Source organism: Chiroxiphia lanceolata, chromosome 6, assembly GCF_009829145.1.
Source record: "Chiroxiphia lanceolata isolate bChiLan1 chromosome 6, bChiLan1.pri, whole genome shotgun sequence".
NCBI classification, from domain to species: Eukaryota; Metazoa; Chordata; class Aves; order Passeriformes; family Pipridae; genus Chiroxiphia; species Chiroxiphia lanceolata.
Window position 1 is genome coordinate 56260676 of NC_045642.1, and position 72089 is coordinate 56332764.

At 42.3% G+C, this 72089-nt stretch overlaps 2 protein-coding genes and 1 long non-coding RNA gene across 4 annotated transcripts; 2 read left to right on the top strand and 1 right to left on the bottom strand.

Moving 5' to 3' along the window:
* Nucleotides 1-11758: 11758 nt before the first annotated feature.
* On the top strand, nucleotides 11759-22425 carry LOC116788997. Of its 2 annotated transcripts, none has more exons than XR_004357839.1 (4): nucleotides 11759-11901; nucleotides 13401-13528; nucleotides 21505-21605; nucleotides 22411-22425. It is a non-coding gene; the product is annotated as an uncharacterized LOC116788997 (long non-coding RNA). The 2 variants fall into 2 exon arrangements; XR_004357840.1 differs by having other exon boundaries at nucleotides 11887-11901; nucleotides 13389-13528.
* A 1162-nt stretch (nucleotides 22426-23587) lies between these two features.
* On the top strand, nucleotides 23588-32823 carry C6H14orf180 (chromosome 6 C14orf180 homolog). The gene is given in 4 exon segments (XM_032692293.1): nucleotides 23588-23914; nucleotides 26247-26370; nucleotides 28175-28201; nucleotides 30962-32823. Coding segments are annotated over 4 exon segments (666 nt in total). The 5' UTR covers nucleotides 23588-23602; the 3' UTR covers nucleotides 31165-32823.
* Nucleotides 32824-43471: 10648 nt separating this feature from the next.
* Nucleotides 43472-50882, bottom strand: TMEM179 (transmembrane protein 179). The gene is made up of 4 exons (XM_032692208.1): nucleotides 50432-50882; nucleotides 46588-46725; nucleotides 44975-45053; nucleotides 43472-44007 (listed from the first exon to the last, which is right to left on the bottom strand). The coding sequence occupies exons 1-4, from the start codon at nucleotides 50731-50733 to the stop codon at nucleotides 43828-43830; spliced, it is 699 nt and encodes a 232-aa protein (XP_032548099.1). The 5' UTR covers nucleotides 50734-50882; the 3' UTR covers nucleotides 43472-43827.
* Between the last annotated feature and the right edge of the window lie 21207 nt (nucleotides 50883-72089).

Here is a 72089-nt window from a genome sequence, read left to right on the forward strand (position 1 = left end):
ATCCACACTATTCTGTGTCATCCAACTCTGATACCACAAGGGTTGGATAAGCATAAACAAACCTGCTGTAGACAGGATTGTGACCCCTCCATAGAATTTAATTTGCAATAGTTGAGGAAGTCCTTCAGTATTTTCACCCTCTCTGATCACATATGAGATCATGCAGGCACAGAGAGGTCTGAATGGCTTGAGGACAGCCATGCAGGAGGCTGGAAGCAGCATAAGTTCTTAAACACAGAGCCTCAACTTTCATGTGCTAATCAAAGGATCCAGCTTTAGACCAATCCTTTATATCAAAATTGCACTGCAAAAATATTGAATTCCATGGCAGCTTCCACAATCTTCGTTATTTGATCAGCAGTGATTGTGTGCATTATTGCAAGACAAAAAAAAGCAATCAGTCAGTGCTATATCTTTGTTCCCTTGCTCACAATGGTATCACTTCATCTCCTTCTCAATGCTTTCAGCTCTCTCATAACAACAGCTTGTGAGCATCTCTCAGTCTTTAATGTACATGTCTTACAACAGTCCAGTGGGGTGTGACAATATTATTAATGCCATTAGAAGACTAAGCACCAAGCAACAAAGCTTCATATTCACCAAAACTGTTAAAAGCCTTATCCCTGATGACTGATTCCCAGGCATAACAAACAAAACACCACTGTTGAATGACATCAGTGGGACTTTCTCAGGCAGAGTTAGGCACCTGAATACAGAATCACAGGATCACACAGAATCAGTTACAGGATGGGTAAGCCTGGAAGGGACCACAGTGGGTCATCTGGTCCAACCTCCCTGCTCAAGCAGGGTCATCCCAGAGCACACTGTACAGAATTGCAACCAGACAGTTCTTGAATATCTCCAGTGAGGGAGACTCTACATCCTCTCTGGGCAATCTGTTCCAGTGTGCAGTCACTGCACTGTAAGTTAGTTCTTCCTCATGTTCAGGTGGAACTTCCTGTGCATCAGTTTCTGCCTCTCATCCTGTTGCCTGACACCACCAAGACGAGCCTGGCTCCATCCCCTTGACACCCTGCCTTCAGGTACTTACGGTGAGGTCCCCGCTCAGTGGTCTCTTCTGGAATACTCCTGTGGTTGTAGATGGACGTGACTTGTCCAGGTCTCATCATGAGGTCTCTGTGGGAGTCAATACTCAGCCCAATGTCACGCTCCAGGTCAATGTTTGGGTCACCAAACCATCCTCTGAAAGCAAGGGTAGCAAAATGCTCCAGTGTGAAGGGGAGGAGAGGGAATATGGGACTTGCTATACTTCTGCTGACACACAGGGCTGGAGCAGCATGAATATTGCCAGTGATTTTAGTTAAAGGTGACAATCTCTTTTTGCCCAGTTAGCATTCCCACTTATGTGAAATTTTCAGGGAACAGAGAAAATTTCAGTATTGGCAGCATTTGCCGCCATTATTTTAAAAAGTCTCTTCCCATTCTTCCCAGAACCATACAGTGTCATGCTTGCCCCTCTTCTGAAGCCATTTGGTTTCAAATGTGAAGCAGTTGTCCAGACTGAACACCAGGTCAGGGTGACACAGGGGACAGAGAACGGGTTCGGCCGGTCAGACCTGAAACAGGAGTCTGGCTCCTTATTCCTATGAATGAAAGGCAGCAGAATGCCCATCTAATGGGACACCAGAGCTGCCTTATCCCCCAGGTAAGCACTGCTGTCATGGTTTGCATACAGTGGCATGGCAGAGCAGCCTGGTGTCTGTCTCAATTATTTGTATGGCATCCATTGCAACAGTAACTGAGAAGCCTCATGATCTTTCACGTATTTGTCCATATAGCAGCCAGGTAAAGAGGTTTTATTATGCCCCTTTTCACAGGAAGAAGTACCAAGGATAAAGGAGATTAAAAGTATGTCCCCAGCAATTGATTGATTCGATACACAAACAAGTTTGAATTTTCTAAATCAGACAATGATAACCATAATTTCAGGAGTGGGGTGTTTTATTTACTGAAAACCTACCCAGTACTCTAGGTGGAAAATACATTAAGATTTATGCTTGGATGTAATGCCAGTAATGCGAGAAGCATGGAAATACCTCAGTTGGATAGATGTTGGAAGAGTCTCCTTTCCAGCAGGAATGCGATTAGTACAGCCTGCACTGCTTCAGCCACCCAAAACAGGTTAAACCCATTTACACAACCCTAATCCACCTCTGGCTGAATGGAGACAGTAGCTTGCCCAGGATAGAAGTAAAATTTCCAGTAAATTGGAGAATTGTTCTCAAGATTTCCAAAATACCTGGACACCACCTGCACCTCAGCAGAACCAGACAGACTCCTATTCATTTCCAGTCAGAGATAAGAAGCCCAAAAGTGCTGCATCAGGTTTTGAAATCTCCTTTCTGAATGAAGGTAGAATCTTAGTGATTAAATATTTACTAGTTGTCTCATCCAGGTCACACATCTGGCCTGAACATTTCCCTTGAATATCACAAAAATATTTTGGTCTCCTTGGTTGAGCTATGTTGTTTAAGGTGATAAAATGCAAGCAAAAGATGCAATTAATGGGCTGACTGGTTACATATATATTCCTTCCTGAACTCTTATGGTGACATTTCTTCTCTTAATGCCTGAGTGATTTAGTTCAAGTAGATAAGTATTGTCTTATGAATTAATTTGAGGTTTGAGGTGGGAGAAGAAATATTAAAAAATGAAATAAATTTCCCATTTGGCCCAAAAAGCTTTCTGTAGCAGCATTACCTCCTCTCTGAGGACTCTACAATATGCTGAGAAAAAAACATTTTGTGGGAGTCTCTGGTTAAAATATAAGCAACACTCCACTGAGATTTAAAAAGTTGTATGAGGAACAAAAGAAATTATAAATAGGTACAGCAAAGTTCTGGATGAATTTTCCAGGACTACAGCTAATCAATTCTGCACACATTAGATACAAGCAGCTCACCAAGTTGGTGCATGTATAGAATCCAACCCTAATTAATCGTGTGTGTGAATTTTGGATTGCTGAAAAAACATGTGTTGCTAATTTAATAAATCTTCATTAATGTGGCAGGTAGCAGCAACCACCACAAGAACCATTACAAATTGACCCTTCTCATATCCTCATAATCCTGCACTGGAGACATACACCTAATTGGGCTCATTAAAAGTAAACATTGATTGGCAGGACCACTGGGATCCTTAAAAGGGTTGTGCGGTCAAAAAGAATCACTGCCTTCCTGATCTCTGGAGCAGCACCCGCTTGTTTGTTACTTCTGGTCCACAAAACCAGCTGGAAAACTGTTGGCAGCAAGTAAGGCATAAGGCAGCAAGGAAGGGGGTGGGGTTACATTTGCAGGTAAAAGGCCTTAAATATGGAACATTACCACAGTCAGGTCATGATAACCTCCACGTGACTGGTGGGGGATGAATACCACAAATAAATGTGGAGATTAAGGACCTCTGAACTGCAATTTACTCTTGTTAAGACTTTGGGGCTGTTTCTCCAACATTTTATGTTTTGTAAGTCATTAGCAACTGCAAAATGAGTGTAGGAAAACACAGGCAAATCAATAGTGTATTACATAGGCATCAGTAATTACATAGCAGTGGGGAATTGGACCTTGGGACTTTTCAATTATTTTCTGTTGCAAATGATGTACAGGAACCATTTGGGAAATCATGTTTTGGTCAAACACTATGTATTTGCTCAGTGTGAGTCAGTGTTATGGAGGTAATCAAATAATATTAATCTTTCTAGGCTTAAAAAAAAATCTATCCATCTCTAAACCACCACTTCTGAGTCCAAGCCAAAAAAAATTTTTATTGGCTTATTATATAGCTTGAATGTCATTTGGCTGGAAAACTCATATCATTGCGAATGCTCAGACATTGCCCTGGACATCTGATTCAATGCACCCTTTTTAGTGTGTAGTTTGCCTGCTTTTAAAATCAGTCTCCAACGTTTCCTTCTGTAAAACACGTAAATTAAATTAATATTTCCGTATTTTAGAGCTACAAGACATGTACACACTTCAATGACATCTAAAAGCCCTACTGCACATCAGGGAAGTTCTGGTAGCAGCCCACAATATGTGTTCCTAACTTGCAAAGAAAGAACAATAGTATGACCCAGTGTAGATCTCTCAGAGCAGCATCAAAGAGAAGAGTGATATTTTACACGGGTAGACAGTGATAGAACAAGAGGGAACTTGTTTTAAACTAAAGGAGGAGAGATTTAGATTAGATGTCAGGAAGAAATTCTTTACTGTGAGGGTGGTGAGACACTGGAACAGGTTGCCCAGAGAAACTGTGGCTGTCTCATCCCTGGAAGTGTTCAAGGCCGGGTTGGACGGAGCTTTGAATAATATGGTCTAGTGGAAGGTGTCCCTGCCCACGGCAGGAGGGTTGGAACGAGATGATCTTTAAGGCCCCTTCCAAGCCAAACCATTCTGTGATTCTGTGATAACCTGAATTACCTTGCAATCACCATGATCAGTGAGAGCACATGAACTCCAGTTTACTCTGGACCTGCTGATGTGCAGGCACTTGCTCAAGTGCCAGAGTTTCACAGCTTGTCTGAGACCTTTTCACCATCTTAGTTTCCCGCACCAAAAATCTCTTGGGTGACCAGGAGCCACGGGAGGTTTTCCCAGTTTGTCCCACCACTGCTTACGCTGGTGGCACACAGACAAAAGAAACCCAGATGCAGGGAATTCCCATGCAAGGATGCAGCAGCTCTGCCTCCTCCAGGACATCAGGCAAACGCTTCTGAGAAGGCTGAGGTGGAAGCCTGGGGTGGAAGCCTGGGAGGCACTTCATGTTTCATTGGAGCTTGACTGCAGTAAGGAAGTGAAAGTGTCAAAAAGGATTAGTGTGTCAGTGGTTAAAATGATTGTGGCATGAAGGGACTGAGGGCTGCCAAAACCAAAATAACAAGAAAGTGTCTCTGAAGGCACTTCTGATGCATCACTTTGACAGATGTGAAGCTCCTCATTAGCTGTAAGAAACAGGGGAGAGCAGGCTCCTCTGCAACAAATTCCCTGGCCTGGGACCAGGAGAAGATTTGGGATGGATCACACAGAAATTGTATTCAAAATCAGCTGACTTGGTCAGGTCAGAGACGTTTCTGCTGCTACACCATTGCAAGCAAAAGGGATGGGGCTGAACATTCAAATAACACATCTTTTGCAGCTTTAGACCTTGGCAGGACCCAGGCATGGTGGATATCAGTGACTCAGTGGCCTTCAGCATGAGAGTCCAGACTATCCCGCTGTTGGAGCGTCTGCATTCTCACTGGAATGTATCAGGGCTGTCACAGATTGAAAATTTGGACACTTTTGTTAGGAGCTCATAGAGACCCACCACAGGCACTTGCTAGAGGCCAGTATTCCTTGACTCCCTTAGCTGATGAAGGAGAAGGAAGGATTTATCCAGAAGACACCTGCAATTCAATTCACCCTCTGAATTCAACCCTCTTTCCATGCTTGCATGGAGCACACCACAAGAAGAAATTTCTACCTTGAGCATGCAGAAATGCTCATCCATTTCTGTTTTCTCCAGTTCACTGCCCTCACAAGGATCCTGCTTCCATTCAGCACCAGCTTTGACCCAGACTTACCTCTTTGTACTACTTAGTCAAAAAGCTGCGTTTGATAGGGGCATCTCTGCTGGACGTCTGATGTGTGCCATACATCCTTCTCCTGTTTTCCAAACCTTTGTCTGCCTGGCAGGTGGGCTCTGGACCATTCACCAAGAATGCCAGCTAGGGTTACTCATATCTCTCAGACAAGCACTTTGCGGGAATCAAAAAAGGAAATAGTGCAAAAAAAAAAAATTAAATACAAAAAGATAAACGCAGTTTGTTATTACTGTCACTTGTGTTTCTGCCTGATTTCTTTAGAGCTGTTTTTCCTGATGAAAATGGAGTGAAACCATGATGTTATATGTGCAGTATAGCTTGTGCAGTGCTTGGACTACCTGCTGCTTCGCATTTATTAATGGAGAAATCCTTGGGCAAATTGCCACTCGAGCCACAGTGTTGATAAATTCAGGAGCTGCTGGTACTCCAGCAGCATGCAAAGAAGCTGAACGAGACTGATTACAGTGTGCAGCTCTATCTGCAGAAGGTTGATTATATGGTTTGCTTCTTAATTAAATATCTAAGCATCCATTTACTGTGGAAAGTGAAATTGAGGAATCGCCATTTACGGCTGCCTTGTGTGGAATAAGAGAGCCAATGTGAAAATTCCTGGATCACAAAGATATTGTATTGGCCAAGCCCTCTCCAAAAAGCTGGTTGGGGCACAAACACAGTTTTGCATAATGAATATATTCTAAACCTTGTCACTCACAAGGGTGAGATGAAATCGCACGTGGAAGAAGCAGTAAAATCAGCTTCTGTCTCAGCTTCTGGTATGGGCTGGGACAGAGCAGTGATCATGAGCTAGAGTTGCCACAGCATCATGTCTGCTGGCACCATCACAGGGACTGCTAAGAAAGCAGCAGTGGGACTTCCTGAAATGATGCCTCAGTGGATCAAAAATCTCCATTCCAGTAATTACTCCTGAAGGATTGCGTGCAAGACGTTCACCGTTTACAGGAGGAGAGGCAAGGGGGAGGGAGGGAGAATGTCTATAGTAATGTCTTTTCTCTTGTTCTCTCGCCACCTTGTCACTCCCTGATGCTGAATCAGACGTTTACGAGCACACACAAACACAGAAATTACCATATGGGCTCAGCAGGATATCTGGGAATGATGTCCCCCGTCACAGCTACACATTAGGTCTCATCCTGATCTTTAGCACTTAACAGTATTATTTCTGATGTGCATAATTAAAAATTAAAGTAAAATGGCATTGCAGTTTCTTCTGTGGAGGAGCTGTGGAAGATAAAGGATATTGCCATGAGAATAAATTACTATAAATTAGCCATCAATAACTTTAAGCATGATGATTAGAAGACAATAAAGTCTGGAAAAGTTTCCTGAGGGATACTGAAGACTGAGAGTTACTACACTATGTGAAGTCTGCTGCATTTAGAAATTTAGATTGCCTGTAACAGGGAACTCAGTTTAATGCCTATTGTATCTTTTTGCTTCTCAGTCCAGCATTTAGCAGGCCTCCATTTCTTCATTGCTGATTTTTAGGACTGTCATTTTGAGACAATAGGATCTCCATTAATGATGTTAATATCCTGTCTGGTCAAATGGTGCTGGGGGGAAAAAAGGTCACTAAAAAGTTAGAAGACTGGAGACAAATCAAGCTTTTATTTCATTTTCATTTCACTTGGGTGGACTTCTGCCTTGCTGTTGCTATTATTCAGCTCAGTCCAGCCTGGTGTAGTTGATGGAAATAGGGTGAGTGAAGGGTTAAAGAAAAGAAAGACGGAGCAGGACCAACATCACTGATGGTGATCCCAAGTGTGATTATTCTCCTTTATGATTGTACTCAAGTAAGTACTCAAATTCATGCTTGGCCAAGTTGGGCTAAATCAGCACCTTTCCTTGTATTTAACAGAGCTACTTCCATTTGGAACTGAGGCCAGATGAGGATCTACTGATCTGCTTCTCTAAAATACACCTCTTATGTCAAATGTACAATCTAACCTCCATTTCCCATATAACTCTTTGTCAGAAAAAAGGCCCCCACATAAACACAGCCCATCATTGCAGTGTTTCTGGTACAGAACATGGTATTTGCAAAATTAAGGGAACGATACAAGCACCAAATTATTAGGAAAAGGCACAATCAATACATGGAAAATGCATGCAGTTTAGGGATGAGAAGAATATGTTGCACATAAGAGATGAAGAGAAACAACAAAGATTGCATAGTACTGAACTGTGAAATATTATTCTACCAGGAGCCCAAAGTAAGTAATATTAAGAGTTGACTATATGTGCCTTTCTATAAAAGAATAGCCTACAGTTTGAAGGAAACCATAGTCACTTAAAGCTATCAAGTTTATGTAAATAAAGAAAACAGATGCAATAAGAGCAAGTTTCTCTAAGAATAAAGTAGAGCCACAGAACCACAAATGGTTCAGTAATTCCCAAGGAGCTGGTTGGGGCTGATTGTGTGCTATTTAAGCGATGTTTCTCATAGGTTACTAATGCGAGCAACAGTCTGCCTGCTGCATTTTAAATTACCAGCCACTGCCAGCCTGTTGTTTTATGTGATTCCCCCTCTGAATAGATATATTTATTCATAAATAGCTGGTTGTTCAGTGAGTCTCTGTCTGCTTTGTGGAACTCAATATATTTCTTTAGACAACTCTCACCAAACCTGCTCTGTATGAGCTACTGTGACCATTCAGATGTACCAACAGTGGGTCACTATTTAGATGAGATTTCAGGAAGAAGTTCTTTACTCAGAGGGTGGTGAGGCAATGGAACAGGTTTCCCAGAGAAGCTGTGGATGCCCAGAGCCTGGAAGTGTTCAAGGCCAGGTTGGATGGGGCTTGGAGCAACCTTGAAGGTTGGTGGAAAGTGTCAATGCCCATGGCATTGAGGTTGGAACTAGATGGTCTTCAAGGTCCCTTCCAGTTCAAGCCTTTCTGTGATTCAGTGACCTGTGAAGCCTCAAATAGGGTCGATAATCAGTCACTAAATGATGCTGTTGGTCAGCAGACCTCTGTCAAGAGCAGAAGGAATACACAGGGGCATTAGAAAAAGCAGAAGGGAGAACACTCCTGTGTGTTTACTGCAGGCTGTAAAATGCTGTTATCTGAGGTAATTTCCTGCACTACAGGTCTCATTGACTTCATAATTAAAAAAAAAAAAAAAAGGAGGCTTACAGCAAATGAACACTCCTGGTGAAGGAACAGATGTGTTGCAGAGGTGACTCGGTGGCTCTCCACAGACACCACCAGAGCTGCGCATATTTAATATTAATCATATTGAACATTATGAGCAAGTGACCCACACTGACACCCTCAGCCACAGAATCACACCAGGAGAAAAAGTTCAGATGAAAAACCTCACAGCCTGCACTGAAAAAAACAAGAGCTATCACAGGGCTGGTAAGACTAAGGATTAATTCCTATATTTATTCTCTTTTGCTTCCATCCTGCAGTTGAACAAGAGTTGAATGCTTTGTAAGATGTAGACTTGAACATAACAGTGAATTTCTGAGCTGAGTTATTACCTCTGGTGCCTGGAGCAAAAGTGCCCCTTGGGATGTTTGACAGGATATAATGTCTGACTTGATGATGGAAACAAAAGAAGTCCTCTCCATGGCAGATTTAGTCTCTTGAATGTACTGATAATGCACTCTCCTCCAATAAATCAAAATTCTACTTCACCCACTCAGATGTTGTTTCTGTGCACTGCTGACATACATGGAAATGCAAACCTCCCATAAAAGAAAATGTAAGTTACGTTCCGACAAACAAAGAGGGGCTTCAGAATGGGAGAAAGAGCTTTGGTTTATGTTTAAAATTAACTCTCTGAAACACAGTAACAGAGAGAGAGGTGTAAATAGGGGCTGGTGCAGGGCATATACAGCTCAACTGCATATTTCTGCACTGAGGCTTCAAAACGAGGGTCAGTTTTCCCTTTGGCAACCCCTCCTTGCCTTTCCCCTTGCAGCCCAACAAACTCACCATAGAGAACTAACATTCAGTTCAAGGTCATCCCAAAGAGATCTCCCTCTCCCCTGCCTCCCAGCAATATGTACAAAAATGTCATTCTGGCCTTGAAGACATGAAATTTTCTCTGCCTTAGCATAGGGTAGGTGTGATCCTGCTGTCTGGATGAAGACATGTTCATCAGATCCAGTCCTCTCGGCTATGGAGAGAGGAACAGGCACCTACAGGATAGGATTCACCTGCAGCTTATGTAGACATTTAAATTAGGGTGGATGAATTGCTCCTAAAAGCACTTTTTTATCTCCCTTGACAGTTGTGGGAGCCTGGGATGATGTTCTCAGCTGTGCTCAGATACAAGAGCAGCTGAATCCTGACTTTGCAGTTAGTGAGAGAAAGAATTTCCTGGAGTGGGGGAAATCCTAAATAGAGTGAAAGTGCTCATACTTTTACTCCATCCAGATGAGCGTGGATTTGTGAGTTGCTGACACAAAGAGGAGCTGAACCTTCTGCTGTAACTTCTGGTAAATTTTCTTCTTGCAGCTTTTCCAGTTTAGGCTGGTGAGCATGGGAAGGATCAGGAGCAAAAGGAAGGGGATCATGGTAGGTCATGTGTGATAAGCATGGTGGGAAATAAGCAGAAGTTCTGGTCCGTGCCTCGTTTTCAGAGCACTTGAACTCCAGAGCCAGCAGTTCCCAAAGCAGCTGAATACGATGTGCACCCAGCAATGAAACCACAGGCACTGACTCCTGCACTAACCCGTTCCCCCCCACCCAGTCCACGTGTCTTTTCAGCTACATAAAACTCAGGTATCTGATCTAAAGTAGCCATCGTGGCTCCCTGGAGAAAGCAATTAGCTCCGTCCCATCCCCGGAGGGAGCTATTATCTCATCTGATTTAGAGCTCTTAGAATGGGCTGAGGATGGGTCTCTCCGTGACTGCCTATACCTCTCCTGGCTGCTTATTCCGTTTACTAAGGAGGATAAATTCCTCGAAATGAAACTCAGCAAAGTGCTGAGAGCACTTTGAATACACCTAACTGTGCAAAACAGATTGAGGGCAAATTTAGCCCATCCACCCACAAGATGGCAATCCTTGCTTGAGGGGAAACCCTCTGTTCCTTCCTCTCATCCCAGACCTTGCAGGGAGTGTAGGATGTGATAGGGACTTCCCAGCTCTCAGTGAAGGAAACAAGGCTGCATTATTTCATCCTGGGGTCTCAGCTCTCCCTAAATCAGCAGTCTGTACAACCAGCCACAGCCTGCCTGAATGTTCCTATATATCAAACCTGAACAAAATGTTGACAAAAGAGCTGAATCTCATGCACTAATTCAAGAAGCAGCCTGGGTGAAGAGATGTCAAATTAAAGTTTCTCCTTTCCTCCAGCTCCACACTTCACCCAGCCCCCCCCCCCCCATTCCAGTGGCAAACTGGTGCAGAGTCAGCCTCCCATAACACAAGGCAGGGGGTGCAGAAGCTGGTGGTGATGTGTGGACCCAGGCTGCAAGCTGGGTGCAGCCAAAATGAAAAACCCTCCGTCCTCTCCATGCACCCGCTTTGCACAGGCAAGGAGCTGTTTTGCGTGACAGATAAGAGCTGCAAAGCAGGCACGTCAGCACTGTGGCGAGGGTCAGTGCTATTTTGATATCTGGAGATGCTCTAATTATAGCGTTGGGAAGGCTGGAAGCTGCTAGATTTGATATGGGAATAATGTGACACAAGAGTTGCAAAGTAAAGACACTTCTTGTTTTGATCCTCATTTCTTAACTTAGGGAAAAAGCCTTTGAGGAAAGAAAGGCAACTTTAAGGTTATAATTCAGTCCCAGGAATTCTGAACATATATATACATATAGTTAGACACAGAAGAAAAATCAAGGCAGCCTTGTGTTTATTGCACTGGCTCCATCTCCTGCGCTTTTGGCATTGTGTGTTTGCAGCTGAGCTTCAGCCAATTGACTGAGCGGTTAAATATCCTTCACCAGGATAAACAGCTGAGGAAGCCTTGCAGCTCACTCACACACAGTGCCTTTGGTGGGTGTTCAGGCAAGTACATGGCTTTATATATTGTGCTGTTCCTCTCTGCTACCTGCTCCATACTCTGCTCTGCCTCACTGCAAAACTTTCCCAGGGTTGCTCTTCAGTGTTACAGGATTTACAGCAGCATAAGTTTTATGCTCTGGTTATTTTTAGGGTGCTCTCCCTGGATAGTTGTGAGCTGCACAGCCTGCAGAAGCCTTTGCTTGAAGCATCTCAGAGCAGTCACCTGTCCCTGGTAGCAGGGAGATTTCAGGAGGTGGGATGAGCACTAAGTTGACTCCAGCACTCAGCTCTGCTGTTCCTTTTCTGACTGGCCTTGGGTGAGTCACTTTGCAATGGGTGCCTCTGTTTCCCATTCTGACAGGAAAAGCAGTACAGAGCGAGCTGGGTGAAACATTCTTGGACACTTGGACAAACACAGCAATCAGAAAAGGGAAATAGATTCCTCGATATCGCTTATGATCCACCTCCTGGGACTGCTGCCCACTTCTTGTCTGCACCAGCTTTCCCCATGCCTTGCTCTTCCAGGGTCTTCCAGTTCCAGAGATCCTCATACCTCCATGACACACCTCCACCCCTCCTGTGCTTCAGCAACCTCTCCTCCAACTATTTTTTTCACAATCTCAGTGGAGCATATTACCTCCATTTTCTTTTTCCTTTCCTCCAGAGATTTCCCCCCCCCTTAAATACTGGCTACTCTTTTCAGTTTAGGCAGCCTGGCACGCTCCCCATCCCCTCTCCCATGCCCACCACAGCAGACAGGGCACTGCCTGCTCCCCCATGGGCAGCTCGGTCAGTGATTTCCCCCAGCTATTCCCACTTAAGAGAGAGGCTGTTTATTTCCACTTTTTTTCTCAGTTATGAGAATATTTGCACCATGCACGGTCATGATTTTATTTATTTATTTGTTTTTAATTTGAGCAGTAGGAAGGAGCTGGGAAACAGTATCTGGTGTGATGCCAGAGCAATGGAGAAGCAACAAGGACAAGTTTTGATCTGTTTACTTTGATACTATTCCTGAGGCAAGGATCAATCAACTAAAATCAGAGACACTGTAAACAATATACTGTAAATACAGCTAAAATCAAATACACTGATACCCTTTCATTTTATCCAAGACTGGGTTTAGTCAAGTCCAGGCCAAATTTATCCCAGGTGTAATTCCAGTAACAGCAGTAAACATTGGACCAGAGAGGAATTCAGTTCATTTGCTTTACCTTACTGACAAATGGTTTATGGAAACTGCAAAACTGCCAATGCAAGCACAAGTGTAAGGGAGGATGCAACTTCATAGCAATCCCCTCTCCATGGTCACCATGGATATTTGTGCTTTGTTCCACTCTATTTACAAATTATTAAACATATTGACCACAGCTTTATGTTTTGAAATCAAGAAGGCAAAGAATCCATTTTTATTACTTTACTAACCTTTTTTTATTTAACCTGGTAATAGAACTACTCAACTATGTGGTAAAATCTCAATTAAAATTTGCCTTAGCTCCAGGAGCCACACAGGCAAATGCTCAAAGTTGGTTTCCTGGTAAAAGCTGTGCTCTGTTATCAGATTCTGTTATGCAGTACATAGATCACTGCTTTCTAGCCAGCAGCATTTCAGGAGGTGGTTTGAAAGCTTTCAGGCTCTCCCAATGATTGCTTCACTTTTCTTTCACAGCAATTACAGTCTCTTCATTTAATTTCAATGGAAACTTTAGCGTTTTAGACCTTGCCCATGTAGCTGAATGCTCATCTCTGGATCTTATTTCCAGTCCTCAGGAGGACTGGTTTTGATGACCTAGTCTGATTACAGCATCTTTGACAGCTTTAAAGGAATTTGCTCTGGGGAAGGAGACAGCTGCTGCTCTGATGAAGGATTTTTCTGAGCAGGCCTCCCAAGCTAGATATGTCAGCGTGAGATGCTGCCTACGATTTTTTCATTGTGACCAACAGGTACGTCTAAAAAAGGTTGTGTGTTCTTGCCTGCATAGGCCAGTGTGCAGAAAACCTCTGTCGTTAAACTGCCTAACCTGTTTCTCTCAAAATGCGGCAGCTTCTTGGCTTCTTTTCCTGTATGTTGTATATTCAGCCTCTCTGAAAACTGTGGGCCAAATCTTTTTTCTGGTGTAAAGTGGCATTGATCCTTCAGTTTATACAGACTTCAGGTCAGGAACAGTCTCTTTACCAGTATCTGTAGTTCTTGTACAGCTCTGGTTTTAAACAAGACTTATGAATATGAGCACATTATTTATGAACTATAGTAACCCTTATTAGGAGCTGCAATAAAATCTCTTAGCAGACTTTTTAGAACTGAATCAGTATAAAAGCAATATGATAACCTGCTTCCTTATAACCCTCTTTTCATGAATGTTGAAAGCAAGATAGACAACATTTCAGTTCCCAAACAACCCTCTTTACCTCCAGAAATCAGGTCTGATCTGCTTAACACAGTGTGGATTAGGAAATCTCTATGTTCCCTTCCTAATGACATTCCTAAACTGGGAATTTAACTCCATTTTGTTCAGATAAGGCACCTAGAGGGAATGGGTCATTCAGACAGGAATATTTTGCCATAAAAGATTTTGACAAGTATCTGAATTTACAAAGTTCTTTATATTCATCCTGGAGCGGCTACTTTGTTTTTTGGGGAGCAAATAAAGCAAAGATTTCAGATAGGAGGGCCAGAACTACCACTGCATCTACTCTTGGGCAGAGTCAAGATTTGGGAGAACTAATCCCCAAGACATCTTCAGCCTCGGTTTTGTAAAATGGGTAAGCAGGTAGCTTGGAGGTCTGAGAGGTTTTTGGTGCACTGGAGTGATACACTGAACTGACAAGTAAAGGTGAAAACTACTGATGTCACCTGCTCCAAATTCCTCCTTTGTGTTGTTTATTTATGTTTCACATCCTCAGAGGAGGAAAAAAAAGAAAAAAAAAAAAGAGGGAAATGGTGCCATTTTTCTGCCTTGATTTGTATTTGGCAAAGACAAAGGAGCTGAAGGTATCCTTTCTGAAATAACAATGGGAAGCACAGAACAGAGAGTGTTTTGTGGCCATGCAAACCCCCAGCTTTGATTAGTGTGGCACTTCTTGGCGTCCTTGTGTGAGCCAGCATCAATGTTACACAAGATCCTCCTGAAAGACATGACAGTGGCTTCCTATGAGTTAAAGAACTCCTCTTCTAGTCTCAGATGTGCTTTTTCTGCATGCTTTAGCCAAAGGACATGTTTTGCATCCAAGGAAAATTTGCAGGTTTCAAGAAAGTGTGTCTTTCTTGATATACCCACCTATCTGAAACAGGAGAGGCACCCAACACCTGGATCACTCATCAGTCTGGTAGCAGGCTGCAGACAGGTCTTCAGCATTTGCTGCCACCATGACAAATGACAGGCAAAGCCACCCAGCACAGCCTGAGGCTGGAGGAACAGGTGAGGAGTAGACTCACTAAAGGGCTTAGAAATGGGAACCAGGTGTTGTGCAGAGGTGGCTGAATATGAGGAAAATTCATGTAAAGAGAAAGTAGTGTGAAGTAGACAGATACTCTGCTTAAAGCACATGAGTGAAGAAAGTATATTACTCAGTAAATGATTATTCCGAGTATATTATTCAGAAGTGTCAGTGCATTAGGAGTGCCAGAAATGCTAGAAATTCACCACTTCTAATAAGCTAGTGATAGCAGTCCAGGCAGTGAGAATGTGACAGTGAAATTACTTGTCCTTTTGGCAGAAGCCAGGGGAGCCATAGCTCAAGACAGCAGAGTGCCAACCTTGCTGTCAGATTTTGTCCCTCATGGTAATGTTACTTTAAAGAGAGAAAAATAGAAATTATTGCTTTGGTCACAAGAAACTTGATACCTGTGTTTTGGAATCAACAATACTTTGTCCTGGTCTTTGTGCTTCCTATTGCTTTACTTAACAAAAGAAAAATGCCATTACACGTGGACTAACAAATTTCCATTTGCTGCAATATTCTGTCAGGGCTATAAGGAGAAAGGCAGCTCACTCAAGGTGCAGAGATAAGTTTTGCTCACTTAGTGGAGATCCATCAGTCCCATAGATGTGAGTGGCAGAGGTGAAATCCTGCCTGGGTTCCACATTTAGAGCTCTTCATTAGAGTCAGTGGCATCCCTGACTGTGGAGTGGGGAACAACCAGGTGTCCTATTACCTTTTTTTTAGAAATGCTGCACAAAAAAAGACTTGTAAAGAAAATATGACAGTCAAACAGAAGGCAACTTATCTGTAAAGAATAGCATCCCTTGCTAATAACCTTTTGATTTGGACTGTCAAATATACCACCAAAGAAGCTGACACTATTTCCCAGCTTTGGCATATCCATGCATCAAACGACAAAGGCTGCCAGAAGCAGGAGTGTCAGTAAAAGGTGACACTCAGCAGCCTCAGAGGTGTCACAGAGGCAGGAGGGAACTTCTGGGGAGGAGGAATGGTGGCATCACCTTTCCATCATCTTCAGTTTAGAGCTAGAAAGAGCCTCTTGGCCCAGTATGCTCCAAAAAGGTTCTAATATTTTCTCAGCTTTTCAATACACACGGAGAAATGCTAACACAAGGTAGGAAGTATAAGAACACTCCAATCTCAATACTTCTCCAAGAAATGCTTGCCAGAATGGGTATAATGCACAAAAGAGAGAATGTAAGACATGAAACTTGCTCTCTGTACCCAAAAGTTTTGCTTCTGCCAGGGAACAGTCATGTAGTCAGAATCACATAATAGACTGAGTTCAGCTTTGATGCTCCTTCCTTACATTATTAATTCAGCATCTCCCCCGCTGTCCCATGAAGCTTTATTCCTTGCCTTTGCATTTGTCTGGCTTTAAAAGAAAAGGCAATATAATTTCCATTGTTTCACTGAAGAAACTGATTGAAAAACTCATACATTTGAGATGATGAAAAATATGCTGATGAAAATGCTTCACATTGGAAAGAAATGCATTTGTTGAAGTAGAGTTGATTCTGACCAACTTATTAATTTAAGCTGAGAGGTTTCCTGGTCCCGGACCAAATTTCTGATAAGAATGAAGGAGAGAATGGAGGAGAAACAGAAAGAGCTGAGCTGTTACAAGGCAACTAATAACAAGCTGTATCTTAGGGGCATTGCATTTCAAGGATCTGATTCAAACCTGCCAGGGATCAGAGCTGGACCCTGGTTTCCCACTCTACTCTAAAAGCACATCCTGTTTTCAGATACCCCACTGTAAGACACAAATTGTGTCTTACACACCCTCCAACTCTGCTGCAGAAATACCAAAGGATGCTCTGCTTTGGAATGAAAGTACAACTTAAATTTTCAGCTTGCCTGTGCAAAACATAACTGGCTTTCAGCCTGACTTATCTGTATAGTCTGATGTCAACTAGTGTTCTTTGATGTTCTGTCTGAATTTACCCTTGCTTATTTTCCTTGCCTCAGTTTAAATTCAGATGGAATTGAATATAGGCTCCAGAAGCACTCAGCCAGTTTTGGAAATTGTACCAATTACTCTTTGTTAAACTGACTTGTTTTACTCTGAAATCACCAGTCTCCAGGGCTTGGAGAGGTGGAGGAGAGAGACTTACATACTAATTACAAAAACAAATATCATCATTAAAAGACTTAATGTTAATGTAAAGTGGCTGCCAATGGCAGAGGAATTTGCCACTTGCTTTTCAGAATCTTTATCATCCAATATAACCATGCAAACTCTTTCCAATTCATGCATTTTTTTTACTTATTTGGGATTTTCTTACACTACAATCTGCTATTTTCTCCATTTTTCTGTTCTTCTTTCATGTCATTAATCTAATCTAATCCCCTTCCAAGGTGACACTGCAAATGGAGCTCAAGAGCATTCACATCAATGCCTTCAAATCATCTCATGTAGCAGCGCCTCTGTCTAGGTGCTTTGCGATTCCCTTGGCTTCTCTTCCCATTGTTGTCAGTGCCACTTGCTGCCCTTTTCAGGTCCAGTTTGGCATTAATGGCTGCCAGGTTTCTAAAATCCTTTAAGGACAGACGGTGGCTCACAGAAGTCAATTGGAGTCTTTTGACATCTGGGATTTAGACAAAACCACTAATCCCCTTTTGAGGCTATATCCTGCAGTCATCCTAGCTGGATTTCTCCTCAGGTCAAAGTTCACCCAAGAAAATGGGCAGAAAACCCCAGTCAACACAACAGTAAACACAAAGTGATTACTGCTAAAATGGAACTCCTGAAAATAATTCCACTTTTGCTGTTTCTAAAGGGATTTCTTTACTTGCCTTTTCTCTGTTATACCCGCTCAGATGTCTGCCTTCTGGCAGTGGGTTCCTCCTTCTCATTCATCTCATGGCTGATGGCAGCCCTGCCATCAGTAGCAGCCCAAATGCTTTAGACAGAGGTTCCAGTTCCACTCCTTTTTGTTCCTAAAATATAATAAGCGTGTGACAAAACCTAACTGAGAATGACCTCACTCACTGCAGCCCTGTCCATCTCCCACATTCCACATCAGCAGGACTGGCTGATTTGGACTCAGTGAGCCAACAGCAGATATTAGCATTTGGTTACTTGGTAACTCGTATTTGATCAATACATGCTTTACATTTAAGATCCCAGTGACAGGATGATCAGAACAAATTAGAAAACCTCAAGTGAAATAAACCTAATGGCTATGGGATATTTCTAAAATAAAAATGCATGTTGAATCACAAATAATAGCTTGGCTGCAATCTCAGGAGTCTAATTATGAAATGGATGTGGAATCATTCTGTAATTATTTAGAAAGTTCATTTCAGCAGCCAAAAATTCTCTCTGTGTTTACTGTATATCATCTCAAGTCCTCTGTGGTTATTTGTAACATCTACCAGGAAAGACACATGAGTAAGAGAGGCAATTTTAAGAAATGGAGACAGATCTATGCCTTTTGTAAGTCAATGGATTCATGCCAGAGATGAATGGAGACCAGGTTCCTCAACAGAGTTAAATCATTTCCAGTCAGTCCAAATAGAGCAGAGATTGCTGTGCCCTGCAGCGGGGATGTTCTCACCATGTTGGAAAACCCTACAACTCTTCTGCTCAGTGCTTGTATCTTTGCCTCAGAAAAGAGCCCAGTTCAAAACCAGTACAAACCTGCGCACACTGTGGATTTGAAACTGGTACCACAGCTCCAGGAAGACAATTATCACTCTGAAGGCCCTGCTATGTGGTCCCTCTGTACTCAGTACTGGTGAGGCCACACCTTGAATCCTGTGTTCAGTTTTGGGCCCTTCACTACAAGAAAGACATTGAGGTGCTGCAGTGGGTCCAGAGAAGGGGAGTGGAGCTGGGGAAAGGTCTGGAGCACAAGTCTTATGAGGAGCAGCTGAGGGAGCTGCTTCAGTTTAGACTGTAGAAAATGAGGCTCACCCTCTACAACTACCTGAAAAGATGTAGCCAGGTGTGGATTGGCCTCTTCTCCCAAGTAACAAGCAATACAACTAGGGGAGAGGGCTTCAGCTTGCACCTGGGTAGGTTTACGTTGGATATTAGGAAAAATTTCTTCACAAGAAGGGTTATCAAGCGTTGGACCAGACTGCTCAGGAAAGTGGTGGACTCACCGTCCCTGGAGGTATTTAAAAGACATGTAGATGTGGCACCTGGGGACATGGTTTAGTGGTGGGTTTGGCAGTGCTTGGTTAACAGTTGGACTCACTGACCTTAAAGGTTTTTTCCAAGCTATTATATGGTTCTACATCCACGTATAAAGCCATGGCTCTGCCTTCAGAAATGAGTTCAGTTGTGATGGATCAGATGGCTGCATGTGATAATACAATCTCTAATCTAATTTTTGCAAAGATTAGCAATCCAGACCCACAGTTCCTGGATGAATGGCCCCAGGTCTGCCTACTTGCATCAAAGGGGAACTTACAGATCTGTGTGATCATGACAACTTCCAGCACAGGGTAGTAATATCTAAAGGGCAGAGAGAAGGTCTCACTGGGAGGATAACCTTGTGGGTCCTCCACAGAGCACCACAGGGACTGTTGATGCTTCACTTTGTGCTGACCGCAACTGCCCTTCCTTGGGGAAAAATGCACCTGGATACACACATCTCTGGGCATCACAGGAATTAATGGATATACAGAAAAGAAAACTGATTGCTTTCAGCCAAGTGTTTTTAGAGCATCTTCCCATCAGTGCTCTGTCCCCATTATGCTTTGTTGTCAGTCTTTTTTTGCCCAGCTACACCAAAACTCCCCATTTTGGAGTGACCACCAGGCAACAGATTAATCATGACCCTTCAGGGTGTGGAATAGAAACATGCAGTCCACAGAGCTGAATTTTGTCTTGAGGCTGGGATTTACATAGTGCTTTCTTTACTGGAAGGTTGAGGAGCAGAAATGGTACCATGCAACACCTCATGAGTATCCCACAACTTTCAGCAGTAAATCTGTTTCTCCAGAGGCAGAAAAAGGAAGAAGACAGCAGCTAATTATACTCTGTGGGGCAATTTGCCTTTTTATTTCCCGATGGGCTTCCTGACTAGTGGAAAATCACTCTTGGCAAATACAAAACTTACCTTGCTTCCAAAAGGAGCATCTCTAAATTATTAATCAAGAGTACGCAGGACCGTGAAAGGTGGAATATTGAACAAAGGCTCAGTTGACACTCTGGAAGTTGAGGAAGATACGGAAGACTCCTCTCTAATTTATTTATTCCTTTTCTGTTCTGTTATCCTGATATGCTGCTTCCAGTTACCACTGCACCCCACACTGTATGGTATTACGTGATTTTGTTTTCAGATTGTTGGAGATAAAGTTACTTCATTATTAATATATATGCACTGTGCATATCCATAAATATTGAATATATACGTGTGTGTAAACCTACTGGAAGTGTTAATAGTCAAGATAAACGAAGTCCATTATTGCAATGAGTGACTATTTCTATGACCCTATTTGCAATAAAACCAGATTCAATGATATGAGAAAATTGCTGGGTTTCAGAATAATTGAACCAGGCCAGACGAATCCTCACAAAGACATCATTTACAAAGTACTTTGCTTGTCTAAAATATTTATTCCCATAGAAGGAAATGGAAAAAGAGTTCATATGGTTACACAGCTATCTTGTGAGTGTAAAATGTTTTATCATGTTATGTTTATTTCCTAGATATCTTCCACTGGGGTATTGCAGAAAAAATACTGGCTATGCAGTTAATTCCTTTGTGTGGACTGTTCATATTTATTCTCTGCGAAGTCAATCATGTTTTGTTCAGGCTTGTCTTGTTTTTCTGCTGAGCAAACACATAAGCAACCCCTTTCTTGTGAAAACTTATTTGCATATACAATATGCACCATTCAACATTGGTGCTACACAGAGAATTGAAATGTCTTTGCTTTCCCTCCTGTGTACCATGGGAAGTAGTGGAGTTCTTTCTGAAAATGTTCCTGTTGCTCTTTAAGACTGCAGTATATTGTTCATGTTTAAGGACTGCATCAGTAGTTATAGATAATTTTAGTTTGTCTTGTATTGAAAGCCTGGATAGGTTTTTACTATGGAATGTTCACAGCAAAATGCTTCCAAGCAATCTACAGACAAAGAATTACTCCCAGCAATTATCCACTGAATAAATCTGAATAATGATTACATTCACAAAAGTCACTATCTATTTGTGAACAATTAGCTGAAAGAAATAAAGGTGACACTCGCAAGCTAAATAATTCATTTATGAATTATTTGTCCAGCTTTGCTTCTCGCATATGTTGCATGAAATGAGATCAAAGTTTAGATGAAGAATTATTTTAAAAAGAGGGGCAATGTTAAAGGAAATTCTTCCAGCTTCCAATGCAGAAATCATCCTACTATCATAACTGTTATTTATTACTAGTAATTTTAGAGGCTAGTGAAGTTATTTTCCTGGAATCTTTTACTTTGTGCATTAAGCTGTGTTTTATTCTTAACATATAATCAATTTTAGGTTGTTAGACTGCAATCAAAAGCAGTTGGTAGGAATGGAGCTGTCCCTGTTGTGAGATTTGAACTCCTGACATCTTTATCTACTGGAACTTGAGTGCCCAGGTAACTACTAATTATTCAAGCATTTACAACTATTACTATCAATATAAATAACACATTGTGGAACAAAAGTGAGAATGGGACTATGAAATGATCATTCCTGGCATTTAGATAACAATCTTTAATGAAAACATTTATAAGTTGCCCAATTATTTTTCAATCAAGTGAGCAGAAAATTTGTTTATATTTAAGGGAAATCTAGAACTGAAAAGAAATGGTTTCTGGCATCAAAAATTATAAATGTTGTCTCCATATGTCCATTTCTTGAAAACAACTACTCCCATCAACTATTCTGTCTGAGATTTTTTGAGAAATTACCAAAAAGTTTTTGAGCAATTGCTTAGAAAACTGTGAGACTTTTCTTTTAACAAAACCAGATTCAGTGAAAAAGACAGGAACAAGGTTTTTCATTCAGGTGTAAAAGTTTACTGCCACTCTCTGCAGGAATAAGAGGCTACACAAGACCTTCTTATGTACCTTGCTGGGTGACACTAGTAAAAATAAGTGAGACAATTCCCATGGAGAAAGTCAAAGCTAGATGAAGAATAGAATTTTACTTCCTTCTTCCCACCTTCATCAGATTTGCTGGCCAAAGCAGGCAGGTAAATTCCATCTTACATTAATTAGTAGCAAGTGATTATCCCAATAAGGGGAAAGAGGAACGAGAGAAGAAGCCAGGGACCGTGGTTTGGTAGGATTTGTCACCTTTCTGTCTAGGATTTACTATGAAAAAAATTTTGAAGAATGTCTTTTCCCTGCTATAAGCCAGCTTAGATATTCCAAAATAACTTCTGTGAAACATTTGCAGGACGCACTAGAGAGGAGATTTTGAGAGCATTTCACAAGCCCTGCAGCTGTGAGCCAGTTTCAGCATGAGGAAAAACCCTCCATCACCCCAATGCACAGGAAAGAGAAGGTAAGGTAACTTTCTCCAGGTGGCTTTTAGATATGGTACATTCAGTGAAGAGTCCTAGACCAGCCAAATCTGTTCTTCTCCATGTTGATACTGATACCACTGCTGAGAAGGGCAGGGCTTGAGGATAGCAGACCCATGCAGAGGCTGAGCTGCAGAAGGGCAGCAAGGCTAGAAGGGTCTACTGACCCCACATCAGCCACAGATGCCTCCTCTACTATGCTGGCCCAGTTTTCTCTGGGGGGGGATCCCAACCCATTCCCCAGATTCCTGAGAGAAGATTAAAACAGAGAAGCCCTCAGAGCTTCTGATTCCTACTGTCAACATGAGCATCTTGCAACCCTTGCTAAACTGGGTAGGTGCAGAACGAGGGCCGGTCTCAGCATGCCCTAGGAGAATCTATCCAACCACCTGGAAAAAAACCAAACACCATAGTATTTTAGACATGCCACATCAAATAAATAGCTCCAGGAAACAAACAACAAAAAAAGCACAAGCTTGTGCTTGCAGGGGCAGTAAACCACCATATTTCAGCAGTCATGGCAGGTATTTCTGACTAAAAATTGTATATTTGATGATGACCAACCTTCAGCATTTGACAAGGGGCTGTTAAAGCCTCTCGAACAGTAAATCATCTCTTTTCCCATCAATAATTTTATTATGATAATTGTAGAAATGTAAAATGTTAAAATCCCACTTTATTGCTATAATAATGGATTTAATTTGAAAAACATATAAAGTGAGGCCATAACTGTGCTGGAGGGATATATATATGTGATGCCACTACATCTATATAATTTCCTGGTGTCTTTACCCACATATTTTGAATGGAAGAAGGAATAAAAGCAATTCTACTTGCAAGATTTTTGAGATTGGGATAGGATTCTGAAAAGGAAAACGACATGATCACAGAAATGTAAAAATTATGATAAAAAACCAGCCTAAATTTCACATTTATGCAAAAAAAAAAAAGAAAAAAGAAAAAAGAAAAAACAACGTAGGTGTTTATTTGTGATTTGCTCCATTCAGGCCCTTCCCTGTTGCCAGGAAAGCCCTGTTTTCCAGCTGCACAATCAGTACTATCACTATGTGCTATTTTTGGCTACTGAACACATTTCATGTAGCGTCATCCTTCCCACACCAACACTGGAATGAAGGGTGGAAACTCTTCTTTCCACTCCTCTGTCATTTGTTGCTGCTCCCATCTGCTCGGTGGCACTGCCTGCTCCATCCTCACTGTGGAGGGATCTCCAGGTGCTTTTCCCTGTTCCTTCTCATTTCCTTGAGCAAGTGGGTTTCCCTCCAAAGCTTCATGTGAGATGCTTCATGGTGGCATCCAGAGTACATGTCCCAGATATGTCCAGTCCCACCTTCTGGTCCTAGTGCAGAGGAGCTGCCGGTAAGTAACCCTTTGATGGGCGATAGAGTCCTTGTGTCCAACTCCTGAAGCTTTTTACAAATGGGCTGTTTTTAAGGTCATATAATTTCCCAACTCCCACTTTGGTAGGTTTCCAGCTCTTGTCAGGATATGTTAATGCCAGGTTTCTGTCTGAGGGGAGAATGCATTATTTCTTCTGACGCTCTGTAGCTTTGATTTCCATAAGTCATTAAAGTCTAGTACATATCGTAAAACTACTTCCTTTTTAAGGTTTCCCTTTGCTAGGTGCTACCCAACCAGCTAGTTGTTTAATATTTTTCTCTCCTGACATGGTGTCGCTGTTAAGTATTTGGAAAAGCTCATATGGACAAAAGCTGCACTTGGAGTTATAAATCTTTTCAAATATAAGGTTCAGTTTCCTTGGTTGTGCCACAGGAAGAGCCCTCATAGCTAAAGCTATAACCACCTCTAACCTGAGCTGGGCTGTGTCTCCCTAAACCTGTTTAATTTTACACAGAATAATCAAATATTCATTATGTGAGTAAGTGTGTGTGTGTGTGTGGCTGCAGCAGAGTGATTAGGGTACTCACCTGGTAGATGAGAGACCCTGTTCCTAGTGACTGCTCCAATGAATATTTAAGTATTACATATTAAGTATTCATTGGAGCAAGGATAGGAGCAGACTTCTGCCACCCCCAAGGGAGCACCCAAACACCAGGCTGTAAAGTCACTCTTTCCTTCTTTAGCTCAATGAATATTTAATTATTCAAGGCCAAACAAGACAGCTTTAGTGGCAGAGACTGAGATTCCCTGCTCCCATATGCATACTGTAGCTCTGATGGTGAGGGCTCGTGTACAGGAGATGTGGATTTGTATTTCTTTGGACTTGGAAAGAAGTTGAATCCAGGTTTCCCATACCCTGACTGGGGCTTCCAGCTTCTGAGCTCCCGAATGAAAAATACAGAGCTCCAACACACGCTGTCCACGGTCATGAGACAGAGGTGTTATGACCCCAAGATCAGAGAAAGCATTCTTATCAGTGATAAGGGTGGGTTTATACATCTCTCAGGAGGAGGTAACAAGCTGAAGATGTTCCTCATTCCATGGCAGTTCCAGCTGGCTATGCTATGTGCCTTTCTGAGGTTATTCAGAGAGTGATGCATAAGAAAATGTGCTCATCTTCTTTACTCCGGGGCCTGACACCCCCAGACTGTAGTTAATGGCACCTAATCCTGCTCCTGCAGCCCAAGGAGTGGATGTGTGAAAAGGTGACTTTGGGGAAAGCATCCAAAATAAAAGGTAAGGCAAGGGTATTTGAATCTAAAAAAGTACACAAGTAGAGAATAGAGGAGTAGGAAGATTAAAGCAAGAAGAAAAACATGGAGTAAGGAGCGAGCAATCCTTGAGTGGGGAAATAACACACAAGGGGAAAAAAACAGCAGGGACAGTGAGCAGAAGGCACAAACAAATCATCTCAGAAATAATATCCTTTACCTACCAGAGGAACAGAGGGAGTAGGGAGAAAGGGCTAGAGAAGATGACTTCAATCTTAAAAATAAAATGCAGAGAATCTCTACCACACACTTGAGTCTTTGAAAAATAGAAAATTTGATGTCTGCTCTCCACTTCCAGAGGATAGTGGAGATTCACTTTAGATTCACCTTGGGGAGTTGATTCACTCTGGATTCACTTTGGGTAGTTGACTGTGGGAGCATTCCTATGCAGAAGAGTGACTTATTGCTGTTATTGCAGTTCTGTTTCTTGTAATTTCAAACAATCCACAACACTATGATTCTCTTGTTAAAAACTGTGGCTTCCAAGCTAAAAACAGAGTAACAACATAAATGCAATATTGAAGTGCAAATAAATTACCTTTTTGTACCCATCAGGATTGTGTCCAAACCCAAGTCTGCTGCATAGTCCCAGTTGTTGAAATGGCAGCACTGCATTCCAAATGGAACTGCTTAGCTTAGAACATTTCAAAGGTTCTCCGAATGATATGGTTCATGTATTTCATATCACATTTTTGTCCATCTACCCCGGGGCTGTTGAGCAGCCACCTTCAGCAACTGTTCACTGCAATTTAGAGAAATGCTTTCTGAACACTTTGCTGTCCATTACTTTAACTAACCTTTTCCCTGAGAATACAGTTTTAGAGTACTGAATGTCTATGACAATGAAGGAATATCCCTGTTGTCTTGTCACAAATAGCACAGTGGTCTGACTATAAATGTCCAAGCAGATGTGTTACATACCCACAGCCACAACATAGCCACAGAAGCTCAGAACTTCACCCAGGCACATTAACCCTGTTTCAATGGCCATGTGTTTTGTGTTTTGATCAACTCTTTAGGCAGATGACAGTAGCTATCCTCCTTCAATACTGAGGAAAAGGCAACCTGTGGACCAAGCTGTGGGGGAAAAGCGGAAAGTAGAGAGAAGGGTTCGATTTCGTGAGCCAGAAGTCATTGAACATGGTATGCGCAAGCTATTAAGCCTTTTGGCATGACTTTTCTAGCTTTTAACATCCACCCTGTCTGTCCACATCAGCTTCCTCCTCTGATAATGTTATTTGTGATTTTCAGCTCCGCATGGAGCAGAGGATGTACAGTTTTTGCTCTGTGCTCTGCAGAATTGTATCTGGTTTATTTGCCTGCCCGCCCTGGGAGGAGACAGGCTCCTGCACCCTCAGCTGTTCTCACAGTGGTCTCCTGAGTCAACCCCCACAGGGATCATTGTAGACCATGGGTTTGGCTGAGCCCCAGGGCTACCCCAGAACAATGTATCCACTCATAAAAAGGATCTCAGACAAATTTTAAGCATGTTTATGTCATTCTGGGTACCTAGGATGTAACACGAAGGCAGGAGCCAGCCCTTTCATGGTTTGGAGCAGCATGCATGCCACAGAATACAATAGCAGAGGTCTAAGCCTAGCAGCCAGGATGTAATAATTTCTGCCAGTGAAGGCACCCAAGGAATGACACAGCCAACAAAACCTCTGGTCATTTCAGTCATGAGCCAAAATAGCAGCTTACAGATAGGTTAGCTGGGAGTGACCATAAGCAGAGGTCTGGCACAATGATCCAATTTGCACTTCTGCATATGCTATGTGCAATGCCAAAAAAGAACTATTTTCGTTACATTCTGACTCTCCCCAATTTGACCCAAGTAAGAAAATTGTATTTATTGGTAGAGAACTAAAATTGTATGGGTTTGATACATCAGTCAGTAAAAACACAGGTGACAGAATGGTAACATTTATATTCCAGCCACCTGTTTGGACTGCTACAGCTTCTGAAAACAAGACTTGGCATCTGCTGATGTGTCTGTAAACAGACCTCTCATTTGTTTGGCAACACATTGTTTGGGATGCCTCCTGACGCAGGAGGGGAAAGCTATTTCTTGATAAGGTTGTTGCCATGGCCTGGGCTTTCCCATCAAAACTGAACTCCTGGAAACACTCAGTGAGTCAGCCCTAAATTCGCCCAAGCTCATCTGACTGCTCAAGAGGATTTTGATGGGAGTTAATAACTCCCTGAGCTCTCTGCCAGGGTCCCTGCCCCCCATCCGTGCTGGTGATCCTGCAGTCAGTCCGGCCCAGGGGGACCAGGTTGGTCTCCCACCGGCTCTGATTTCAGCACAGCCATGCTGGAACTCCAGGGAGCTGCAAGGATGGAGAAGACTCTGATTCATTTCCATGAAGACATGAGAAACGTTCTAACCCATAATTAGTATTCTGTGATTTAAATTATTTACTGTTTGTCCACACATTATTAACATTAAGGCTGGTAAGATGAACATTTCTGGTACCAGTGAAAATTTTCCATTCTATGGTGTTTTCATCCTGGATTGTGTCTGGGCCCCGGCTACCAAGCAGAGGGATTTTCAGGATATTGTTGGATGAAAGTAATCTGAGAGTGGGCCTTGCCTACTTAACTTTCATACTTCTGGTCTATCTCCTTTCCTTTCTAAAAATTACTTGGAATAGGCAGGTTTTCTTTGCAGGAGCTGATTACTGACTGCCCTGCAACAGCAGTAAACTCTGCCTCTGAACTCTTCCATACAATAATTTTTCCTCGCTTTCCTGAAGTGCACCTACATCTGCATGTTTGCATGAAGGGGATAGATCCTCATCCAGAGCCAAAAGTGTTGTAAGAGGAGGCTCAGCATCTATAAAGTGACAGGCAATTTCAGAGACACCACTTGGTGCTTGCTTTTATGTTCACCTGCTACCAGGAGACCTTTCCAGGCGTGTAAGAACATTTTCATTCTGTTTTCTAGCCGTTTCCTGCTGTGACTACGTAGTGGGTAAGTTGAATTTTCACATTATAACTGTGAGCCATCCATAGCATTAACCTGAGTTTGCTTTTGTGGCTGCTGGGATGCACTGTGCAAATACACCCTCCGTGTACACAGCATTTCGTGCTGTCAGTGGTTGTTGCTTTTTCTTCTCTGCATAAGCAGCACAAGGTGCTGATGAGGTCTGGTGCAATTTTAAACAAGACGTCTAGTGAGACAAATAGTGGAAACAAAAATGAAATCCCTGAAGCTATTTTTAATTTAAATATAATTAATATATTTTATGGCAATAGAATAGGTACAGGTTTTTCACTAAGATATGCAAGGAAAGCACCCCAAGCGAAACAATAGTTCTCCCTGCTGAGTCTTGTGTGTGAGGAAGAGACAATTCATTTATATGCTGGCAGCAGGGTAGAAATAATAAAAATAATGTGTTTTTTCTATTTTTTTTTTGTTCGAGGCCAGGCAGCCTTACAGATCCTGAAGCAAATGTGTGTATCTGGATTTCTTATGATGGTGATCATTTCTAGAGGCCCTGGCCAAAATCCAGCCCCTGCTGTATGCAATGCAGTGAGAGGAGAGGAGTACATATATATACATGTATATATACACACACAGACCCATAGTGTTGGGAGGCCAAAAAGCCTCCCAGACAGATGTCCCTATATCCCCTAGCTATTGCTGTTGTCCAGGAAAAGGGTTTGTGTGCTCATGACAATGGAAGCATCAGCTAAGGCAGTCATTGGGCTAGAAAGGAGGTGCTGTAGGCAGGAGAGAGACAGGTGGAAAAGCAAAGATCAAATATTCTTCAGGGGACAGTGGAAATGTGTGTCCAAGGCAGAAACTGAAACAAAACTTCCTGTGTCTGGGTCCAGTGCTTTTCTCAGATGAGTTGCCATAAGACTGGGCACACGCCTGTGGCTGTGCATGCTCTTCCAACAAGCAATTTAACTAACAAATTTAAGCATTAAATTTCTACTTGTAATCTAGAAAAACAAACTTAAATTTCAGTACATAACTGTAGTGATGTGCTGAAGCTGTTGTGGGCATAGCTTATCTCTATTCTGTGAGTGAAATTATTTTTGCGCATTACTTTTTTTTCTGTTCATGGACTGAATATACGTCCTAATTTTGCAGATTGGAAAACTCAAGTTTGCATTTGAGGTCACCCAGAAATAACTTTTGCAAGGTTGAAAAAGGTTATAAGAAATTCACAGAAAAGGGCTGATGTGAAAAGCTGTTCAGCTTTCACAGAAAGGTTTCTCTGCTCCCATGTGTGCTCATCAGCCAAGTCCCTCACTGTGAAGGGCAGGTGGGCACCCAGTGGAGAACTGTAGCCTGTGGTGTGAGAAATCACACAAGGGAAATACCAACTTCCAGCTCACAAATCTCTGCAAATGCAGAAAGTGGTGAGCAATTCCCTGGCTAAACACCTTCATATCAACCATTCATAGAATAATGCCAAATAAACAAATTTATAAAAACGGAATTCTGCTCATGGATAATTTGCAAACAGAAAGAAGGGCTAAATTTAAATGAATAAATTATTTGCTGCAAATAATTCACTCAGATCTATTATGGGACATTGATTTGGTTTCTGGTTAGCTGTAAAATGACTGCCTATTAACATTTTACCTTTTCCCCATGCACTTTTTGATACATTATTATGTGTTTTCTGCTTGGTTTTATGACTTTTACCTTCCTCTCTGTACATCTGTATGACAGTTTAATTGACTGGTGTGTATTCCAGGGCTCGGAGTAGAAGCTAATTTAAATATGTTACAGCTAATGTTGGCCCTTTACCCATAATAATACACTCCACATTTTTATCTCCTTATTGATTATGTGCATATGGCAGGAAAATAGCTGCACACTATGGGTTTTATTCAGGCATGAATTTGGCTTTATACTGTATGTTTAACACTCTAAGTGCTTTATAAAATAGTACAGACTGTGGAATGGCCATGAAGTCAAACAGAGCAGCCAGATCTGAATCAAACTGGATCCCCGAGGCACACGGATGGATAAACACGTGCAAGGATTGGGGCACAGATGTCAGCAAGCTAAATGTAGCCCTCTGATTTCCACATGTGCGCTGTGCCTGACCCAGGGTGCTTTAAACAAACTTGAACTGTATTTTGAAGACAAGAAAAATGTTTACAGGTTGTTCCTGCCTTAGAGCAAGTGCAGAGGATGTTCCAGTGTAATTAGCACACGTAGCACTTAGAGAGTGGTTAAAACTGCCAGAGCTTTCTAAACATTTTCTAACCCCTTGGTTAATGGAGCCTTGTTTCAGTTCTTACCATAATTAGCAGGAGTCCCAAACAAGCTGAGTTACCAGGGAAAAGGATGGAAATCTACATCTTGTCTCTTTTATGGAGCATTTGTGATCATTAAATATTGGATGAAGTAGCTTCATATTCTCTTAGTATTCAACTTAAAATTTAGTGTAAAAGTATAAAAACTAATTGCTGGAGGGCTACTTGAGATCACACATTAACTATGGTAATCCTCTTCCTATTGTATGTAATTAAACCCTTTAAATGCTCCATTAGATGATATATTTTATAGTCACCACCCTCCATCAGGAGGTGTGACTCACTATTGCTTAACTGATGTGTATGGAAGTACTCACAACCAGAGCCCTGTGTACCCTGCTGTTCCCAGAAAACTGGTACAAATGCATCAGCAGGGGACCAAATTTGGAAAGTGTTTAAGATGACAGTAAAATAACGCTGCTTTCTTTTTTTTCTCCTCATCACCATTCAGTAGATGACAGGTCATCATCTGGATTGCCTGTGCTCCTGTGGCTCTCATTTTGTGCAGTGCTGATCCTTGCTGTGAGTCTCTACTACACCAGCATGAAGCAAGATGTCAAAGTCCTGGAGGAATTTCAATCCCGACTTGTTATCTTCTTTCTTCATATAAGACACGTTGCTCAGAGATGTTGGACTTGGTTTGTGAAGCAGTAGCAATGTCCTTCAGCCTTACACTGTTAAGCAGCATGAGTCAGTGCAAAACTCCCAGTTTACTCCAGCCACATGCAAAGAACACATGATCATCCACCCCAAAGAGCAAGAAAATCACCCCTGTTGTGCATCATCCAGCAGCCACTTCTCCTTTTTTCTTCTTTGTTTGTTTTTCCACATCAATGAACAGTCATTACTAGTGCCTTGAGTTCTCACCAAACTCATGCTCCATCACCCTGAACAGCAAACAAGTATCTCAGTTTTGTCCCCCATAGTTTATGAACTGCTGATATGAGGAGCAAAAGTAGAGAGAGAAACAGATTGATCTGTGCAGGCAGCAGCAAGCTCTGAAGAAAAGTCTCCTGAGTCTCAGGTCAATGCTTTAGATATCAAATTACCTTTCTCCTTAAGTCTCCTAAGAGCTATTCTGCAAAAGTTAAAATAAAGCAGAACTATTCCACCAACACTTCTCTGGTGGCCAAAGGGTTGAAAAGCTGCTATATTTATACACCTGAAATGTTTATTAGTAAAATCCCAGCAAATGGCTTTCTCGTTTCCCTTCATGCATTTTTTTTTTTTACTCCATGGGCAAAAGCTGTTTCTTACTGATTCACTTAACTCCCAGGAGTGAAAAACAACACGAAAACTCATTTAAACAGAAAATAGTTTATTTGCCTAACATAAAAAATAGCAGCATTGAAACTCAGGCTAATCATCAGATCGGTAGTTTAATCCTCTGGGTTTGATTCAGTCCATAAACTCTACGAGCTGACTTAAAAGATTTATGATAATGCTTGTATTCAGCCAGAGGTTATACTTTTTATGCCTTGGTATTTAGGGCCTTATATCACGGCAATATGGACTGGTTATGAAGGAGTGGGAGGCCAAGTCCCTTTACCCCTCCATTGCCCCCCCTACTATGCAGGTCTCTGAAGAGAATCCTATTAATGGAGATCACGTGAAATGGTTCTTTGGGTATCTGAGAGGAGAGCAAATTAGTGCAAGCTTGTGAGCTTCAAAGAACCAGCACAAACAGCTTTTTAGGCCTTAGATTCTTCACAAGTAGTACCTGATATGTGCTTGGAGTTATTTGGTATGATAAAATTGACATCAGAACCTGTAAAAGCTGAAGAAAAGGAAGCAGGAAAAAAAGGGGGAAAGAAAACATTGCAGAGAAGATTAAAAGTGATGCCTGCAAGACCTTGGCTGGAATTCCCCTGCCAAGACAACCACCAAAAAGAAAAAAATGGTGCTTTATTTTTAATAGAATTTTTTAAGAGGGCCATACCTCTGCCCTAGCAATCTTCTCCCAAACAGCCCAAGGACTTTAACCAGGAGATGATAAACAGAAATGCAATATGCAGCCTTCTCTCAAGAGGAGAGTAGGCAGCAACTTGATTGAGAAGAAGTCAAAAAAATTGCTGCCCAGGATAGAAAGAAGTGACTTCAGTGGCTGTTCTCATGCTCCTCCTAAGCTGTCAAAGCCACAGGCATTGCATTTGACATGTGCCGGTCTGCGAAGCAGAGGTTGCTGCAGGAGGAGTATTTGGCTCAGGGGCTCTGTGTGCAAACCACTCAGGTACCCCAGCTCAGAGGGTAAGTTTCACACTGCTTCCCTCCCCTCTCCACTGTCTCAGCACTGCTGTTTAGGTAATAAAAAAGAAAGGTTTTAAACTTGTGTGCTGGTGAATCTCTGATGAAAAGGTTTAGATTGGGACCTGCACAGGGCGAGGGGGTCATTGCAACTTCTGTTTGCATCTTTTAATGTTTATGATCTTTTTCATGGTCATGTTGAAACTCTTTGGCAAACCAGTGGTGTTCCTTTTTGGCTCTGGACTGACATGTCCTCCCAGCATGTAGCAATTAGGCCCTTCCCAACAGGAGCCTGTTGGAAGGGACAGTTCCCTCACTCCAAGCCATGGCACATTGCAGCAAAAATGCAAAGGTTGAGCTGACAAGAACAAGAGCAGTAGAGTGAACCCTTCCAGTATGTTAGCAACCTGGTTTCAGTAACTTTGAAAAAGCTGATGGTTTTTCAGGACTGTGAGGAAAAACGTGGAGGTGGTGTGAAGATCATATCTGTGCCCACCTTCCTGCACAGTTCCCCAGGAGATGGGCATAGGACCACCTTTCCACTGGATCTGCTTTAAATGGAAAATGTCATTGTTCCTCTTGCTGGGGCCCAATTTTATCAGTGTGAGTGAGAATAGATATCACATCTGGGCTGTCAGGGACATTAAGCAGAGGAACAGCTATTCTTGGCTTTTATGTCAGTTCTGGTTGGGATGGTTTTGGGCATGGGCAAAGGCAGCACTTGAATTATCTGTTGAGGTCTCATCATGGCTTTACAAGGTCTCCCAGGTCAGGATTGTTTACTGTGGTCGGTCAGGTACGTTGCAGGCTGCAAAAGGCCAAATTAAATTTGCCTCAAAGCCAGAAGATTTGAAATAAATAAAAGCTAAATTACATTCCAGGGAGAGTGATGGCATTTCACAGGTGAAGAAACTGAAGCTAAGAAAGCCAATGCATCTGTGGGAGTGAATGAAGTAGGTCAATAACAAGTCTGGGAATAGGAGGAAAAATTCCAGCTCCCAGGCCTGTATTTGTTTACTGCTGCACAGTTTCACTGTGGACTTACCTGTTTTATTTCCTTCTCACACTGAAGCCTTTTTCCCATTCACTCATCCTGCTTAAACACCCCTCTACACACACACCCACCCGTTTTCCCTCTCTGCCCCTTCATTCAGTTCTTTATTCATCACAGCTTTATCCTCACTGCTGTGAACTAGATCTGATTTCTTCGTGTTCAATGGTGTTTTTCTGTGTGATACCTTTGTAAGTTTGGAACCCTAAAGTTACAAAAAATGAGCTGTATTGGGTAATAATCCCCTTGCTGGCCATGCTGGGTAATATTTCCCTTCAGTACAACTCCTGAGAATTTCCCAAAAGAGATAAAAAGGAGAGGGAGTACAAAATTTATTGTAAGTGGTAGAGATGCTCACCTGAATTCGTGCTGGTGCCAGCTTGGTGAATTGCCTTAGAAGACAAGAATCCTGCAGCTAACCACCTCTGAGCAACTATTTAATCCAGCTTGGAAATGGTCATGTTTTAGATATAAAGGCCTGAAAGAGGAAGTGATGCAGGACAGGACTCTTGCAGCAATTTTTGAAGCAGACAGTGGGTAGATGTGGGCTTCCCAGGAGTAATGTCTGGGGTGGCAGGAGTCAAAGAGCCAGAGGAGAGTACAAAGTCTGAATGTGAATGACAATGGACTAATGGCAGGGCCTAAGGGTAGAAGTGCTGCCTAATATCCCTTATGCAGTGGGCATGTAGTTAATGCACAACAGAAATCAGCAGACCACAGCAGAAGGGTAAGTGTTGTTTTGACAGTGTTCAGTACATTCCTGCAGTGTGAACGGATGGAGGGCAGCTGCCAACACCCTCTTCAGGCAGGGCCACCACATCAACAGCACCTGATCGAACTAGCAGGTGTATCCATACCCATATGATTAGAGGAGATAGAAAAGGACATAGTGAGATGACACTAGATGTTTTTACATTAACCTTTTGATGCACTCAGCATTAGTGCTGGTAAAACGTAGTCCCAAAGACTGCTTCTAGTCCCCCTCCCTCCCTTCATCTGTCTAACCCTGACAGTCTGAAAACAAGTTAATGGAGCAGGAGAAGCCCATAGCAGCAATTGTAATTGTCATTTCTGCCTTTTGCCACTTTGAAGCAAGAAGAAGGGCTGGCAGCTTGTGACTATAAAAAGGGTGTTACCAGCAGCCCTCAAGCAATAACTCAGGAGCCTCTAAGATAATAGTGTGGACTTGTTTATTATTAATTCCTTGCTCCAGGATAGCTGTTGGGAACCTTTAGGTCCACCTCTGAAGAGAAAGACTGATGCTACATGAAGAAAATTAAACAGCTGGTATTTAGAAAATCAGCCTGCTCATGCAGCCTGTGGTCCCCCTTTATATTTGCTAACAATCTGCCTTTCAGCTGCATGCTGACACAGGACTATCTTCTCCTTGCCTCCTCTGGCATTAGGGTTCACTGCAGGAATGCAGTACAAAAAGGGCTCAGGCAGCTTAGGATTGTTGGGCATAATCCTTGACTACACAAGCTGTGGCATGGAGATGCTGGGGAATGAGTAAATGAACTAAGATGCTGCCACTGACTTTCAGAACTATTTTTTATCTTACACTGTAACAATTTAAATTCACCTTCAAAGAACAGGCACAGAAATATTGAATTTTCAAATAATTTATTTTTATATATCACCAAATCATAAAAAGCCAATGCACTGTCCAGCAAAAAGCATCAATATATAAAACACATTAGCTCATTTTCAGTAATGCTAGAGTGTGTCACTTACACTGAACCCAGTCCAGCTCCTACTAAAGCCAAAGGAAACTGTCAGTGACTCCACTAGCAGAAGGATTGGACTCAGCTAGGTGTTTACAAAGGGCTGTATTAAAATGCTAGTAAAAATTTCCCTTTGGAGGCTGTATCAAAACAATAATAAACCTCACTCCCTTTCTGGTTTTGTCAAATACATGCAATTAAAGCTCCTGATCAGCAGTCATTACACTTCAAAGGGTACAAATCAGGAGAGAGAATATTCAAAACAGGCAAGGCTTTACCCTCAGTTTGTGTGGACTGGTATGGCTGCTTACAGGCTAATCTATATACACCATCAAGGGATCTGCCCCTCTGCTGCTTTCAGTGGTTAAACAAATCATGAAAAAGCTTTCAGTTTTCTCCCCCAAATGCCCATTATTCAGGGATCTCTTTGGCAGCATAACAAAATAGCTCATCTAGACTCTTAGAAAGCTTTTTCCCACACGGCTATAAGATGAGACAGTAGCTCATGAATACACACATCACAGGACATACATTTCAGGGGCTGAAATGCTTTCAGGCTCTGCATTGACTCACAAGCAAGAAACATCTGCTTCAGATCTTTGCAGGTGGTACCACACAAAAAACCTGAAACTTTTAAAACAATGGCTGCTAATGAGCTACTTCAAAAATGGCAAGTCTACAGCTATTTGGGAACAGTGTTTCCTTCCCCACACAAGTCATGAGCTACACAGGGCAAAGGGCCAATTGTAGTGCGTCTACATCTGCCAACATGGAAAGAAGAGCTTTCCAAAGAAGCCCCTCCAAATCAGGTGACACTGTCAGCACCTTTACACCAGATACATGCACGGCTGGCACAGGTGGCTCTCTCCAGAAGCTAACTTTAGGTTAGCAAGTGCCTCAAGGGGATGCTCTGCAGTTTGTGAAGCCACACGAGCAGGTAGGGGCTGAGCAGGCCAAGCAAAGGCTGAAATGGATGTCAATGCTGCCAGCACAGGCATTGCCACTCAGATCCCTCATGTCACAGCCTAAAAGCCAAAATCCCTCACAGAAATGCACCAGTGGTTCTCCTCACTACCTGTTGCTGTTTGGATTGATGCTACTGTCCTGCATGCCTCAGCTGTCCTTGTCCCTGGTAGGAAGAGATGTGAGAAATAAGGCCTAATCAGCTTGATAGCAATAAAACCTCTGTGAAGTTTGCAGGAATGTTCTCGAATATTAAAGATCCAGGGGGAGGAGATGTCAGTGGAACTGTTGGGCTTATTTGTTGTCATTTCATCATGTTTTGTTTATAACCTTCAAAAACTTCTCAGGAGTGTACTTCAGATCACAATATATTGATTTCTCAGTTGTGTAGCTTGGGCTGTTTTAATCAGAGAATACTTGACCAGAATGGCTCTGATACAGTCAGTCTGCACCAGCTGGGGACCCCAGTGCAGTGGTCCTCCCCCTGCAAGGATTCTGTTCAGTACAGAGCTTCTCAGCATCATTTAGCAAAGGGACTGCTTGCTACTCTAAAAGACTGTGGTTTAGTAAGAACACTGCCAGCACCTTGTGAAGTCAAATGCTGGACACTATTTTTAAAATGATAGTTAAAACTGCTGCAACAACTCAGAAAGTGGTTAACTGATGCAATCTGGAGCCAGTGTGTTGCAGGAAGATGTACTGTATTTCAGACACAAATTATTTCATGTCACAGTGTTAACATGGAAAAATAATTCCCTCTGCTGCAGGAGGGATGGGGTGAAGAGTTCTGGACTGTGTTATGTGTGATACCATGACAGACAGTTTTCAAACATTTCCTTGCCTTATAAAATCTATAGTTTAACATAGTACTCATCTAACTCCACCAGGTTCCTTGAGAGACTACTGGCAACAGCCTTGAAGACCACCCAGAGTAACTTAGTCCCAGATCAGGACTGGCTTATATAAAGGGAAGGGTTTAATGTCACTCACCAGAGAGCCTGAATAAAACCAGGGAAAATCCGTGACTGTTTGTCTTACTTTCGGACAAAGTTCGCCACAGAGACTGCAATTTTTCTCACATTCATAAATACCCTTCAGAACCTGTATACAGACTGGAGTCAAACTTGTTCAAATCTGGGGGAAACAAGGGGAAAGTAAGGAGGAGATTAAGAGTACTTTTGTCACAGGACTGTTTACTCACTTGTGTGAGAAATCACCCAAGATGTCAACAGTAATTGCAAATCATCATTCTCACCTCCTGGCAGGTTGTCTCAACCCTCCCTTTACAACACAGTCAAGTGGAAAGGGAGAACAAAAACTTCTCACATTGGGTTTCCACCACATACAAACAATTCAAGCTATTTCAGTGAGCAGCTCTTGCTGCCAAGTACCTTATCTCCTTGATAAACACCAGAACCACAAGGCTAAAACATTGTTGTTTAGGAATTTCAAGCCAAATAGAAGAGCTCCAACAGGGGGATTTGAGAGGGATCCAGGATAACCTTTCATGTCTAACAAATCGCAGTTATTGGCTTTTTATTTCAGTGAAAAAAAAAATTAAAAGCTCCCAAACCAAAATAAAATCATCATTTGACCAACGCCAAGGGCTATTCACACCACCCCTCTTGGGTGCCTATGCCCATTTTTTTGGGAATGAGGATCTGACAGGAAGCTAATAAGCATTAAATCCTAAATCCTTCAGCTATCTATGGAAATAAGATTTAAAGTCTCATATGGATTCAGTTCTTTTCACTGTTGTGTGCAATAACAGTTCAAGCAGTTATAGCAGCAATGAGAGGTAGAGAAGTTGAAGCACTCAGGTGAATACATTCGAGTTAATCTATGTTTGCAGTAGCAGTTCAATTACACTCTTTGGCACGGACAAAATAAAGAGAAAGCATTGCTATGTAAATACTCTTCCCAACAACAGAATGGAAAGACTGTATCCTTTATGTGCCTGCACTGAAATAAGTAGTACTTGCAATATATTAAGTAAATTCTATACTAACCTCTCAGAAGCAAATGTTAAGTTTTCTGTGAGAGTGCAGCTCCCTTCTATGTCAGGAGAGCATCAAAGTGCTGTCTTCTGTGCAGTTGTTACCTTCATAAATTACTGACTGGAATTTTGTCGTTTCAAAAAAAACCAAACATTAAAAAAACCATCTAGGTGTGTATCTCATCCTAAATACAACTCAGGATAGTTTTCCTCTTTCTTATAGAGGACAAAAAAACCCCATGCACATCAAAGCATTAGTTCTAAAATAATTTCTGTGCTTATGAAGCTATATGAGCATTTTGTCACTGCAGGTAAAACCTTCCTCTCTTCCCAAACTGACGAGCAGAAGGAAGGGACATTTGTGGTCTCCAAAGCAAACATTCCAATGAGATAAAAATGGGCTATTTCCATGAGCAAAGGAAATGGTTTGAGGCACAAATTTAGGATCTAGACACAGGCAGGATTCTCATTAGCTCAAGGATATTCACACCCAGGCCATTGACATAGAAGAAAAGACAAAAGTTTTCTCAGAATCCAGATTAGTGTCATAAATTACTGTAAGTGTTGCCAGCATAAATTACTATCTGGATTTCCTTAGAGTTATAATTTAAATGGTAAAAGTGATTTTACATGCAATATGTTTGGGAGGGCTTTGGAGAATGCAAATTAGAAAAGTCACATTCACCCAATGCCAGGTTTGTGTGCATTTTGCAGCTGGCATCCATTTTAAATTTGCTCATTTGATATTGCATTTTCTGAGACCCACCATAGATCAATGTCGAAGTTGTGCAGAAATCCCATTTCCCAAATAAAGCCCACACAATGGCCTGTGACTCACGCTTCCCCAGCAAGGTGACCCCATGTTCTGCACCCAGATCAGCCTGAAGAGACTCCTATGCACATCCCCCATTTTTGAGAGATGGTCTCCAACCATCAGCCCAAGGACTAAGCTGTGTGAGGTGCTGACAAATGAGGCTGGACCAACAGGCAGCCCAGACTAATATCAGGACATTACCCAGATATAGAGGAGGAGTTAAAACACCTCCAAACCCTCATTAGAAACCCATTTCAGCCCTTTGGAGGTTGTGCACTGGCCAGTGCTTTCCTATTCCGCTCACATCGCATCCACTTCTAGGTATCATAACCTAGGTATTATTGCACAAGTCCCAGTACTAAGTAAGTAAAATGAAGTGTAGAAAGTTAAGGAATCCTAACAACTACTCCAGCCTAAGCTGCCAGTTAAGAGAAGAACCTATATGCACATCACAGAAGAGCAGTGGAATTATTTCTGGCATTTATCTGCGTACATTGTACTAACACACATACATCCACTCCCTGATACTGAATTGAAGGCCTGTACACTAAGTCATCCATCATCACTGGTTATTATAACACCCCCTTTTTAAAGAGACCATATAATCGCTGCCATAGCACGTCTTTCAGTTTTTACAGTAAATCATCATGCTCTTATTTTTGTGTTTCCTACTGAAAGTTCCCAGCTGGGAGATGCCTCACGAATTACTAGGATAAGACGTTATGAGCGTTCATGCCCTCATGAGGAAATTCTTTTCCAAAAAAATGGCTTCAGTTGCTACTCTATTATAAAAATAGTAATAAACAGCATTGATCTAAAAGCTCATACGACACTTGTTAGCTTAGATTTTTCTAGCCCAATGTGGACTGCTGGCAGGGAATTGGTGGGGAAATTAACCACAGATGGTAGCCAGGGAATATATCTGATACAACGGAATAATTGTGTGGCAACACCCTGGTGCCTTGGAAAGCAGCATCCAGCTGTATTCAAGTACGTGAAGCTCTCCCTGGGTTACTCGCAATTTTCACAGGCCAAAATAAAGACCTATTGACTGTGCTTTTGGCATCACAGGGAACACAGTGACTAAACAGCTGCACTGCACATTCTCCACCAGAACAGGTCACATCTTTTCAAAGCACAGCAGCAGGAGGGGCCACACGGGCAAAGGTCACAAAGCTTTTTCCCCTTCCACCATGTGACAGTAAAGAAATGCAAGTATAAGCACCATACAGGGTTCTAGTTCTTTGAACACGGCTCTTGCTAGAGTGTTCCCAGAGGCCTGCTTCTGGAGATGGCAAATTGAAGGTATTGAAATATCACAGAAATGCAACATTCGACTCAAGAGAAACTCCTACTGCAGCCACACACTGTGCAGGTTGGCAATGGATCACTAAAAGCACAGGTCAGAAATGTACAACAGAGAGAAGTGTGTGAGAAAGAGCACAGGTATGTGTGTATAAATTACACCACAATTCTAATACATTTTCAGCCTGGCATCACCAGGTTGGCCTGAATGTCCAAGCTTTAGGATAAGAGGTTGCAAAAAAATAAGTACAAATAAAAAAACCCAAGTGGGTTCGATAACAGGGAGTTGCAGGATACCCTTTCTCCCCTTGAGTCAGCTAGAGAGTTTCTCACTACATGTTCTGCCTTCTGACTGAGGCAGGGGCTTCCATCGAAAATAGCTTTGCTTTTAAGCATCACTGATTCTTGAAAACTGGGTGCCAGCCTCTCCTCACCTGGCCTAGTGAAGAAAGCTGGAGAAAACAGGCTGAGATGCACAAGGGACTCAAAAACTCAGCTTTTTTCAGTTTGCATGGCAACTCTAACCCCAGGACCAGTGTTAGCTGCTTCTCATGGAATTGGAAAGGAGGAAAAGGGCTTTCAGATGGGAGGGATAGAAGAGACCATGAGCTTCAGACAACCTCACTTACGAGCAACATCATCTGCCTCAGAACCAGAGACAAGGTTTGAGTCCTGCTACCTCAGAGCAAGGATGATGAGGAGACACTCACTGTCTTCTGCCTCCTGGTTCTTAAAAACCTCAGACAAGACCAGGAGCAGTGGTACCAACCCACATGTTACTTCAGCCTAAATCTGGTTTGGCACGTACATAAAATACATTATACAAAGCAGCAACATGGTTCCACATGAGAATTAAGGCATGCACAGAAGTAATTTGTGGGAAGAGACACCACTGCTGAATCAAAGTGAGACTCTCTAGCTGGAGAAATAACTGGGGTAGCATAGGAAACAGGCTAACTTTCAAGACCCAAACTCTTCTTTAGGGTATGAAGAGGAAGGTCATTCCCTGGCAATGGGTTTAGGTACTTCCAAGAGAGTGTCCCTTATTAGAATCATAGAATTGTTTAGGCTGGAAAAGACCTCTAAAATCATCCAATTCAACCACTAATCCAGCACTGCCAAGGCCACCAATAAACCGTCACTAAGTGCCACATTTACATGTCTTTTAAATACCTCCAGGGATGGTGACTCAACCGTTTTCCTGGACAGCCTGTTCCAACTTTGACAACCCTTTCAGTGAAGATATTCTTTTCTAATATCCAGTCTATTAGACTGAATGACTAAAAAAGGCACTCCAACAATCCTGATGTCTGAATTTTAAATTGCTGTTAACTAACTTGATCTGTGATTCCCTCTTCATGAACTCCTCCTCTGATGTCAATTCACAACTACAAAAAAGCCACCTCTGTAAAGCCTTCAAAGGAACTGCATTCCCTTGTGGGTGGAAATCATGCTGAAAAACAAGACCTCTCTACATAGAGCTGTGGCCAGCTGGGGCTATAAGGGATGTTCACAGGGCTGGCTCACTCCTTAGAGCCTCTGGAGCCCTTTTTTTCTAAACCTATGAGAACATTTTGACAGTTAAATACAATGTCAGATTTTATGCCCTAAAACGCTTACTAATTCAGGGATTTGTTTTGACATCAAATTCTGTTTCAATCAAATGCTTAAGATGGTGCTTAGCTAAGCATCAGAGTCCCCAGAAGACAACAGTAAATCTGCATGGTTGTGCTAACCCCAGGCTTGTGCTCTGATGTAGTAGAAGCCTATCTTCTCTCCCCTCTTTCCAATTTACCAGGTCCTATAATTGTGTATGATTTGCACTTCTGTTGCAATAAATTCAGTCTCAACTCAAACACAGATGTCACAGACAGTGTCAGTGTACTCCCAGAAAAATCTTCTTCAATCCAGACTTAACTGTTTGGTTAAGTTTTCTGCTGACTTGGATGAATGCTTAATTCTAGGACAACTTTACTTCTCTGCCATACAAATCCCACACTCCTCTGAGTGACTCTTCTTAATTCTTGTATCTACCTCTCATCTCAACCATCAAACATCCACCTTATTTATTGGAGCACTGGCCAATCAAAACTGAAAGCAACAACACAGTCACTAGTGAGCTTTGTGCAAATAACAATTCTTTTTCCATTTCACAGCAAAATTCATCTGCCCTGGAACTCCTGCCCATAAGTGGGGAGAATGGATTCATTCAGCACTGAACTACTCATAAAATAGCTGTTTGAACTCTTTGCTATGTGTATAGATATATAGAGATACCTACAATGCAAATGCTTACAGTAATTTTGCATACCCTTTACGAAATAAATATCACAAATAAATTCTAATACTCAAAAAAGAATAGTATACAGTGTTAGGAACCAAGTTACATTTATAAATGCAGAAGCATTAATACTACCTATTCAGCTTAATTTCTTAGTATGCAAGCTTCAGCAATTGCTAGCTACACTTCACTTCAGGAGTCATAATAAATGCTGGTCATGCCAAAATCTAAGAAGAAACAAAACCACAAAAGTTCTACACCATCCCTCCAAATTATACACAGTTTTTTGACAGACACTGTAATAATATAGCAGTTTCATGGAATTCATTAACACTGTCCAATATTAAATATCAAGTCTGGAACACAGGTCTCTATGTTCAAAACAGAATCAGAGCAGGAGCATCATGTTTGTCAGCACTGCGTCCATACACAGCAAAAGCAGAGACAGCAAGAGTCTGTACCCAGATCAGAGCTGCAATTACCAGAATAAAGAGAGAACAGGGGCAGCTTTACTGGCAAAAGGGAGGAGAGGGAGAGAAGAAGGACTGAACACAGCTCTAGTTACAACTATTGTTAAAGAGCAGTTTGAAGAAATAGCCTTAATGCTGTAGCCTGGTCTTGCCAGCTCAGTCCTCAAAAATGGCCCCTGTCCCAAAAGCCAGTAATGACACGTAGGAGCTCTGTTAGCAAGAGCAGGTTACAGACTGTGCCTGCATAGGACAGAAAGTTTGCTGTGCCAAAGGCACATAGGGCAGTTCATTCTCTGTATCCTAATACAAGTATTTCTACCAAAAAATTCTCATGGAGGAAGTGGGTGATTCACAAGTACGTTTCTTTTCAGGAAAGAAGAGATCTCACACACTCAACACCCTGACTCAACTTCAGCTTACCCTACTGAATAATAAAATCTAGATCCTGCCCTAGAAATCTGCTTACACTTTAGATCATGCCACTTTTCTCATCTTGCAAAGAGGATCGTGAAGCAGATCTTCCTAGCAACAGCTCCTTCTCATGGATCAGGCTATCTAGCAGGTCCTCCTGTCTGTAGTTGTGATAAACCTTCAGGAAAGCCAGAATGGTAATTGCCAGCCAAGTCAACCAGGCAGCCCAGAGACCAAACTAGAGAAGAAAAAAAATCATAAAGAGGTCAGTACTGTATTCTAAAAACAAAGTCAACTCTCCAGATGAATATCAAAACCTCAGCTGGACCAAAACCCATGGAGTCACACCAAGTTGAACTCAGTGAAGTCCTGGGTTCTTCATATAAAGGAGTCACTTTTATGGCATATTTCTGTCCTAAATGCAGGTATGCCTGAGCTGGGCATCTAGATGCCAGTGCTGGCAATGAAGACACAAAACGAGCTTGTGTCCAAGAGGCATTGCTACTTTCAGGGAATGCCCCAGGAAGACTAATGCCTCTTTCCATGTGGGAAAATATAAGAAGCCTGTGCAAGGGTGCAGACCTGCAGGGATGGGACTCTTGCCCCTGCAGAATTAGTCCATGCACAAGTGCTCAGGTCCCAGTGTTGACTGACTTTATCATTGACTTAGAGCTAGAATGGTCAATAGAAAGGACTGACAGCCTTAGAGGTCTAATTCTCATGGATTCATCAGAAAACAGCCCTACTTACATTACATTAATCTTTCATTATTTTCAATGGTCTGATATTTACATAGCTCAGGTGATGTCAGACAAACTCATGGAAGGCAAAACTAGTAGCCTCATGATCTGGTGCAGGTCAGACATTATTCTGAACAGCAATGAAGAGCTCCAGGGTACCAGAGTGTTGCAACTTTTGCAGACCTTATCCTTTGGATAAACAATGAATTTTCTGAAATGATTAACAACATCATTTCAGTGGTAGGGTGAGGTTTTGACATGTCTGCATTCAAAACTATCTATTTTGAATTTACAATGCAAATGTGCCCATCACTATCATCCTGATTCAGCACTCACTGAAGTCAGTGGAAACTGACTTCAAATTCCCATTGATTTCTGAGGAATGGTGGTTCAGCTCCAGCAATACCCGATCAATAAGCAAAAGGCAAATGAACTGAAACAGAATCATGGCCTAGTCTGACCTACCTGTGCAATAGCAAACTGGTCATAGAAAGCAGAGTTTTCCAAGTTCAGTTCAAGATCTATGTCCTGCAATTCTTCACAGCTAACCAGAAAGGCATTTGGAAGGAAAAAAAGAAGAAAATTATTTCAGAGATTGCAGGTAAACTAAATAGAAGATGAAGCAAAATCTTAAATGTATTTTGAACAGTCATAAGTGCATGTTTTATCAAAGGATAATTAAGTTATGGCAATTACCAGGTTGCTTTCCAATCTTCTTTAAAACTAAGCTGAAAAAGGCATGTAATTACTTTCTTTAAAAAAAAATAAATGTATAATTATGTAAGTGATAACACCAATCTTCCACAAGTGGAATTGCAATAGTTAACATGAAAAGAGTGTCCTTAAGCCCCTCTTTCCCACTACCACCTCGCCTCCCACAGATATGCCTCTGGCATCACCCAGGTTGGTTGCTTCACCCCTCAATGAAACAAAGTGTATGAGCCTCTGTTACCTTTTGACTTCATCAGGAAAAGCCTCAGAAGAAGGAATTGTGTTTTTGTTTCGGATGCTCCAGCAAGGAGACGATACTCTGATGGTAAGATAGAGGCTCCCTATAGATTTTACAAATAACTTGATCTTTATTGGTGTGAAAAAAATCCCAGGATATTGAGGTTGTCATTCTATCTCTTGGTTGATTTCTGCAGCCTCTTCTCTCTCCTTTTCAGTGCTGTCGGTCATCTTGGGTTCTTACCCGAATATTCGATTAGATGTTTTTTTGTAATCGAATTTTTAACCGAATATTCGAATAATTCGATTAATCGTTGCAGCCCTAAACAGAACATTTACTATGGCATTTTACAACATATGACAATGTGCAACATAAATGTATGCTTTAAGTAGTACATTTATTCAATATCATATGACATAAAATGTCACCTTTTCCTCTCTCTTCATTGTTATTTGTTTGATAGGAAAAAATCTTCCTCAACTTATCATGTTTCCTATAAGGAGTATAAACACCGTGGGATACAGTAGACCATTTTAGAAGCTGTAAATTTTGTGCACTGTAAGAAAGCATCAACCACCTCTACTTTGTACTTAAAAAATACTTTCCATTCTGTGGCTCTCGGGGCGTCCACAGCACCGTTACAAGGCCAGGATCTCTATGCCAAAGTTTTTGGTTTATGGTGCATTGTGACCCAGGCATAATGAGTGACTTGCCCACTGTCACACAGAGCCAGGACCGAGAACCAGGAGCCCTGACCCCCAGCCCCTTGCCTTGCTCACAAGACCACACTCTCTCCATTCTTAGAAAACTTCCAAATCTAGCTTTCCTTCAGAAATAAACATTTTTAAAACAATGGATTTCTTTTGCATAAAATAACGGCTCAAAGGGACTATGAAACACCATGGAAACACATTTTCTCTGTGGGCTTCTAAATAAACAAATAAACAAAAACGTTTGATTAGATTTTTTTTTTTTGTTCCAGATGAAAAAAATCTGGATTTTCACATTACAGATGCCTTCTCCACCTTGCTCACCTTGCATGTAATAACTACAGTTTGTAACACCACTGTTCAATTGTGCATATATGAAAAAAAAAAAGGGGGAAGAAAATGTATTCTTCAATACTAACCTATTTGGCATGCTTCCTTTCTCGGTAATTGCATCACACCACATGTTAAATCCTACACTCACTATAGTGCTAGCAATAAATGTGATGAACACCACAAAGGCGCTGATCAGCAGATTCAGGAAGGCGTAAAAGAAAGAGCTGTAATAAAAGGGAAGAAAAATGTAACTCATAAACAGCTGAAACACAACATCAGCAGTCTCTGTAAGCAGCATACACTGGGCACAAAGATATCAGGTTGCATTTGAAATACATCTGCTTTAATTAAGAACACCTAATACATTGAAACACTATGGATTATGATTTTGAGTCATATTATCTTCATTTGTAAGTGCATTTGCTTTTGGTCTTTTTTTTTTCACCGTAAGAGAATGGAGCTTTAAATATAAGTACTGAGGGGAGATTGTTCATACACTGCATGGCTTTCATTAGCTGTAATGATGAAAATCACCATTGTTAAAATAAATGTCATTAACTCAAATTATGTAGTAACTGGAACTAAAATTATTTCATGATTAAAGTGATAATTGGGACAAAAATTGCTTAGGAGAGGGAAACTAAAAATAAAAACACGGTACTGATAGCCATAATCATTTTAAGCATTGTGACACAAGGTACTGCCACCATAGGACACGAATCCCAGCTTTATGGGCAATTTGCAGAGGAGGCCAGCTTCTCCTGGGACTTCTCCGGCTTTGGTGTCAGTATGTTATTTCTGCCAGCTGAATATCAATTTACCTCAGTCCCATTAAGTCTGCCCAACCCAGGCCAGCCTTTGGCACATGCTGTGTTTGGAGTGGGATGGGGTGGGATGCCTGCAGTGGTCCCATAAGGCCATGAAATCATTCACTCCTTTTCCAACCTCACTGTTTAACTCCTCCCCTTAATCCTAGCCACTAGGAAGTTTCTAATCCTCTTCTCATTCATCTGACCAAGTCCTTCACAAGTTGAAACTGCTCTAAGTGGCTGTTTAGAATAGGACATCCTGGAATGTCACATTATCTAAAAACTAGATATCTACTCCAGGTTGTAGAAAGACTGGCAACTCCAGGAAGCAGATCATCCTATTCAGGTTATGTGGTAAAATTGTATATGACAAAATTCCCACCAGTGCCACCCATTATGCTGGGGATAGAAGGAGTCTACTCATCCCAGAGACCACAAAACTTCCAGTCGTTTCTTTTCCCTGGTTGCTCATTAATTGAAAAGCTAAGTGGCTTTTTGAGTGAGTGAATTTTGAAAGGCTCTGGGCTGGACAATCCTAATTTCTACAGGTTTTGCATGGTGATACATATGTGGCCTCAGGGGGAATTCTTTAAAATGAGATGAGGAAGCCATTATCAGCAGGATTATGCTGTTTGTTCCTGGGTTGATGAGGCTTTAGAGAGGCTGTTTAGGCTCTCTCCAAAGTGATGGTTGTCTCATCCCAAATCTGATTGAAAAGAAGTGAAATAAACCACCTTCCAGGAATGCCCTTACAGACTGTGGTGGGAGCTGGATGGCAGGACACCTGGCTTCTAGATGAACACTAAGCTGAATCCTATTCTTTGGCTTAGCTGGATTTGGTGAACCAGATCTGCTCACCTCTGCTGAATGCTGGGGTCACTTGCACAGAGGGAGCTGATACGAACCATGGTTTTCCATGTTCTCTGCCACACCCTGATTTCAAATCTAGCCTGGATTTCATCCCAAGTGTTGCTAAAGCCATATCCACTGGGTGCACCTTAGCGTGGTACGCTGGCCTGAGAGGCAGAAAAGACTTGAGCTCTTCACAGAATAAAACAGAGTTGATACCACAATTAGTAACAGCTCTAGAAAGGGAACAGTTACCAGGAGTATTTAATGGGTCATCAACCATGTAATGGTAAACGCTTACAACTCAAAGTTGCTTTGCAATGTAGTAGTGAAGTATCTGAGTTGTATTCAGTTGTATTCAGCTGAGCTGAATAGTTCCAGGCCCCTGAGGTAAGGGGTGATGAGACACTTTTAAGAAGGTGTTTTAGGAGTCATAACTATCTGACAGCAATCATTGAAATCCACTGCACACAAAGGATGCATAGGATGTTAACTAACCCTGACTTCCTCAGCTGGCTCACCCTGGAGCTGGTCCAGTAGCACTGATCCTCGTCAACAGGGTCATCAGTGATGACATTCTGGTTCTTCCTCAACTGCCTCTGATCAGAAAACACAATTATCCTTTGTGGCAAGGAGCTTGCATTTATCTCTCCATCCAAACAGAAATGTTTTCACGCCCATTTGAAGCATTAACAAATGTCTGTCTAAAATCAGAACAGCGTGTGTCCTGCCCTCTTTTCATACAGACAGTGGCAGATAAGGTACAGAACAGACCTTCCTTCTTTTTAGGAAACTGCTGTTCCCAAGCAGCTTCTCTCTCATCCTGTTTTACCCTTCTGTGATCTTCCATGGTTATCTCATCATCTCAACTTGCTCTATCTTTGCTCTCCACAACCCCACAGCCTTCTGCCTTTCTTGCCTGGAGCAATTATGAACAGTGTTACACAACTGATGATGCTCAGCCCAAAGGAGCCTGAAAGCAACTCCTAAAGGGGTAATTTTCAGGGGCCTGACCAACAGTTTTGAAGTAAATAGCCACATTTGAAAGTGGGCCGAACATCTGATCGAAATTTCACTATAACAAGGTTTTTACTACTGGTTTCCTCTCAAAACTTAATTAGCTCTGAAGTGCAAAGCATCTAGATTCAATTAATCCTCTATAGGTATTGGATCACCTGAGAAAGCTGGATTCAAAGGTATTGAGAAGTACGTGGTGGTATTTAGTTTTAATATGGAAATAAGTTTCCAGTCTGTACTTACTACAGCATGTTTTAGTATTAGGCAGGTTGAGAGTGGCTGGAAAGACCCAGGGAGAAAACACTGTTACACAGTTCCCAGTATTACCAAGCCCAGATGTGAGTAACAGGCCTTGACTCAAGAAACCTCTAGTCCAAACAGATCTGGACAGGAGTGATTTACCCTTGGAATGGTCCCTAAATCATAAGAAAATTACTTTCCTGCTCTAGACAGATGCCAGGGCCATCCTCCAGTCCTGGCCCTGTAGCACCCAGAGGCTGCATTACCTGTGCCTGGGGCTCTGGCCTCTCATGCCACCAGAGAAGCAAGAACAGAACACAGAGCTCCTGAGCCTCGTCCACCAAGCCTCTCATTACACCTGCTGGGGTCAGATGCCCCTTGGTTTGTCTGAGCACAGGAACCAGCTGCCAGTGCAGCCCTGAACTGCTGCAGGGAGTGCTCAGCATTGCTCTCACGTTGTAACCAAGCAATAGTTGTTGCCTGCAGTAGTTGCCATGTCCACAACAAAAGCAGGATAGAAAATGGAGGGGAGTCACCAACTTCTCCCTTCTGTCCCCTCACGCACAGCTGTGTTGTTTCAAGGTTTTTCACACACCTGGTGTACATCTGGGGAAGGCCTTTCTTTGCATGGACATGTAGTGGGACCATGGTCAAGAGGCACCTGTGAGCTCCAGCCTCCAGCATCACCCCATGGCCCCCAACACCCTCCATGCCCACTGCAGCTGAGCTGTCCACATGCTGCTCCCAGAGTGCCAAAGGCAGCAGGTGCACAGTGGTGGATCCTGGCCCCCACTCCAAACCTCTGCAGGGAGTACCCTCCAAAGAGGGCCCTGGACACAGGTAGGGGAGTATGTGGTGTGTCTGCAGACAGCCATGGGCAGTACACCACCTCACCCCAAACCCCTCTGGGGAGAAGGATGACCTGGATGGTGTAAAGCCCAATGCTTCACCCCCAGACTGCTCCCACGTGCCCCAGCCTGCGGGAGGGATGGGCTTGTCCCCAGGGGATACTTACTCCTCGTGCCCTTTGCAGAGGAAGAAGAGGGTCCTCCAGGCCTGCACTGTGGCCAGCAGCAGGGAGAGGAGCCCGGTGAAGATGCTGAAGCGGCAGGCGGCCTCGGGCCCCCACTCCTGCACGGTGAAGCGCTGCCGCTCCACTGTCAGGTTGGCGTTGAGCCACATGCCCTCGGTGAAGAGCAGGCACCGGCCGTGGAAGTCGTTGCCATTCTCGGAGAGCGGCACCACCACGATGAAGCTGAAGAGAAAGGCCAGGAAGTAGCAGATGCACTGAGCGAAGAGGAAATTGCTGAGCGCCATGTCCGCGGCTCTGCGCCGGTAGAGGGAGGGAAGGAGGGAGGGGAGGAGGGAGGGATGCAGGAGGGAAGGATGCTGGAGGGAGGGATGCTGGAGGGAGGGATGCAGGAGGGAGGGATGCAGGAGGTAAGGATGCAGGAGGGAGGGATGCTGGAGGGAGGGATGCAGGAGGGAGATACGCAGGGGGCGCGATGCGGGGTGGGAGGGAGAGAGGATGAAGGGATGGAGGGAGAAAGGCTGCAGCAGTAGGCGGTGGGGAGGGAGGGAGGATGCGCAGTGCAACGCAGTGCAATGGAATGCGATGCAAATGACTCCTCCGGACACAGTGCCTCCTCTCCCGCCGCCGGAGCTGCCCCTGCTGATGGCTTCAGGGTTTGTGGGGGAAGCGGGGAGCGGAGGGGAAGAGCCGTTGTGGGGGCTCCCTCTTCGGAAAATCTGGCCGCTACTACACCCTGGCGCCCAGGGGTTAAATCAGTCCGTGTGTCTCCAGCAGGGCCGGGTACCACCGTTCAGTGGGGGACCCCTCTAATGACACAGGACACTGATGACACCCCTGTTGATGGTCATGACACACGGCCCCTCCAGCACAAAAAACAAACAGGCAAACAAACAAACAAACAAAAACCCACCAAAAAAAAAATACAAAAAAACACCCATCAAACTGGCTTCTTCCTGGCTGCTGGATCCCAGCAAGTTTTGACCTGAGTTTCTAAAAATCTGACCACCAACCTCCGACGGTGCACAGCCACCCCAGGACCTGCAGATCCAGGTTCTGTTCCTAGATCAAATGGTCATGCCCCTACCAAGACATTTCAGAGGCAGTAAGGGCTCATCAGAAGTCAAATAACTTTTGTTGAGCCTTGCTGTAATTTATGGGCTGCACGGTGTTGGGATCAGCTGCATTTTCCCCTGGCTGGCAGACGGACCAGGGGTGAAAGAAAATAACCCTAAGCAAGCTCCTGATGGATAACAAGCTGAGAACAGACCAGCACAGCAATGGTGCTGCATGGCAGGAACAGGTGGCATTTGACTCCCAGGGGTGAACATCCACCCTGCTCTGCACTGCCAGTGAGCAGCTCCCTGCCCCACACAATGCTTGCTTGGAAAGACAGCAGGGCATTCCCTCAGCTGTAGGGCCCAAAACTGCAAGGCTGGGATTCAAGAAAGCAGAAGGCACCAGAGAAAGGAACGTGCCTTGTGCTCAGATCCCCCCAGCACAAAAATCCAAATTAAACTGACCCCAAGTTATAGTTTCCTGTCAATCCCAATTTCATTTTTCCATCTAAACATGAATCCTCTTTCCAATACAAGACACCACAATTAATCTCCAGTTCCAGGTAAAGTAATTTCTAATCCAATTTCCTAACCATATCCAGTATGAGATCAGCTGCAGGTCTGAAATCACTTCTTAATCCCAGGGCTCTTTCCGCTCATTTTATCACTGTGCCACTTCCTGGGCAGTGTTTAGAGAAGTAGATGTGGGACAAGGACCCCAAATATAGCACACATGGGATTTCAGGCTTGTGTTTCCATGGGGCAACTAAACAATTATTTTTCCACACTGTTAAGAGCTTACAGATGAGGTTACAAATGTTAAGAGATTACAGATGCAGTCCTGAGGCAGGCACTGGGGGCATTCTCAGAGAAGACATTAATTCATCTTCATTGCAAATCATTTGCAATGCATGCTGCCTTGAAATCTTGCTCTGTCTGTACAGGGGAAGTATTTCTTGAAGTAAAACTTTTTTTATATGTGAAATGTGTCAGGCCAGTTTTCTGATCCTTACCAAGCTCTGATCATCAAAAATTGTATTTCAGTTTTGCAAGATGAGCACTGACCTGACCCTGTGGGGATAGACATGTGCTCCTAACAGAAAGGATTTTGCTGATATTTTAGTCTATCAGTAAGGAGGAAAGCTTATTGCTCTTAACCTTGCTTCCAAGAAGTGCTTGTCTCCCAGTGGGCTTTGTCCTTTATCTGGAAAGAAATCAGACCTGGATTGAGCTGGAAAACTCTTTTCTTTGAAACCTGACACATCAGATTTGCCAGATAATGTTTTCTGAAGTTGACTTGGGAGGTCAACACCAACATAAAAGCCCAGTTATTGCTTACACTAGAGCCCACAGAAGGGGCCAGCAGATGCCAAGGGCACTTTGCCTCAGGCAAGCCCCATACTCAGATGTTACCACCAGCAAGCACAGGAGGGTTATTGCAGAAGTGAACATGGGGGTCACTTGTAGAGCAGATAAAGCTGTCTTTGCTGATGAACTAACTCTCATTTATTGGAGAGTTTCAGAAAATACATCTAGGCATTTACAAGTGTGAACAGGCATGTAAAACAGCTGCACTTAGCAGGCTGACAGCTACTGAAGCACAGGGCTTGGTCAGACAGAGTGACCACACACTGAAGTGAGCAAAGGGATAGAAATAAAACCCGTCAGCCGTCTCTTTGGCAGTTGCCTGGATTTCTCATACTCTCCTCTCATATAAATCCTAAAAAAAAAAATAAAAAAATTATGCTAAGCTGGAACTTGGTCTCTGAAACATACAGTTATTTCAGCAGAGTAAATTTGGTAGTGTTTTATAAAGAAGACTCTAATAGGCTTACTTTTCTCAACATGGTGACACTGGAGGAGAAAGGCAAGGTGAATGATTATTCATTCGTTCTTATATCACAGGAAATGGAGGACATCAAATATACAGGTCAGGCAGAAACTCTGAAACAGAGGAAAAGATGCACATATTTCACAGAGCACGTAATTGTTCTGTGGCACACTGCAGGGGCCAAAAAGAAATGCTGGCGGCAAAAGATATTAGAGAAATTAATGGAAAAAAGAGCCCAGCAGGGACTGCAAAATACAGAGCTGGGGAAGTAACCTTCAGCTCAGGAAGTCCCTGACAGCAGGTTGCTGGGAAGGTAGAGTCAAAATTATCATTCTGCACTTGCCAGAACGCTCTATTCTTCTCTGAAATGAGCGTCTGCTCCTGGCTGTCCTTGGAGATGGGATACCTGGCAAGATGATCATTTGGTCTGACCAGCTTTGGCCATTTCATGTTCTCACTGCAACAGCTGGCAGTACTGGCCTGCTGTCTCAGCTTTCCCATCCAAGTAGGGAGACTTGTCCCTCCAAAGCATTCCCCATGATTTGGCTTCTGTGACTGTCTTTAGGAGAGTTACCACTGGAGCAGACACATGGTCATTTTTTCCCTTTTGCACTGATGAGGAAGACAGTGGGATAGTTCTTGCAACTGCACAGCACAGAGAGAAGAGTGATGAGAGAAGGCTGCACATTCCCCCAGCTCTGGTGGTTCCATCACAAGAAGCACAGTTCAGATGTCTTCCTACTGTAGCCCCATCATGACCAAAATCACCTTGAGCATGACAACTCGGGCCTCCTGCCCACAGCACAGGTGGGTCTCACCTACTCCAGGTCACCCACCCAGGCTTGCTGCACCAGAATTGAACCCATCTCCTGCAAGGAAGGAACCCCAAGGGGACCATGTGCTGACATGGGACTGAAGATGGCTTGCTCAGCATCAGGGAGGGTGAAGTTCAAAGTTTGTAAATTCTGTTTCTCTTGGGGAAAAAAAAAAACAAACGCACAAAAATAAAGCTGGCTTCACTATCAACTGCCATTGCACCTCAGTGATAAACAGAAAAACCAGCCTGGATAAATCAAGGTTAGATATTCAGTATTTGCCTGTATTCCCATCAGCCCCACATCTCCTTCTAGCTGCTTGGCTAATCCTCTGTAGATCAAGTAACAAGTGTGAGTTGGACTGATGCGGAATGACTGATGGGGACTGTGGTTCTGGCTGTGCTGCTCCAAGCTCCCTCTCAAGTCATTTATTATGGCATCTGACATGAGCAGTGCTCTCAAGTTGATATTTGTGAGGTAAGTGATAAATTTGCTCTCCTCCTGATAGCTCATTAGGACATGTTTTATTATGAGAAAATTTGCTGAGGAATTAATTATTCAGACAAAAAAACATTTTTGGGAGCAACTTTATTTGGTTTTATGTTTAATTTACCTTGGATATATCATTTCTGTGATCCAAGAAAAATAATGGCTGCATGTCTAGAAGGTGGCTACCATCTTGCTACCAGTATTGCACTGCTTATTTCTGGAGATGAGTCACAGTCACAGCAATACCTCTGCAGAAGGATGCCCAGGGAGCAATATGTCTGTATTCTAGGAAGAGAAAACCAGTCCAAACGGCACCTTTTGAGCCAGCCCTTCAGTCACCCTAAGGCAACTTCTCCCTGATTTGCTTTAGCTCAAACAGCTGCCTCAGCCCATTTTACCAAATTGTTTAGCAAATACAGTATGCCCCAGGCTTTGGAGTCTATTTTATTCAGACTTTTTGGTCTGTTTTACTATTATATTAATACATTATTATTATCTTGACCTATTATATTTGTCCTCTGAAACCAATGGAAAGGATCCAGGCATGTCACCTATCATCTTATGATGGCTGCTGTAAATAACACTTTTTGGGAGAGGTTTCTCATGGTAATCACTATATTTAAGAAAGTGTCTGCCACTAGTTCAGAAGGATTATAGACAAAGTACCAAACTGTCAGCCACCTGTCACATCGGCATTTCTTCACAGCTACCACTGCATCATGAATCTCTCAGGACATCTCATCTGGGAAAATCCTGCTGACATTTTGCCTTTTTTTTTTTTTTTAATATCTCCCTTCTGCTAGGAAAGCTGTCTTGTCTGTTAGGAGGATATGAGCAGAGAAGATGCCATGCTGACAGACATTAATGGAGCAGTTATCAAGAAGCAACTGAATATCATTAATGTGTACAGAGAGAATAACCTCTCTATTTTGATATTCAAAGAAAAATGAACATACTCAAATATATTCACATTCTGAACTTACCAAGTCCAGGCTGTGGCTAAAATATAGATTATTAAAAAAAAAAAAAGATGCTTGAGCTTTTCAGAGCATCATTAACCCTGAGCTCTGAGTGACTCATATGTGACAGACTCCAGAGCACCTTACAGCCTGTTAGAGCTGTAACAGCTGGCATGGACATGGTCCCAAAATGGCACATTATTTGCTCAAATGCCTCTCTTGTCCTTTCTTAAGGAGGATAGAGGTAATGACAAGAGCAGGATGAACTCTAGCAAGGTTCTGATCCCAGGTTCTGCCCAGGCGAAGAGTGCATCAGAAAAACAGGCTTCAGGAGTGAATGCATATTTTCTTCTGGCACCAAAGAGATGTTAGAAGAGCATGGGAGAGTTGGAGACTGCTTAAAAGAGTAAAAGGAATGAAAAGGAGGAAAAAAGGTGCCAGAAGAGAGATCAGCAATTAGGAACCCATGGAGTCCAAACAATCAAAACTCAGTCTGGGGATAAATGTAACACCGCCCCGCTTTAGATTAAATGGTGTCATTACATATTATATCAGTATCTTACATCTGCAGCTTAACCCATGACTGCCAAAGACTGTAATATCACCAGATCCAGAAGTCAAGCAGTCACTGAGGTCTTGTGTGTCTGAACAGCCCTGCTTAAATCTGCTTAAAACTCTTTGCGTCAGAGGTTATGCTTTCTGTACCTACAGACATTCACATCCAAAAGCCCCTTGTTGAATGCATGTAACAAAGTTTGTCACAGTGTTCTGCTCCATTTTAACTACTTTTTTCTACCTCTGCAATTATTGGAAGACACTATTTCCCATGATAAAATATCTTTCCTGTGCCTTTTTCTAATGTCCCTGCCTGCTCTGTAGCACAAGGGGCACTGAGGAGAATGGGCTGGCAAGGCTGTGCCTCACCAGCCACACAGCAGCAAAATCCATTTTCTGGATTTTTTAGAAAATCTCTGTTTCTACCACTTGCAGAGAAGTGTGTTTAACAAAGTTAATTCTTAAGACATGTGGAAATCTAGCAGCATTTTTGAGGAAGACCTCCAAACTGTTTTATCTTGAGGCTTTTACTGGTGATGGACACTTTGCAGAAAGAAGTCTATTGTAGGGGGTGCCCAGTACTTGCAACACTGCTAAACCAATTCTGGACCTGATGAAAATGATGCTCAGGTTTTGTTGTTTGTTTTTCTTTTCCTGAAGATTACTCAAACACTTCCCAGCCCTAATATGACTTTGAAAATGAACTTCAGCCTTTGCTGGTTTGAGTTTTCTTTGTAAATCCATTTTTATGTGCAGCCACTAATTTGTATCTTAAGATCAAGTCATTTCCTTGGGAAATTTTCAAAGTCAGTAATCAAGGATCCACCACAAAGACAGCTGAAAAGCAGAAAAAAAAATCCCTCTGTAAACCACATCATGTTTTTAAATGAGCTAGTGTGATAAAAAGGGTTTAGGTTGCAGGGGAAGACATACCACAGACTATCTCTGCTGTTCATTCTAATTAAAGGTAGGAAAAAAAAACCATCTCAAACCCTTATCCAAGTAACCAGGTGCTGTGAATCAGGATATCTCAATTAGTTCCAGCACAGCTGCACTACTTTATACCAAAAGAGATTCTGACCCACCTGTCTTCACCAGTTTCTGTTCCCCTCACAGAGGCACATAGTAAGAGCAGCTAATGGGTAGCATGCCAATTAATAACATGGAGTTGCTTTATGTCTGACATATTGTACCATGCATTGATTTTTAATCTGCTCATACTAGCATTTGTCATGCAGGGTGAAAGTCTGATGTGAGAAATAGCCTCTTCATTTTCCCTGACAACTATTAACACTGAGCCAGTCTTCAGTGCTCGTGCCGCGGGCAACTGCTCCTGCCAAAAATAAACGCAAAGGCCGAGGAGAGAGACGCTTTGCAAAATTAAAGTCTGTCTCAAAAGTGAATAAATCAGGACAGAGAGGCACATCCTTAATTCCTGGAGATGGAAGAAACTTCACAGTGACGGTTTACCTCTGATGAGGCAGTGGGCAAAGAACCCAAAGCATTAAGACGTGGCTGTGCTACGGCCTGTGGATGGGGCAGTGCAGCTGTAATGGGGGAAAATAGGCTTTAACTGATTCTGGAGCCATAGATATAGGGTAAATTACAAGGAACTTCTGGCTTCTCCATCACACAATCATGTCACAACCTGCACTCATCATCCTAAATACTGTCAACTTCAGTAAAGTTCACCAAAGTTTACCATCAAAATGCACATTGGGCAGGTAGCTGTGAAAGCTGAGAGCCAGCCCCAGTAAAACACAAGACACAAAGACTTAGAGGGAAATTAGATGACTGTGGCTCTCAAATAGCTGCATTGGGTATTGTGGCCTCATTAGTCGCATTGCTCATACATGAGATAGAGACAGATGTTCCTCAGCCCAGCTCCTCAGTTGAAGGCACTGGCACTAACCTAATTTCTGCCAGCAGGAGGTCTGACCTGGTACATCATCTCTCAAGGCTACTGAGAAAGTAGAAATAAATAAGACAAAAAGAGCCCCAGATCATCATATTCCTGTCTGGGTGCAGTTTACAACTCAGCAGATAAAACAGCATAATCCGGGTAGTTTTGCAGAGATCAGTTTCCATATTTCAGTCCAAGCCCAAAGTACCTGCCAGCTAATCCACACAAGGTGACCAAAGAGTATCCCATACTTGGATGTGGAGTATGGAGCAGCTGCTGTGACTGGGTATAGTTATTAGCAGTCAACAGAAACTTGGATAGATCTATTTGTTTTGAAAGCAATAAATACATGGGCTTTCCAAAGGTCAGAGGACTCTCAACTGTCTCGTGTCATTATTGCTTTCTTGTCATTAGCCTCCCTTGTGATGTTACGAGGTGTTTGCAAAACGTGGACCCCCTGAGCCTTTAGAAACATTAAAGGTTCAACTACGTATTCCCCTTCTCATTAGAGTATTAGTTGTCTGTAATGTACAAAATGACGTGATGGCCTTTTCCTTTAAAGCTCTGTACAGGGAGAAAAACACCCACTACTTGGGTAAATCCTGAGAACTCTAGAAGTTGCTCAAAGATTATGTAGGATGGTAGAAAAAAAAAAGGAAGAAGAAAAAAAGGTAAATAAAAATAAAGAAATTATGAGTAAATCAGAGATCCACATGAGATCTCAAAATTAACTACTTTGTAGGTTCAAACAGAGGTCTTACCTTGTGTGAGGGGCACATGCATTTTACACTGATCAAAGCAGAGCATTGAATGCTTGACATAGGAGATGAAATACAAATCTGTGATTTGCCAAGTAAAAAGACAACAACAACAATAATGAGACATCAAAATAGATGCGAATGTCACGCTCCTGGGTGCAACCATAGTGATACCTTATGTTGTAGCAGAGATGAAAAGGCAGGGAATTCAAGCTCATTATTGTAGCAATTACTTTAATAAGCATGTAAAAATGGAATTTGGTGGGGGTTTTGCTGTTTGTTGTCATATTTGATATTCATTTTCCTTGTGATTTTTCAAAAATTGATAAATAATGCCTTTTATTAAAATGCAAAATATGAGCAAGATTTCCAGAGGTGCCTTGTGATGTTTGGACATTTCACTTACGCCTCCTCTACACAGAAACAGACAGAACCATTTGACTGTCTACACTCTGAACTAACCATAACTATGACCAATTTAGCTAATATTTTCATTTGACAGTCTCCTGCTAGGACATACTAGTCAGGACACATTGTTATATGGCCTGCAGAGCAGAGACAGACTGTGTCCAGCCTACTTGGCAGGGGGATTCATGTCTGTCTCCATCCTTCTCTGCTGCTATATCTTAATGCCTAAACCCCAGAATGGGCAACTGAACAGTCTCCAAAAATTACCCCCTGTAGTAAACTCAGATTGAGAATGGAAAAATGCAACATTCCAAATATCAGTAACACGGGCCCAAAAGATTTCTCTCCTTCAGAAGCTACCAACTCAACTCTTTTAGGAGCTCCGATCCCTACCTCTCCCCAAATGTGCCTGTCACAGTAGAAATGACAAAACAGTGAAGGAAAATAAACAAACAGAGTGACTCTTAGTGACGGTGCTGAAGGCGGTCTAAATAAATCACTTAACATCAATTTCTCCTGCTATGAAGGCCAGAAACCTCCACTGACAACAGCTGGCTGAACTCATGGGGCTGTTCTTTTCCTGTCCAACTCCCAAGCAAATATTTGTTGTTTAAGAAAATTCTCTGTACTTGCAACAAGTATAAAATTTGTCTCTTAATTAGGAAGTTTCTGCATTCTGAAGAAAATGCTATATAAACGTGAAATATTTTTATTAACATTTAATGGAGAAATGAGTGCTATATTGACACCAGAAAATGGACTGTATTATTTTTATACTATGATATGCAAATATACTCATTGTTATTGCAGATTAGGAGACTGAATTTGCTAATGTTTTTTAATAATGTTTATTATATTTCTCTGACAAAAATACCCATTAAAATACCACTTAAAGAGCATGAAGACTGCAGACATCTGAAATTAATTCTGATTTTTTTTAAAAAAAGGCAAGTTTTAAAAATTCAAATCTGCATTATTCTGTTTTTACAAATAGCCCACCAAATCAATATTTCATCAGAGTGAATCAATATTTCAGAACACTGTGATATAAAGTAAAAAAAAATTGGTCTATTAACATCTTTTTATTAGCGTGTCAATTGCAGTGCACAAAATTTGCACATATGGGTAAAGAAATTGTTTCCTGAAAATGTGCAAATTGCTACTTCACTGAATGTAAATGAAGTGCTAATTGCTCTTTGCAAACAATATTTATGCAAATTATGCCCTACTATTACATTGCAGTGTGGAGTTTACATTTATATTTGATGCATTTTTTTTCTCTATCCATTTGACAGTGCCTGGACAACAGGACTTGGGATATTATTCACTTTCTTTTCAAGACATTTTACGGAGACGTGAATGGGTGAAGAATGAGAAAGGACCTGCAGGCAGTAATACATCATGACCTAGAGGGGCAGAAGATCTAAATCTGTTCTGTTATTCTGGTTCATCATTCACTAAGCAAAGTATTTGCAACAAATGATTTATATAAAATTAACTTTTTATTCTGCTTGCCTTTTGACCTATGATACATTTGGAAATTCTCTAGAAAAGCCATCTAAATAAAAATGTCTGCTCTTTAAAACAGAATGTAACTTAATGCCATCAGACCAAATATTGAATTCGAAAGGGATGTGTTTGACCTTTGGGGATTTTTTATTGATGTTAACCTAATTTTAAGATTTTGTTCATTTCTCTTTTTTTCTCCCATTAATATATTGTTAATTTGGAGAATTCAGCACATCTTGTCTGTAATTTCCCAGTCACAAGCAAGAAAAACCTTGAATCACTTGAAGAACATCTATTTCATAATATTCATGAACATCAACTGGAAATTTTCGTGTTGAAACCTTTGAAAATACACTGTTCACTTACTAATATTCTATTTCCTGAGGTGAAATCCTTGTACCCTTGATATTATTATTTTTCACATCAGTTTCATAGAATCATTTAATAGTTTAAGTTGGAAAAGACCTCTAAGTTCATGGAGTCCAACCATTAACCCAGCACTGCCAAGCCCATCTGTGGGGTTCAGGTTAGTCTCTCATAATTTGGTTTCCTAAAATTCTTCTCTGATCTAAAACATATTTGTTTCTTTTTCTTTTTACAGAGGTGATTGTGACAGAAAGGGCTATTGTCTACCAGAACTTCAAGATCTCAAGGCTGCTGGTAACTTGCTCCCAAAAAATGGAAGGCAAAAGTTCGGTGTAAGGGGTTGGTTTTGGTTTCTTTTCAAGTTGAACGAATGGGACACACCACCATAGCACTGAGGAGTCAGACACAATGCAATTTTAAAATAAATATTTCTGGAGGGAGGGAACAAATATACATAGGTGACCTGTCCAAGACTCTCACACAGGACAGGACTTAGCTCTTCTTGATCTCTGGAAGCAGGCAAGTTGTCTTCCCAGGAACTGTCCAGCAGCCTGGCTTTCCCTTTCTAGGTCCACTGATTTTCCTGGTTCTGAAAGTGGCCATACCACTCATGTCCATAGGATGAAGTGTTGAGTCCTTCCTGCTTTGGTAGCTGTGATGAGTTGTGTTGCTTCTCGTGAGGCCCAGCCCAGTCCTCAGGATCCACTCTCCCAGAAATGGGTTTTCAGTGAGATTGACCTTTCTGTGCCAAGGGCAAAGGAAACCAGTAGCACATCATGAAACCCTGTCTCACGGGGACAGAAGGGAAAAAAGAAGCAGAAAAAACAATGTAAAACTCCAAAGCGAGCCTGCAGTCTGCTGTTAATTTTGGGAGAATTTGAATCAGAAAGGAAGTGTAAGGTATAACTGAACATAAGTGGTAGGGTGCAGGCTTCTTGTTTTGGAGCATCTCTGAAGGTTCCTCACTTTGAAAAACTTTCCCACTGTGAGTACTTTCCCACCCAGTCACTTCTTTCTCTCGGGAGAGATGGGAAACAGGAAACTTCTTTCTTTTTCACAGAGCTTTCCATGATGGGTTATTTGAACTTCCCTAAGGAAATACTGTGTCTCTCTACTGTTAGTAGAGCAAGGCTGTGGAATACAGCTCTTTAAGAGATACATAAAACCTCTTCCCCCAGCCTTAGAAGTTGCTTCTCTGTCTCCTGAGCTATCCAGTGCCCAGGTGCTTTCCAGGGAAATTCTCAAACATCCCTCAAATTTAGCTCTAGTTCAGCAAGGAGAATTTCTTAGGGCTTGGATACATAACCGAGTTTCTCTGGCTCAATGAGCTACCTCACCAAGCTGAGCTGCAGCAGCCACTTCTATCCACACCACAAAATGTCTTAATTCAAACCCGCTGAAATGTTTGAATTCAAACGTTCTGGAGAGTGCTTTAAGCTAATATGGTTTACACCAAACACGTCTCCTTTCTTCTTCCTGGTGTCTTCCTTACCAATACTGAATGTAAACTGCTGCACTGTTACCTGCACTTGGGACCCCAGGTAGTTGCTTGCCTCTTAAGCACTGCCTTGACTTCAATTTTCCCCCTCTAACAACATTCTACCTTCAGTGAGTCAGACTCTGTTTATGATCACATTTTTAATTACTCCAAGGAACATATGTTAATGCTCATTCATCTTCAGATTGAGGAACGTTGCGAGAGTCGGGAGCCATATGGCTCCCACCTACAGAAAGGGAAAAGGTGTGTCAAATTCCTCACTCCATTAGCTCCCAACAAGATTAAATTTACATACAAGGCTGGGCACAGATTCGGTGCCAACAAGATGAGGGCTGAGACCTGCAGCAAGGACAGCCTGGGCATCCCTCAGAGCTGGAGGGTTCTCCAAGCATGGATCACAGCCACAGGGCACTGCAAGCCCACTCTGCCACCTCCAGGGCATCAAGAACAACCTGAATGCCTGCAGGACCTGTTTCAATAACCAATTAAATTTTAGCATGTTCTGTGTCAAATGCTCATCAGCTGCTTAAGCACTCTGTGTAATCAGGTGGTTTAGCTGTTTTTCTGCTCTGAGTATGTCCTTTTTGGGGCCAGGAAAGTGGTGTAAGGAGAGAGAAAGAGTTGCAGCCTGAGGGAGAGTCACTGGAGTTGAAATTCCTCAGGTTTAAAGCCAGAAATTAGAGGCTTTAGAGTTAGTTTCCTCTACTCCCTGGACCGAAAAGACTCTTGTTGGGGACAGAAACTTTGGCATTTATCAGTCCAGGTGCATTGAAGTGCACGACTTGTCCCTAAGATAAAATCAGCACCTTCACAACAGGTGAATAACGCTGATGTAGTATTACATCTAGTAACAGTGAGGTAATGCCTCGTGTAATCACAGCCCCATACCTTTCATTTTGAAAGTAATTGTTATACTCTTGCTTTTCTTTTGCTGCTGAGGAAGACATAATACAAGGAGCAATCCAGGTTCAGCCCTTTCTCAAGCACCCAGGACAGAAGTGCTGGCAGGATTCCAACTGATGGCTGATCACCGGCAGATAAAATGGTTGTAGACATGTCACCAAGGGCACACCTTGATCTTCAGGTTTTTATTACTGGTGATGATATGTGAGAAGACAAGGATGTTGTTTGCTCTTGGACCTGAGATTGAATTTCTAGTGCTGGCAGTTAGGAAGGAATAAACTCAAACAAATCCTTGGGAACACACAGCATCTCATCTGGCAATCAGAGGAATACAAAGGCATATTGCTATTTTAAAGTCAGATTTTCTGAGAACAACTGCAGTTTAAAATACATACATAAATAGCAATCCCTAGAGCCTGCTAATACCAGTCTCCTCCTGAATCAACAACTTCCAAATAGTCTGTAGAAGGCATCAGATTCCCTAATACCTCTTACACTGGTGCAAAAACAGTCTCACACACACATAGACAGAAAAACAGCTACTTGGGATTTGCACCTCCATCACTGAGAACAAGCTCTGACCCACAGTGCCTAAGTGTGAGGGAAATACATGTCTCTAAAACACATGAATATTTTATTATCCCATGACAAGGCCTCCACTCTCATCACCCCGGAGCAAGGGGGATGTTGCCAGCTCCACTCCCAGAGCTGGCCGTCAGTCTTCCATCATATGCCAGCTCTCAACATCAGTACCTCACTGCTACAAACCTCCAGTATGGAAACAGGAAAGTCTTAAGACATGGCAAGCATAAAACAGGTCCAACCCCAATGGATATTTGATGGTGCTTCACAGTTAGGATGCCCTAATTCACTCTGTCTTTGCTCTCTGGGGGCTACCTGGGTAAGGGTACTTTCCCCACATAAATTGCCATCTGCTCGCTCCCATGCAGCAGGAAATCAGCTTCAAACCAAAGCAGCCTCATATTCTTTTCTTGTTTTGTTAAAGTGATTCAAGATTTCACGTTATCTGTACCTTTTTAAAAAGAAATAAAGAGAAGGAACCAAGGAAGCCGTGTTACAGGGATCCAGGCATTGTTAGGGAGGGGTCAGATGCCCAGCCAGCAGTGGGATTACCTCCTTACAGAAGAGCCCATGCTCCCTCTGAGGAGGGAGTAGTGGGATGTCTGAAGGCTGAGAGCATGGAGTGAGAAGCTGTTTGAACGAATGAAAGCACCCTGTATTTTGCTGCTGTTGCGTTAATTCCTGACCACTGGGAGAAGAATTACCTGGTGTGGTAAAAACCTCCTGCCTCCCTGATGTCATTTTTTCTTAATGGACAGTGTGAGTACTGCAGAGGCTGTTCCCATTGCCTTTCTTCCCCTGTCAGGCTGCAATTTTACTGCTTTGTTTGACTTTGCAACAGAAATTATTAACAAAAACCTGATGCCAGTAGTGCTGCTTTGCTGATGTGACTCGGGGTCTTCAATCTAGTGATATCTTCTCCAGTGTAGGTTATAATTTGGAGGCCAACCCTGTCAAAACCCAATGCAAAAAATTCCAAGACATTGTGTAATTAATGTAATTTATTCAAATGACACATTAGACTGCAGGGTTTTATTGATTCCGGTAAAGTCTGCCTTTTTTCTCCATTTCCATTTCTAAGCTGTAATCCTGGAGATGTTTTAAAACAAATATATATAATCTATTCATCACTGTTGGCAAACATCCACCAAAATCCAAAGTTAGCCTTGATTTTAGTCCTAGAGCAAACATACAAATAACCCGTTCCCAAAGGATGGTGTAGCTTTAATTAGCCTCAGCTTCTAATATTTTACTGGGCATTATTTTCCAAAAGCCACTGTCTCCCTTTTAACCTTTAAATTTCCAGGTGGTTCATAGGCTCATAGGCTCAGTTCAAGGTTCATAGGCTATAACCCATTTGCCTAAGCTCAGAAACTTTGTCTTTTCCCCAGTGTATCTAGTGAAGCTTGAAGGGGGGATCCCATATTGTTCCTTTAGAGAAGAGTTTGTTCTTCTCTTCCAAGTACTTCCAGGAGAGGTTTGCTGTGACTGGCAAGGGTCAGTAAAGCATCTCTTCCCAGAGTAGTTCCTTGGCCATCAAACCACCTCCACCACAAGACTGCCTTCCAGCATCTCAAGTGTTGTCTTCCCAACTAAATTTTTCAGAGGTCACTTTTTTGTCTTCCATAGGGGGGAAGAAAGTGGAAGGAGGGAAACATACATAAGCTACAAGGACTCTCAGTGGCTAAGGACCAACTCGTTGAGATGTGCAATAGAAAATTCGCCTCATAAAATCATATTGGTCATAGACAGAATCTATAAAACATTACTAGTCTTCTCCTAGCACCCTGCCTGACTGTGTGTTTTTATTTTCCCTGTAACAGTACCTAGCTGCACTTCACCCCCACATATGGAACATTTAAAACAATTTCAGTGATGATTTCTGTTGGCTGAGCTTGATGCTGTGTAAGTTTTTTAATCTCTATAATCAACTGCTTGTGGAAGAGACCACATTAGCCAAATCACACTGATGTATTCAGTTTAAAGTATTCTCAATTGACACATCTGGGGGTTTTGTTTGTTTCATTCAGGTGATCCAGGCAAGTAGATATCTATCAGTCGTCTCTGTTCCATGCTCAAGAGTTCCAGTCTATTTAATTGTTTTTCTACCCAACTCTTTTCATATATATCTTCCTCACTCCAAATGCTGCAGGGCACAAATATAAAACCTTTCATGCAAAGACAGCCTTGAAGCTTGTTTCCACCCCAGATTCCCCGGCAGTGTGGCAGTAAAAAACCCCTTTCAGGGAGACAGAGAAAAGGAAGATATATGAACAAGAGCTTGGCACTTCCAAAATCTCTCCCACCTCCCCCGTTTTCAATGAAAACTTCAGGGACTTTGGTTGCTCACTGTTTCAGAATAGAAATGTCATTAATGGGAGTAAGTACTCTTTTCCACTGCTCTAATAAGCAGCTGTGAGGTAACTACCTTTGCTAGTCAGGGACTGAATTCCTAAAGTCTCTTCTCATACTCCTGGCAAAGCAACAATTTTGCTGTCATTGTTCCTGTAGCAGAGTTCATATAAAAAATGCTCAGCAAGCTTTCTCAGGGTGAATTGTATTTTGTACTTTTTATAATGCCGAGCGTCTGCATTTCAAATAAAAAAACATTTTAGCTGAAAACATGGAACTGTTCTTTGTGTCCAGAAAACATAATGCTACAGCGCTTTCTTTGGCTCTAAATGTACACCTATAAACACCTTTACCAGGCACTCAGCACATGCTATTTTTCCTCCCACAGCAGCAGAAACTGCCTTAGATTTGAACCTTGGAAGCAAGTGAAATGTGAAGTGGATACAGAAAGGGAGCATATTTCTCTCCAGTTGACAACCCAAGGTTATTTCAGAAGTAAATAACTTGTTGCTAAAGAGATTTCTTTCTCTTTTCTGATAATAAAGTTGCAACATGCTGGATTTGACTGCTTCTCATTACAGCAGAGCTGAACAGGTCAGACAGTGGGCAGGTTCAATTTGTTGTTTTGGTGTGCAAGTGCCAAAGAGCTTTCTTTCTGTTATGCTGAGGGAGTTAAACCTTTGATCTTCATAAGCACAGACCACACTGGGCAAGATTTAGCAGAAGGCAGGCAATTTCTCCCGGCTCAGGTTTCCCTTCATGCAAAACATCTTATTTTCATGGGTCATAAAAGTTAGAGAAAGGACTGAAGATCAAAATTTCAAAACTCTAAGAGCCTTTACAACTTTAAAGGACAAAGAGGACCACTCAGTGTTATCTCTGCTACAACAGGACAGCTGTGACAGACTGCTCAAGCAGCGAGCAGCTGAAGACCCCAGGTCCTGTTTCGAGCAGTTGGGCAACATCTGACTGACATATGTCATTTGCTGATGTCCAGAGCTACAGAACAATTTTTCTTTTGCACCTTACAGGCTTTTCCTGTAAAAGGAGGAGTATGTAACGCTTCAGGTTGTGGTGTCATGCCACCACCTTCACAGCAAAGAGTGCCAGGAAGGAACTAAAGGTGAATATTTATCTGAGATCATTCAGTAGCGTCACAGATGGGCAGCTTTAGTGTTCACTGCCTTGGGAAGGGATAGTCCTGCTCTTTCCTCTCTGTCATTTCTTTCCCACCATTCTCCTGCTGCCTGAGATGCTCTGGTCCTCAGAGGATCCTCAGAGAATCTCTTGCTGATCTATCACAACCGACAGAAAGTTAAGGTGTTAAAAAGCAGGTTAATTTACAGATATATATTTATAACTGGGGGGTTTCCAGATGACTGGGTCAAATTGGGTCTGTGAAGAGTGAGAGAAGCACTCAGTCTCACACAAGGAAGGAGGCAAGGCCACAACACTAAGCCTGTGGGTAGGGGCAGTGAAGCAGGACTGGGTCTGGCAGGAACAGCAGCAGCAAGCCAGTTCAGCCCTCCTGGTAACGCACACAGAAAAGATTCTTCATTAAGTAAGCTAAGGGAGACAGGAATGAAAGGCAAGAAAAACAGGTCCACAAGGATGGGAGTTGATACCCTTCCCTTGGCAGGCAGCTGCTCCACAGGTCTGCTCCCACCCCACACTAACAGCCTGGCACCGTGATGTGGCTCACGCAGCAAAGTCTGGTGCTAACCCCAGTCTGGGGGCTGGAGCCCTGAAATGGGATAACTGCACCCAATTTCCACACCAGAGGAAATGGCAGAATTGCCCTTTTCTGGGAAAGCAAGACGATTTTCTGTGTAATGCAGGGGTGATGTCTCATCTGGGAGTCACCATCCAGGAGAAGAGGGACAGAGAACAGTGTAGCCATCAGGTCACCACAGCCCCACACTGTGGATGCTGCTGCAGCCCTGTCCAGAGGCCAGAGTCACCAAGATAGGCTTCTGTCATCTGGGCTTCCCTCCCTGCGAGTCCCAGTCCTTAGCTCCAGCACTGGAGGGGGGGAAGGACTTTGCCATTAGTAAAAGGTCAAATCAGGAATGACTATCAAATTTATGGATAACAATGAAATGAAGAAAGGCAGGACCACTAGAGGTCAAGGATGTGGAATGAGCAATTCCTTACTGAATTTTTTTAAAGCATTCCTAGGTTGCATGGAAAAAACAATTAAGTGGTGTACTTGCAGTATCTAATATTTTAAGTTTGCTTTAATAGTCCTTTACATCATTATGATCAGTGCTGTGAGTGCATAAATATCCCCATCTCTTCAACATTTTCTTCTTGACAGGTTAGTTTGCTACCCACAGAGATATTGATGAGACACTTTTGTGCTCCAGATATGTGCATTTTTCTGCATTTTCAAATAGGAACCACCATTATCTTTTTGCAAGCTGAATATTTTTTATACATCATTTACTAGTGACTAATGTGTGCTTCACCCATGGGCTCCAAGGCCTGTCATTTATCTTTCCTAATGACCACGAGTTCTTAAACAACCAGCAACATACTGGCTGCAAAAGATGATCACAGAAATCTCTTAGTTCAAGCAAACGGAAACAGAGCAAAATGTATGTTACAGTTCATTTTGGAAACAACAAAAAAGTACTTATTTCTCTTGTGTGAAATGCTATTTAACGTAAAAGAAGGTTTTTAAATAATGCAAAAATGTACAATTTTATTTCTGTTCCTTAAGTCAGTTTGTCATTTGGGAAAAAACAATGTAGCTGCAGTAATAATCAGAAGAAGCCTACAATATTAAACTTTCTTGTGTGCTGACTGCCTGAGAGTTTTTACTGCCTCTGAATATTTTCTATATTGAGGTTATAAGTAACTATAATTGCACGTTATATTTAGGACAAAGCCACTGTGGCCACAGGATGCAAAATACTAATGTTAAGCCAGTGTTTCCATATGAAAGCATATTGGATGCAGTTTTCTGCAGCAGAAGATGTATCCTTTAAAGCAGTCAGATTAGCCATACAGTTTTTTGATGCACTGCCTTGCAGCAGCTGACCAAATTTGTGCCAGAGAATGCTGCCACATCTCCCGGATGGAAGCTGACAGGCAAAGAAATCTCCCATTGGGTTAAACATGAGCAAGAGAGACAGTATTGCAGACAGAGCTCACCCTTCAGGCCACACAAGCTGAATTTTGGGAACTCTGCCCAAGCTGTGCCAGTCAGAATTTTCAAGAAATAAATTCTGAGCAGTTCCGCAGGTGGTAGGAAACTTTTGGGTCCTTACAAACACATATTTCCAACTGTTGTCTGAGTCATTCCCAGTGACAATATGAGCTCATTTTTCATGTGTTTGTAATGATTTCAAGTGCTCTATCTGACCTTGATTTTCATGGGAAGGAAGCTCAGTGCTTGTTTGGATGTCTTCTTATAAGTATTTCCTTTTCTACAGTTTTACTGGCAGCTAAACAAATAGTTTCCCTAGTGCCAAATAAGTTCCAGCTATGCAACAATTTTTCCACATGCTTTCAGATGCTATAAAACAGCTTTATCTCCATTCTGTGTCTTGGGGTTGAGTTATTTTTTAGTATCTTTCCTCCTATTAATAAAAAGCAATGGAGTGATAAATGTGTGTTTTATGCAATACACATCACTGTGGATGGATCTTGCTGCTTCCAAGGGTGCAGCCAACTTCTGCTGTATGCAGGATCTACACAGCCTCCTGTGAAACATGCAAATCAACAGAAAGCATAACCCCAGGGAGCCTTTCATCAGCACCATCAGCCAGGTGAAGGAGCAGGTTCTCTGCAGGGAGAGACCAGAGCCAAATCTAAACAGAAACCTCTTTACCTTCTTTGGAGACATTACCATTTGCTAACATAGAATCATAGAATCTGTTAGGTTGGAAAAGACCTCTGAGATCATCAAGTCCAACCCTTGATCCACTACTGCCATGGTTACTAGATCATGGCACTAAGTGCCACATCCAGTCTCATCTTAAAAACTTCCAGGGACAGCGAATCCACCACTTCCCTGGGCAGCCCATTCCAATGCCTGATTACCCTCCCTGTAAAGAATTTCTTCCTAATATCCATCCTAAACCTACCTTGGCAGAGCTTAAGACCATGCCCTCTTGTCTTACTCACAACTGCCTGGGAAAAGAAACCAACCCCACCTGGTTACAACCTCCTTTCAGGGAGTTGTAGAGAGTGATGAGGTCTCCCCTGAGCCTCCTCTTCTCCAGGCTGAACATCCCCAGCTCCCTCAGCCTCTCCTCATAGGACTTGTGCTCCAGTCCCTTCACCACCCTTGTTGCTCTTCTCTGGACCTGCTCCAGCATCTCAATATCCTTCCTGAACTGAGAGGCCCAGAATTGGACACAATACTCGAGGTGTGGCCTCACATTCACAGAAGGGCAGCATATCTTTCCCTGTCAGGTGTGCCTATAATCAATAGTATTATAGATAGTATTGACAACAGATTATTACAAAGATGGTCCCACTTTACATGTGTAAACTTGACAAATTTCTGGTTTCAGGTACCTCACAGTTTGATATCATACCAGATTCTAGCTGATTACTGACATCCCTTCAATTCTTGCTCTCTCCACCTTTCCATACCTGTCTGCAGAAGCCTATACAAACCAGAGAAGTGCATCTGATAAAGACCCTGTTTTTTCCTACCTACACAGACTCTGTTCGTTGCTTTTGGGGGCAGAGATCCACAGCAGTAGATTAAGATGAACGTTTTCTAAGCTGTTCAGTACTTCATAATGCTTCATTTATGGGTTATATAACCGTGATATCTCTAACAGATCAAAGAGATCTAATTTTCTGGGTCTGAGAATTTGGAAATTAAGACTATGGCAATCCAAAGTCCCTGAGATAAACTTTTCCCATCTTTAAAAGTTACTAATTGACAAACATAACTGCAATGAAGCATGTTTTCATATCAGAGCTTGTAAGTGTGTTTGCCCAGGTATGCTTCTTTTGCTCCTCCAAAATACAGTCACTGATAAAGATGGATGGCTTTTGACAAGGAGCATGAATCATTTTCAGAAATCTGATGAGGTGACTTAGTGCTCAAATGGTTTTGCATGAGTCCAAAAAATGCTGAGCTTGGAGAATACCCTTGTCTCCATGTGTGTTTTGTAGCATCAGTAATACATACCTTGGGAGCACTTAATCTATAGTATCAACACTATTTATGGCATCTGGAGTTTTACATGGCTAAAGTAATTACTATGATAAATGCCAGCAATATTTTAAAATTAACATCGAAGTTTCCTTCAATTTAGAAGCAGAAGACACTTAATTGGCAAAGATGGGATTACAGTAAGTTCCATTGCTAATTAGGGTCTGATTTTGCATAGCTAATGCACAGAGGGATCTGCATTTTCATCCTGAAGTCAGTTGGTTTTCTTGAATTCCAGAGTGCTGGAGTGGCCAAAAGATCAGGTTTGGTGATTCTTTTCCTTGTTCACCTCCTCAGTGACTTCAGCTTCACCTTTTCCTCCTGGTGTAGGAGTCAAGAAGTCTTCTGTGCCTCTGAGCATAACCTGTGGCTTAGCTGTCAGATGGACAGAGAAGGGCAACTCCATCTATTCCTTCACCCCTGTGGTAACTCACAAAACCAGTAACAGCAGAGAGGCTCAAGAATGGTCCCCAGCTTC

What these genes read in the sequence shown, in the direction of transcription:
- TMEM179 (XM_032692208.1), bottom strand. Translation starts at nt 50,733, where the DNA reads ATGGCGCTCAGCAATTTCCTCTTCGCTCAGTGCATCTGCTACTTCCTG. An exon ending in CTCTGCAAAGGGCACGAGGA is followed by an intron (nt 46,726 to 50,431) that starts GTAAGTATCCCC and finishes CTTTTATTACAG; the next exon opens with CTCTTTCTTTTACGCCTTCC. An exon ending in AAAGGAAGCATGCCAAATAG is followed by an intron (nt 45,054 to 46,587) that starts GTTAGTATTGAA and finishes CTTTCTGGTTAG; the next exon opens with CTGTGAAGAATTGCAGGACA.